The sequence below is a fragment of the Mya arenaria genome, chromosome 11 (assembly GCF_026914265.1).
Source record: "Mya arenaria isolate MELC-2E11 chromosome 11, ASM2691426v1".
NCBI classification, from domain to species: Eukaryota; Metazoa; Mollusca; class Bivalvia; order Myida; family Myidae; genus Mya; species Mya arenaria.
In genome coordinates, this window is record NC_069132.1 from 578,209 (window position 1) to 650,297 (window position 72,089).

The 72,089-nt window shown below is 34.9% G+C and overlaps 2 protein-coding genes and 1 long non-coding RNA gene across 4 annotated transcripts; 1 reads left to right on the top strand and 2 right to left on the bottom strand.

Annotated features, from left to right (window-relative positions):
- Nucleotides 1-1,064: 1,064 nt before the first annotated feature.
- Nucleotides 1,065-3,760, top strand: LOC128209825 (uncharacterized). Its single transcript, XR_008257065.1, has 3 exons — nt 1,065-1,168; nt 2,896-3,280; nt 3,655-3,760. It is a non-coding gene; the product is annotated as an uncharacterized LOC128209825 (long non-coding RNA).
- Nucleotides 3,761-3,840: 80 nt separating this feature from the next.
- On the bottom strand, nt 3,841-25,408 carry LOC128209824 (crooked neck-like protein 1). Its single transcript, XM_052914061.1, has 16 exons — nt 25,253-25,408; nt 23,898-23,987; nt 23,214-23,276; nt 22,534-22,625; nt 22,074-22,157; nt 19,897-20,015; nt 18,557-18,679; nt 17,804-17,982; nt 17,386-17,547; nt 16,769-16,897; nt 12,877-13,089; nt 12,308-12,454; nt 8,286-8,480; nt 6,809-6,964; nt 5,729-5,821; nt 3,841-4,312 (listed from the first exon to the last, which is right to left on the bottom strand). Exons 1-16 carry the CDS (start codon nt 25,310-25,312, stop codon nt 4,112-4,114), a joined length of 2,106 nt encoding a protein of 701 aa, XP_052770021.1. The 5' UTR covers nt 25,313-25,408; the 3' UTR covers nt 3,841-4,111.
- A 3,596-nt stretch (nt 25,409-29,004) lies between these two features.
- Nucleotides 29,005-33,060, bottom strand: LOC128209251 (uncharacterized). Of its 2 annotated transcripts, none has more exons than XM_052913205.1 (2): nt 32,928-33,060; nt 29,005-30,709 (listed from the first exon to the last, which is right to left on the bottom strand). In XM_052913205.1, the coding sequence occupies exon 2, from the start codon at nt 30,704-30,706 to the stop codon at nt 29,270-29,272; it is 1,437 nt and encodes a 478-aa protein (XP_052769165.1). In that variant the 5' UTR covers nt 30,707-30,709; nt 32,928-33,060; the 3' UTR covers nt 29,005-29,269. The 2 variants fall into 2 exon arrangements, with proteins under 2 accessions (XP_052769165.1, XP_052769163.1); XM_052913203.1 differs by lacking the exon at nt 32,928-33,060 and adding an exon at nt 32,786-32,907.
- Between the last annotated feature and the right edge of the window lie 39,029 nt (nt 33,061-72,089).

Sequence of the window (72,089 nt, forward strand, 5' to 3'; positions counted from 1 at the left end):
TATTCGAAAATAACCAAGTGGCAAAAATACTTTTTGTAGATGTTTTGTTGTCCCTTTAAAAAGTTAACTGACGAATCGCAGTTTTTCAGGGTATCACAAATCCATTTTGTTTAGAAATGCATTGATCAGTGTGCCGCATTAAAAAAAAACACAACATGTAACAAAATCGGTCAAGTGGTAATGCACCAGTCAATTGTAATTAACCACGGGCCCCCCAGGTCCGGGGAATAGCGGGGACTTTGACTTAGGGTCCAGCCAACCCCGGGTAAAATCCCCGCCCTGCGGGGATGAACTGATGGTAAAACCCCGGCCAAATGCCCCCACACCACAGAGACTCTATATAAGGCCCAATCTCCGCTAAATTTGGCGCAAAGACAAAACCACCGCGGTCACCCGGCACTGCGCGGCCACCTGGAAAGTAAAAACACCGCCCATTTTCCCGGCTATTCCCGGTATACCCCCGGACCTGGGGGGGGGGGGGGGCGTGGTTACAATTGACTGGTGCATAAGACACGGATCTGTTAACACAGGGCCTTATAATTACCACTACAACACGGGAGGTACGATAAACGAGATCCCGTGTGACAGTGCTATTCATTGACAGTATGTGTTGAAGAGCCAGGGTACGTAGCAATTTAGTACAACCGGGTTACATTGTAAAAATATATTTATACTATGCCCACGAACTCAACAAGACTGATACTCTCTGACGCCAATGGATAGAAAATGGTATCGTGGTGTAGTAATGTACACCCAAACAATGAATATCGCGACCTGATTATAGTACTTATGCAACAGTCAATAGTACCCCCCCCCCCCCCCCAGGTCCGAGGGGTATACCGGTGATCGCCGGGGAAATTGGCCGTATCATCAAGATGGCCCCACAATGCCGGGTCGGTTTGTCATCGTGCCAAAAACAGCGGGGAATGGGCCTGACCTAGGGTCCCTGGGATGTGGGGACATTTGGCGGGGATTTTGACCGAAAGTCAAAGTCCCCGCTATTTTCCCCGGACCGGAATATCGAGGATGAGTCGTACGTAATTGTCTTTCTTTGGTTTGGATAACAACTGTTTACTTTATTTGGTTTAATGTAACCATGTTCATTTCACCTTCACCTTTCACAAAATAACATGAACCCAAATAGTCGCTAATTTGACAGGTTGATCAGGTATTTACTATCATAACTAATATAGTTCTATATTTGAAGTGTGTACACTAGAGATCTACAAAACTATGTTTTCGTCTTCAGCCTAGCACCTTACCGTAATTATGTTTACCATAATTTCGTACCCTAGTTATTTCGTACCAATTAGATAATCAATTCGTTCCAGACCTAAAGTCATTCGGAACTTACATTTGATTTTATTAAAAAAATTCAGATGAAATACAATTTGTTTACTCTAAACTAGACACCAGATGGTCCCAAAATAGGAAAATACAATATTTCCTCAAGCCAAACAATTGTTTATTGTTAATTTCAGGACGAGCTTTACATTGCAGTTTATATATAAAATACAAACTGAGTTACTCGTTGAAAGACATTATATTTGTCCTATAAATATTTATCTATTAACTTTTAATATAGAATGTGAATGATTTGAAAATAAACGAACTCACAAAGTGCGGTGTTTTTTTTTAATAAGTAAAAAACCCATAAAAAGGCACTTTACAACAGCAATAAAGTATGAGCACCAGTAGTCATTCTAAAATGCCGTCCAGGCTTTTTTTTAAATGATGGTTAGCCTGTTAGTCCAGGCTAACCATCATTAAAAAAAAAGCCTGGACGGCATTTTAGAATGACTAGAGCACCAGGGCAGAAACAAATCATTTTTATATATTCTAGCCTATATGAAAATAGTAGACATCCCTAAAAAATTTCGAATTGAAAAACTGTGCTAAAACTTCGAAATAATTATGTGTCATACTCATAAGCGACAGGATACATCAGAAAGATTCAATTCGTTGTACATGATATAAATTTTATGTAGGTTTTCTTTTTTTCTTGCAATTGTATAATCTGGTGTCTGGTGTCTTTAAGTAGCTGTCCAAGTTTGTTGTTGTCAGTTTCAAAGTCTTAAAGTTTAAGATAAATTTTCAGGGACTTGTATTGTTATCAGTATTGGTTGGTCCTTACATATGGCTATTGTACAGTTTTAAAGTATTTTTCTCAGACATTTGTTGCAAAAATAGGAAAAAAATACCTTAATATGATGTTAAGTCACAAAAGAAACCTAAATCTAAAAAGAGGTCTTTCTTATTTTATTTAGAAATGTAAATGAATCTCATGTTTCTTAGGTAGACTTGCCTTTGTCTTCTTATTTTTGGTGTGATTGAAAGGATTCATTAACCTTTAATTTGTAATTATTCCAATATTTGGTTGTGCTTTATCCATTTATTCATATAAAGCTGAACAAGGACCCTCACCATTCATAATAGTGTAACATACGATGTCAAACAAGGCCAGCAGATCCCTTCAGAGAAAAGCATGCTCGACCCTGAAGGGGTCCACTGGTCTTTATATACAGTAAATTCTCAATCCACACAGAGCCCGGGCTTTGCTAATTTGCATATTACCAACCAAGTAATCATACATACTATGAACGTCCTTCTGTCTGTAATGGAATGTTGTACTATGAACGCACATCCGCAGCCTGCAGCGGACCGTTACATTATTATGTTTTCAGGAGCTTTATAGGGTGTAATTGGGATTCAAGTTCTTACAGCATACAAAGAAACAATGTAGGCAAAATATTGTTTGTTAATGCAGGATGTGGGATGAAAATAGTATGGTGGTAATACATTTTGAGACCCTGGCCATGGACTAGAATAGACATGTTTTAAATTGTCCCTGATGCAGTATAAAACTATAATGATTTTTATTTGTTTTATTTTCAGTTCCAAACAAAAATGTACAAATTAAAGCACTTTTTGCAAAGAAAAACTGATAGTCTCAAAAAGAGTGAACAGGAGTCGAGCAGTTTCTACATGTCTACACACTATTTACCATTTCGGAGATACCAATGTGAAGAAAAAAGTGACGGAGCAAGTGAACTTATGGACTTCGAAGTTATGAAATCAGCATCTAATGTTGTTGACAAGGTTGATGTTACAATCAAAGATAGACTTGGACTTTCAACAAAAGACTGCCTGGGATGCAAGATTGTCTCATCCATGTCATTGATTGGAATATTCTCTCTTCTGAGTTTCCAAGCGAGAAAATTAAAACATCCTCAGCCAGAAAGGACAACAAGAACAATTAGCACATTGATTTTAGCTTTCTGTAAGTCATACACACACTTTGTTAACAGATATGTAGATCTTTTTATTTTTAATTATTGCATCACTTTTTAATATTTTGGGCATACAAATAATTGTTTTCTTTAATACTGTTTTGAAAAAAATAGGAAAGGTCAGTAGGATTATTTTTTCCACTGTTCTTTCATGTCTTTAGAAACAAATCTATGCCTCTAGATGGTCTTGAAGTATTGTAAAAAGAAAACAAATACTGGTACCCACTGGGCTCATGTTAAAAGAAAGATTGGTAAGGTTTGTGGAAACATACAACTTTTATAATGCAATAGACCTGCCACTGGTAAATCAATTTGTGAAAACTGATGAATTCCCTTGTTATGGAGTTTACATTCTTTCTTTCAGGTTGTGTGTCACTTTTAAGAAGAGTTTGGACTGATCGTAAACCTGATTCGGATAAAAACAGTTGATATGTTATTTACCTGTATAAATAAATATGATGAACTATAAACTATACTTTTCTTTAATTTATTGTATCAGATAGTAATACAGACACCTTGTTGCCACATAAAGATGCAACAATGATGATGATGATGATGATGATGAAGATGATGATGAAGAAGACGATGTAGTGAGGATTATGAAGATGATAATGATGAAATTTAATGAGAAAGTGGTAGTGTTCAAATGAAGAAATGGACAGTCTGACATGTTCTTTGAGAGCATATATATCCACTCATCAGTGTTGTAACATGATTTCTTGTCAAGTGGCGAGGAACAATAACAAAGACACCAGGCCTAGTGCTTTCCTCTATCAGTTATAGTCACAATATTTTCCAACACAATCTCTAGGGCAAACAGTTCAGTCCCCCTCAGTTTCCATGGCAACATGACTCTCCTCAGGGTTGTCTTCCCTTGATGCCCCTGCTTCCTCCTCCGCTGTCTCGTCAGTGTCCTGGGCCTTTTTCCACTTCTTAGCCATTGCCAGCAGTTTGAGGTTTGGCTGTGCTGCAGTCTCATCTGGGAATATGTAGTCGTAGTACTCCTCCCAGCCGGCATCAGACTGATATGTAATGAAAGACAAATGCTTAATTAATGAATTGACACAGAAAAGCTACCTATAGATAGGTAAAATTAATATAGTTTTTAAATGTAAGATCACAATATAATTAACTAAATGAGCACCAAAAGCTATATAATATAATGGTGTTGCAACTCATCAAATGTTTTCTTTTGGTGGTCACGAGGTGAAATATACTGTGATCTTGCATCTAAACAATATTACTTTCTTTCAATTATATGCATAAAAAAGCAGGTAAAAAGATAGTTTATTGTGGATTTTAAAAAAAGCTCGCCAAATTGTATACAAACTTAAAATCATTTCGGAAACGATGTCATCTAAACGGGTTCAAGCTCTGTGTGGGGTGGCGTTTAATTTGCAGGTAAAAGCAGGTTAAAATCTTGACAAAGTGAAAAATATCAAATTGCTATTTCAGTTTCGCAACAGTGAAACATAATTTTTATTTCACTGATAAATTTCTATAATTTAGTAAATATCAACTGAAAGCATATAATAAATGTTTTTATTAAAAAAGAAACTAAGTGTTACTTTTTATCCACATTGTAAATTGTTAACTTAGCATTTCAAAATGATTTAGCCAATAATTGTAATACCAGTAATTTCAACTAGAGCATACAATTAGTACCCAATTAGTTCACAAGCATATTAATTGGATACATTTTCAATGTTTGACAGATTGCCTTTATGTGTGTCAAGATATTTCATGACCCTCAACAGCAATACAACCAAAACTACCCTGAATAATGTGATAACCCTACATGACTGTTTAAAGGTGAAATTGCCTTTCTTGTCATCAGTATTTTTTGTAATTAGAAATTTGTTGATCTACAACATGAAACAAATAATAAATATTTGTATTTTAAAATCTGTGATTAGTCGTAACCTCATGTTACAATCGTGAATCAATTTGTTACAACATTTTATCAATAACTGTATGCACAAGGCTACGCAAGAATATGGCTCTATGCTGTGAAATAAACCAGAATACCCTAAGATAACCAACTTGTTCGGCTCGGTAACCACCAACCAAACGCAAATGTGCCACAGGCCAGAAAACAATCATTGAACATCTCGGTGAGAATGGAGTACACTAACCACTGCCCTGACTAATAACCTGACAAGAGCGCTGCGGAGTGAACACACTGGTTTTAACCTCCCAACCCCCCAAATTGAACAATGGGCATATAACTCGACAATTATAACATCCATACAGGGTGTGTATATTGTCTCTGACAACAAAAGCAGAAAGTTTTATTTGATTATCTTGAACGTCTTTTGAGCTATGGCCAAGGTTAACATTTGAGTACACCGATGCAGCCAACAACACCATACCTCCAAAGACAAACTAACTAAATAAGCTAAGTTCAAAAGCCAATAAGCATGGAAGAGATTGCTTACCCCATCATCTGTCTGTATCTTCCTCCTCTTCTTCACCTTCTGAGGCAACAGTTTCTCCACTCGACTGCGAGATTCATCGTCACCATGCTCAGCCTGTATATACACCACAAAACATGATATGTGGGTGTTTAAAAAGGCTATATTGGTACAAGTACAGGAAAATCTGATAATCACCAAGTGGCCACCATTTTAACAGGCGTATTATGCAATCAATGTTGGGATGGTTTATACTAGAATGTAATGTTATGGAAGTGTGATTTACAGTAATACATTTCAAACAGAATTAATAGTCAAGAGTGGTTTTTAGTTCTTCTTTGTAAGTGAATGAAAGTTCAGGAAACCTGTACCAAAATTAAACAGACGGCTTGCTTCCTGATAGGTTATATCATAACATGATGAATCTAACTGGTATCCACAGACTTGGATATGCCACCTGTTATAAGCACTCATCAAAGTCAACCAATCATATACAAAAACATATATATATGTAAAAGGAGCAAAACTGAAGTAAATTCAGAAAATGAGGCGAATCATACTTGACAGAGATCTTCTGCCTACAAACACTGTCACCAAGATACACCATAATTGGGTAATAGATACTGCACAAGATATTCTTCTATTCTTTTAACTTTATAAGGGGCATAACTCTGAAGCTATTGAATCAATCCACCCAATGATCAAACATGACCAAGACATTAAGCCCCCAACAACTGTCAACAAGTTTCATTTTGATTATAATGGAATAAAGGCATAATTATGGAGTTTCTTATAATGATTTAACCCACTATCAGACTTGACTGAGAAATAATGCCCACAAACACTGTCACAAAGTTTTAGCACAATTGTATAATAAAGGGGCATAACTCTACTGATACGATCAAACTTGACTGAGACACTGTGCCCACAAACATTGTTAAATGGTTCCATTATGAATGGACAATAAATACTCTATGCAATGTTTTGTTGTCAATGCTGACGTCCCTATCAATGCCAAAAGTAATGCTTAATATCTTTATGCCATCATTCAAGCAACAAACTATTTTTCTCTAGTCATGCATGCTCATGTAAGAGGCCTATTACCTCAAAAGCCTGCCATGACTCTAGGATCATGAGTCGCTCTTCCTTCTCCTCTGCCTTCTTGAGGGTGGCTGCTGCCTCCTGGAAGATCCGCCGAGTGTTCTTTACATACTCAACTTCTCCTGTTGTCTTCTCAAACTGAGCATAGCTTATCCACACCTTAGAGAAAAAAAATTGACAAATGAAAAGTCAGAATTAACACATCAAACAAATGATATGTCAGAACTAAAGCGATAAACACATGAAATGTCAGTATTAACACAATGAACACATGAAATGTCAGAATTAACACAATGATCACATGAAATGTCAGAATTAACACAATGAACACATGAAATGTCAGAATTAACACAATGAACACATGAAATGTCAGAATTTACACAATGAACCAATGAAATGTCATAAAATTCATGTCAGAAGGACCGGGTAATTTTACAAACAAATAAGAAAAATGATTTATATAGTAGTGTGATCACAATTAACGCATTGACACAATATATCATTGCTAGAATCAGCCAAATATTGAAATAATGGTTTTGTAATATTTGTTTAAATAAACTATAAAGGAAAAAAATTCTAGTTCAATTTTAATTTGTCACAAGACCTTGACACAGCCATGTGAGTGACGTTGACCTTGAAGCTCAAAATCTGGGTGTCACCTCCTCATGGTGGATGCATATACCAAATTATTTCCAAATCCCACCCTAAATGAAATTATGGACCAGACACAAACCATTATAACCAGCAAGGCTTACCGTACATAGCAAAAATGACATAAGTTCTGAGCTACCCAGTGACCTTGATGTTGAAGCTAGAGTGTGGCATGACGCATCGTCATCTTATGGTGGTAACTAATTCCAAATTATTTCAATATACCACCATGAATAAAAGTTTGGACATGCACCACTATCATTTGTACAGCTTATATAGCAAAACGGACTAAGTTTTGTGGAGGTCCACAGTGACCTTGATCTTGAAGCAAGAGACCTCGGTCTAGTGTGTGAAATATGGTCATCTTTTGGCAGTCACTTATGTCAAATTATTATGATATCACAGGATAAATGACACAGTTATGGACTAGACATGAACCGCATGAATGACAAAGTTATGGACTGGACACGAACCACTTCCATAAGTAAGGCTTATATAGCAAAACTGACAGTTTAGTGAGTCAACCATTTTATGCTAGTCAATTTTGCCAAACTAGTTTGAAATCCCACCATGAATGACAACAATGTTATGGACTGGACACACATGCAGGATAGACAGATGGGACAGATATTCTGATGTAGACCATTCCTATACAGCCCTCACTTCACCTTGATAAGCAAGAGCATAATGAAAGGATAATACATGTCCTAAACAAGCATGCAGCCAGTCTAACCATCCTTTACATGAAAAACATGAAAGTAGAAAGATTAGTAACGATCAATAGCGTACAGAAATTGATTAACACTGCAGATTGTATGATCTTCCTGACCTTGACATGTTGGGTCCTCTGTAGCAGCCTCTTGTACAAGTTCCGTGTGTTGTTAAATTCCTCTTGTTCTATCTCAAAATCGATGTAGGCCTTCCAAAGAACTTCAGGCATATCCAGCTTGGTCTGAGCGATAGCAAGCTCGTATATGGCCCGCGCACGGTCCGCATCTCCAAGTATAGTCTCTAGCTCAGCATACTGCAAGTGGGTTACATGTAGTAGTACTTACAAAAGTTTCATTTTTATAACTAGCTGTAGAAGCATCTGAATTAATTATAATAAGTTAAACAGGATCTCATCTTTTATGTATGCAAGCATGTACATGTAGAACAACAGATTGCTCACTTGAAAAATAAAATCCTGTCCAGTGCCATTTTGATGCAAACTATTTACATCTTATGTCCACAATTTCCGGCCATAAGCAAGAAGCATTTAGCTCTGTAAATCTATACAAAAGGTAAGAAGGGCCAATCCTCAGGGGTAAAATTTGGAGGAACTTGGTAATGGACCTCTAGTTAGTGCTTCACACCAAATATCTTTTTTTAGGCAAGCAGTTTAGGACAATAGTATTTTCAGCTCTGGCTGCCATGTTGTTCTGACAGGGCTGTTTCATTTAAAACAAGAGATTGCTTTTTTGAAAAAGCGTTTGTCTCCCCTATTGTGTGGTCGTAGCTGAGAAAAAATAAATGATGGCCATGAAATTTGTAATTTTGGACTGGAAATGAAACAACAGTGAAGTTTAATTAACCTGTATTAAATAGTAAAGAGAAAAAAGTGTTGTTGATTAATCTTGGAAATGTAAACAAAGTTTGCATTGTATAAAGTTCCTGGGAGCAAGCATTATTCAATTATTGATTGGAACCCATTTTTCAGCTCAAGGTCATCGTGACCTTGACCTTTGACCTTAGCATACCAAGTATGAAGTGTGATGTAAAGACTGAAGGACTGGCTGACTGACAAACAGACTGATAACAAAATCAATAGGGGTCATCTACTAGTCATGACCAACTTGCATACCAAGTATGAAATTCCTGGGTGCAAGCGTTCTTTAGTTACTGAGCGGTTACCGTTCCTTCACCTCAAGGTTACAGCGACCTTGACCTTGACCTAGTGATCTCAAAATCAATAGGGTTCATCTACTAGTCCTGACCAACTAGCATACCGAGTATAAAGTGCCTGGGTGCAAGCGTTCTTTAGTTATTGAGCTGAAACCGTTTCTTCACCTCAAGGTCACGGTGACCTCGACCGTTAACCTGCTGATCTCAAAATCAATGGGAGTCATGTACTAGTCATGACTAACTAGAATACCAAGTATTTAGTTCCTGGGTACAAGTGTTCTTTAGTGATTGAGCAGAAGCTGAAGGTCACTGCCAACATATCATTTTTTACCTAAAGGTAACCTTGACCTATGACCTTATGATCCCAAAATCAATAGGGGTCATCTACTAGTCATGAACAACAAACATACCAAGTATGAAGTTCCTGGACCCAAAGGATCTTTAGTTATTAAGCGGAAACCATTTTTTCACCTCAAGTTCACTGCAACCTTAAACTTTGACCTAGTGATCTCAAAATCAATAGGGGTCATCTACTAGTCATGACTAACTAGCATACAAAGTATGAAGTTCCTGGGTGCAAGCGTTCTTTAGTTATTGAGCGGAAACTGTTTCTTCACCTCAAGGTAAAGGTGCCCTTGACCTCTGACCTACTGACCTAAAAATCAATGGGAGTCATCTACTAGTCCGGACCAACAAGTATACCAAGTATGAAGTTCCTGGGTACAAGGGTTTTTTAATGATTGAGCAGAAACCATTTTTAAGCTTAAGGTCACTGCCAACATATCGTTTTTTTACCTATAGGTAACCTTGACCTTTGACCTTTTGATCTCAAAATCAAAAAATGTCATCTACTAGTGATGAACAACTAGCATACCAAGTATGAAGTTCCTGGACCCAAAGGATCTTTACTTATTGAGCGGAAACTGTTTCTTCACCTCAAGGTCATGGTGACCTTTGACCTTTTGACCCCAAAATCATTAGGGGTCATCTACTAGTCATGACCTACTAGCATACCAAGTATGAAGTTCCTGGGTCTAAGCGTTCTATAGTTATTGAGCGGAAACAAAGAGTGCTGTACAGACTGACTGATGGACTGACTGATGGACAGGGCAAAAACAATATGTCTCCCCATGAATGGGGGAGACATAAATACACCTTTCCCATAATTGGACCGTCCCCCTTAAGCAGTTTATTTTAACTTATTGGAAGCAAAATAACAAACAGGAACTTAATCCTATAGAATTTCTATATTTTGTTTTCATGGGATGAGGTATATTTATTAATGGAATAACTATCACTGAGCCAGAAACATTTAAACATAAATGAGAGGTCAATGCAAGGAAGCTTCAGGACAGGTTTCAAAGAAAATGGCCTTGCAGTATATGTGGAGACATCAATAAATTCTAATAATTTGTTTACTATAAACATCTGCGGGCCATTTCATCTAGAATCCTAGGAGCTCTCTCTTACCTAGGAGTGATTTTTCAAAGGTAGTAATGCACTGTTTTAACTACTTCATAGAACAAGATTACTACTAGGATTTTTGAATTGGCTGGAGCTGAAGGATGGTCCATCAAGCACTTAATGGTTAGGTGAATTTAAAATAAAACTAGAGCTATCACTGAAGGTGATTAATACCCCCGAACGCCGCCCTGATATGAAATTGCAGTTAACTATTTGGAAAGCCAACCTATAAATGACAACTTTACTTTATGGACTATCGTCATTTATTCATTTTTTGATTATGTTTTTAAAAGTTAGAAAAAAGGCTTAAAACAATATCAGTGATGCTAATACTGAGATGTTATTACTGATATATTTGATGTCCTAAAGCACAGAATATATGATTGCCTATGACCATCTATTAATGAGTTAAGTTACTTTTTTTATACCAGTAGTTTAAAAGTAATGGTTTATATAAACATATTTAGAAAGGAAAACACATAAAATGTTATGGATGGGGTTATTTTTGTTTTGTACAATTTCCGATTCTTATTGTTAAAATTAGAAAATAACGCTTTTATAATTGTTGATCTAGTTGTTTTCAAGTTATTGTCCAGACAAAAGTTTGACAAAAAAACACAGAAAAAGGCAATAACTCTGTAATTTGCTAAATTAGTGTAATGATTCATGTACACTGAACTCCTTCTCATTGTGCTGTACCATTGTATAAAGTTTTATTACATTCCATCCCGTAGTTTTCAAGTTATGCTCTGGACAAGAAAAAAGTAACAAAGGGCAATAACTCTGTAATTGGCTGAAATAGAATTGCGGTTCCTGTACACTGCACTCCCTCTCATAATGATCTTTCAGCAAAAAAAGAAATAAAGGGCAATAACTCTGTAATTAGCTAAAGTAGAGTTACAGTTCTTGAACACTGCACTTCCTCTCATTGTATGAAGTTCCAATGAATTCCATCCAGTACTTTTCAAGTTATACTCCAGACAAAAAAAAAAGTAACAAAAGGCAATTACTCAGTAATAAGCAAGAATAGAGTTATGGTTATTGTACACTGCACTTCCTCTCATTATGCTCTACCATTGTGTGAAGCTTAAGCCAATTCCATCCAGTAGTTTTTAAATTATACTCCGGACAAGGTAAATTGCAACGGACCGACCGACAAACCGACCCACCGACCACAGGGTGACTCCAATATACCCCCTTCAAACTTTGTTTGTGGGGGGTATAATTACTAACTAGCTCCATAATATATATGTTCATGCACACCTGAAGGATCAACTAAAAATTTATTAAAACTTAAGTTGTATGCCGAGGTACAAATGTGTGCACCGTCTCTGGCAACAATTTTCATCATTTGAACATCTTGAACAGATTTTGTTTCATGGCCATTTCTTTTGCATGCAGACAACACTAAGGCTATTAAAATAGACCAAGTATTTTCTTTGGAAAACAAGTGTGCTAGCAAGGATGACAACATGAAGCCAAATCTGCAAAAGCTTCCTGTACCTTCATCCATGTTGTGCAGTTTTCTGAACCAAACTCCAGAAACTTTTCATACAATATCCGACATCGCTCAAACTCTCTAAGCTGTAGTTCCATGTCTATGTAGCCCCGGAACAGTTTGTTCTTTGGACATTTTCCTATTGCAACACCCTATAAAGACACATAATAATATACAAGCCAATCTAAAGAAAATGTTGTTTTATACACAAACAGCAAAGTAAAATAAAAGTTCTCCAAATACAATAAATTATGATCATCACTTTTACCCAATATATACTAGCAGAGTAAAGAAATTGGGCAAGCAATACTATACTGGTTCCTAAACAATCCTAGAAATAGCAATTTCTCATTTTTAAAGATAATGTCAGTTATTTGGAAAACTGTCATGATTTGAGCATATAAATGAACCTCTCTGTATCCCTATTCCATTCTAATTGTAATATAATTGAAACAAAAGTAATGTTCTCATTGAAATACTTGACATTATATTTGATATACTTTGAATCATGCTGTTAGTATATAATGAATAAACAATACCCTAATTAAAGAAACAAAAAATAAAGGAAAATTACCAAAATTTTTCTAGCATTAACAAGGTTTTTCTGTCGCAGTTCAAACTGCGCAAACAGAAGCCAGATCTTGGCGAATGTGAATTTTTTGTGTGGAATGATGTCAAGACAGGCCTTGTAGACGGCGCGGGTTTTCTCCGCATCCTCCATTTCCAGTTCCTCATATAGGGCATAGTTTATCCACAGGTAGATGTAGCGACGCCATAAACGCTTCTCCTGGATAATGGAACAGAAACAGTGAGTTTTGTTCGTAATATTTAATATTAGCTTGATAGTAAAACTGCTCTAAGCTGGTATGTGTCACTATAGAGTCTATTTTCTAGATATAAACCAGTGCAGGTGTATATTTTCAAAGGCTTTCAGAAACTTTCCCTTGAACCAATAACCTCTTGTTGAGAGACTGACACCTTAACAACTAGACCATACTCGGTGGCCAATAAATAAGGGTGTACATTAATACAGCAAATATTGAATTTGGAAGCACTATTTTCAAATACTTCATAGATAAGTGACCAGATTCAAGATAAAAGCCAGATTATTTGTGAACTTAACAAGTACTCCTCTTTCAGACTATCTCATTTTATTAAAGATACAGTAACTGTTTGTCATATTATATGAAATCAGTTGGAAATATTTTCAAGGACCTTGATTATGCACATTTCTGCTATGAGCCATTACCATAACGAGTGATATTATTATTACATGCTGGCAATGGCACGCTGACCTGGGCAGGCTGTGATGGAAAGCTTGTATGTGTCCAATAGCACTACCGTAATGAACTAGTCAATATCCCTACACTACAGACCTGGGCAGGCAATATGTGTCCAATAGCACTACCGTAATGAACTAGTCAATATCCCTACACTACAGACCTGGGCAGGCAATATGTGTCCAATAGCACTACCGTAATGAACTAGTCATATCCCTACACTACAGACCTGGGCAGGCAGTATGTGTCCAATAGCACTACCGTAATGAACTAGTCATATCCCTACACTACAGACCTGGGCAGGCAGTATGTGTCCAATAGCACTACCGTAATGAACTAGTCAATATCCCTACACTACAGACCTGGGCAGGCAGTATGTGTCCAATAGCACTACCGTAATGAACTAGTCAATATCCCTACACTACAGACCTGGGCAGGCAGTATGTGTCCAATAGCATTACCGTAAGGAACTAGTAACATAAATACTGACCTCTACAGGCAATATGTTGGCAATAGCAGGCTTGTATGTGTCCACTAGTAAAACTGTAATGAAGTACCGGTAGTTATATACAAACTGACCTGGGGAGGCAGTATATATGCGATAACACCCTCTTATTTGTCCAATAGCAAAACCATAATGATACATACAGGCGGTATATTGGACATGGCAGGCTGGTATGTGTCCAATAGTAGCAAGAGATGTTTGCCAAACATTATACCCCCCTGAGCACCATGTTGTCAGGAATATTTGGACAATCAAATGAAATATGCATGGACTGAAATGACAGCTGATTTGTCATTGACATTGGATGTCTTTGAGGTAGTTTTTAGATTATGACCATTCAATGTGTGAGGATAGTAGGTACAGTTTTTAATCATGTTCAGATGATGACTGATAGTTGCAGATAAACATGTATCCTCTTAGCAGCAGAAAAGAAAGAAATAAAGAAATATGACATACTGTGAAATCATTAATGTTCGTGGGCATGAAATTTCGTGGTTTGCCAAAAAAAAACAATTTCGTGGGTACTTGAATTCGTGGATTTTCATTTTTGAAAAAAAAATAAAAAATCGAAGATGCGATCGTCCTAGATCGTCTGCATAATATCCACGCGCTGGCCCGTGATTTCCGTATTCTACATCACTCTGTTTATGACACTCGCTAATGTGGTACGACATGCCAATTAGTGCATATACCCATGTCACTTATCGATTTAATTGGGAATAAAGGTAATAAAAGAAGATGTACCCTGATCATAAATACAGATAGGGGAAGCCATTGAATGCCAATTAAGAATTTTGCAAACTGTGAAAACACCGAAAAGGTGCGTATATTGTCACGTTTGGTGCTTAGTAACCTTCAATATACTAATAATCGATTAATTATTTCATTAAATAAAAAAATCGAGTATGGACACTCATCACGCACATCTTGTAAACTTGGAGATTTTCATTAACAGCACACGTTTAAACACGTGCTTATAACTGTCATTTGCTGCATAAAACACATTTAATTGATTTGGTTCATTATTTGTTAAAGGCAGTTATAATATATTAACAGTCAGAATAATGATCGTAAGTTATACAGTGAGACAGGTTTTAACACTGTATACTGCGACCTCTGTAAAGAATATACTAGAGTATGTACGTAAAAAGGCAATTGAAAAAGTGAATAAAGGGTTTATATTTCGTGGGATCTTGAATTCGTGGATCACCCAACCCACGAAAACCACGAACATTAATGCCCCACGAACATTAATGATTTCACAGTACATTTTAATGACCTATATGAGTTGTGACCTTGACCTTTGACTCTATGACCTCAAAATCCATAGGTTATCTTATGGTCACTCCCAACCTAAATGTGAAGCTGAGTGCCATGAATGCAGGTACTGTCAAGTTATCACAAAGACAAGCATTTTGCGTTCAAGGTCTCTGTGACCTTGACCTTTGACCCAATGACCCCTAAAATCAATAGGGGCCATCTAGTGGTCAGACCCAGGCTCCGTGTAAAGTTTGATCACCATAGGTCAAGGCATTGTTGAGTTATCACTCTGAGAAGCTCTGTCAACCTTTTCGCATTAAAGGTCACTGTGACCTTGACCTTTGGTCAAGTTTGATGACCATAGGTTCAGGAATTGTCAAGTTTGCATTCAAAGTCACTGTGACCTTGACCTTTGACCCAATGACACCTAAAATAAATAAGGGTCATATACTGGTCAAGCCCAACGCCGAAGTCAAGTTTTTGGGCAATGGGTGCAGGCATTGTCTAGTTATCACTCGGACAACCATTTAGCATTCAAGATCACTGTGACCTTGTCCTTTGACCCTATGACCCCTAAAATCAATAGGGGTCATCTACTGGTCAGGACCAGCCTACATGTCAAGGTTGATGATCATAGGTCCAGGCATTGTTGAGTTATCACTCGGACAAGCTTTAACAACCGTTTCCCGTTAAACGTCACAGTGACCTTGACCTTTGACCCGTAAAATCAATAGGGGTCATCTACTTGTCAGGCCCAACCATGTCAAGCTTGATGACCATAGGTCTAGGAATTGTTGAGTTATCACTCAGACAAGCTTTGGTCTACCGATGTACTGTTGACCGAACAACATGTGCAAAGCAATATACCCCCTCTTCTTTGAAGGGGGCATAATAATCTAGTTTAAGTTATATCCATACTGACCTGGTAGGTGGTATATTGGCGAAGGTGGGCTGGTATACGTCCAATCATAATACCGTAATGAACTAGCTATATCCATACTCACCTGGGCAGGCGGTTTGTTGGCGATGACACGCTCATACGTTATTGTGTCCAATAGCAATACCGTAACTAACTATATCCATACTGACCTGGGTAGGGGGTATGTTGGAGATGGCGGGCTCGTATGTGTCCAATAGCATTACCATAATGAACTAGTTATATCCATACTGACCTGGGCAGGGGGTATGTTGGAGATGGCGGGCTCGTATGTGTCCAATAGCATTACCATAATGAACTAGTTATATCCATACTGACCTGGGCAGGGGGTATGTTGGAAATGGCATGCTCGTTTGTGTCCAATAGCATTACCATAATGAACTAGCTATATCCATACTGACCTGGGTAGGGGGTATGTTGGAAATGGCATGCTCGTTTGTGTCCAATAGCATTACCATAATGAACTAGTTATATCCATACTGACCTGGGCAGGGGGTATGTTGGCGATGGCACGCTCGTATGTGTCCCTGATATGGTCCACATTCCCATCATCTTCCATCAGTCGGAGGTAGTCAAACCAGGCATCATAGTTTAATGGGTTGCTCTTCACCTCCTGGTAACACATAAAACATTCCAATTTCATACATCATGTGCTGAATAAAACTTATCTGTGACCATGTTTAGAAAGTATGAATTTTGATATCTTGAACGGCTCATGAAAACAAAAATATGTGGACAGGCAAACAGACGAACAGATTGACAAGAGTAATTATTATAGGTCACCCGCAATTTTTTATAGAGACCTATTTATACGATTGTTCATTTGATTGCCATTTGAATAAATTGCAAGTCTTAACACTTGAACAGAGTTTAATCAAAGACTGTCAAGGTAACACTTGGAAGATACAGTCTTGGCTTTTTCAAATAGTTTTACTTTAATAGCTAGTTTGTGCAAGTCAGATGTTTAAAACTGACTGGATGACAACCATCCTTGTCATATTTCAAAATATTTTTGCACTCACTGTCAATACCTAAATAATTGATATATGGACCTAGTTTATCATTCAATCCATGGCACTGAAATGTATCTATTGTGTTAACCTCTTCATACTGGAACCTCCTCTTGCTAACTATCACATCTTCTATAGCTGCTCTAGATCCAAACTTCTTCTCATGGACTGTGTAGTTCTTGTAGATCTCCTGGCACTTGTCTTTCGGTAGATGGTCAAGGGCGTATTTGTAAATCACTCTCGCTCTCTCATGCTACAATTGAAGATTTATTTAAAACATATCTTTAAACTCTTACCACTCTGATATCAATATGGGCTTAATATTGCATAGAGATATCTAAGGTAAAATCTTTAATTCAGTAACAGAAATATTTAAATACAGTTTTGTAATTATATAAGTACATATTCCTAAATTCTGAAATGATTGTATGTCAATCAAGAAATAGGATAGCAATTTGCATTATTTGTTCATCAGCTTTCTAGTCCCAAACTCCAGCAACTTTACATACCTCTTTCTGTCCCTCCTCAAACTTTGAGAAAGCGATGATGAGTTTTTCATCCATATTATCCTCCCCAAAGTATTCAATCGCCCGCTCATAGATGCTGCGTGCACTGTTGATATAGCTGTTCTTCTGCTCAAACCGGGCATACTTTATCCAGTTCTTTACCTCAGGGTGGATAATAACAAGTATGGAAAGTTAAGGAAACAACAGGCATCTTTTGATGATGAATTATTAAGAATGACATACAAACTGTTCATGGCATAATTTTGAGCTAAGGTTATAGGCCAGAGGCCAGATAGAGACAATTCGCTCTAGTTTTAGCATGATTCCAGGTCATTTTAATTCTACCTTTTTTCTGTAAAATTGGCAAACATTTTAACAGACAGTTTCAAAGTTCACCAGTCTGGGCGGGTTTATCAGATGTCTGCCATAAAATGTGATAGGAATCAATTGTTCAGTTAAGCACCACAAGGAGTTTGGATGGTGAAAACAACTACATCACAAATGGAATGTAACTAATGAAAAATCTTACCCATATTTTCAAAATTAGTGTTCTTAACCATTTTGAATTAAGAAATAAATGAATATATTAAACTAATAACCATCTAATCAAGCAATCCTGCTACACTCTAATTTTATTATTATGAAAGAAAAGCAAAAGAGCATTGCTGACCCTTTTGAGCATCAATAACGCAATGAGCAAGAGGATTGCAATTACTCATGTACTCGGAATATTAACCATTTCAATATAAAGGATATATCTCTCATAGATCATCCTTGCCCTGTCAAGCTCCTTGTAGCGTAGCTCAAAGTTGATATATGAGTGCCACGCCTGCTCCTCCGGCTCCCATTCCATCCAGCGTTCAAACACCTGGCGACAACCTGCATGTACAAAAAGGTATACAAAATGCTTTGCTATAAGAATTCTAAAAACAAACTATTTTTGATTTCATAATCATTTTCCTCTGATTTCTCTCTATAATGGTGTTAATCATTATACAAAGAGGTGATATTATTTTTATTTCCAACATACTCCTGATAGGAATGTTATTGTTGTGACAGTTTCACATTTTGTGATAATTAAGGGACTCCAGCTAAATACAATATCATTTTAATCAACATAAATCACACAAAATTGACATATTTGAAAGTGTTCTTTTAAAATGTTGTTTATCTTGGCCAAATAAATATACCAGTATGATCAGCATTTACAGGGAAACTGTTTTCAGCTTAGCACAAGCACCAGCAGTCATGTGGCATGTCATGGTTCATTGATCGATAGAAATCCAATTGCATTGATGACTTTAAAGAAAGCTTTGGACATTTATAGACATTTTCTGATGCTGTGGTGTAAGCTTTCTGACTCTGCGTTTTATTACTATAACAGTCTAAGATACTTATATTCAGGTCAGCATAACATTTACCCCACTTTGTGAGAATCCCTTTAAATGAAAAAAATATCTTAATTTGTATATTGAATAAAGGTGCTAGCTTTATTGGTTGTACAATATGATAATTGGTAATAGGGTCCTATGTCGAGTTATCCAGCTTATCAGGTATACTCTTTGACAGCAGCAGAGAAAAACTGTAACATTTTTGTGATCACAATCCAAGAACTATCTTCATTGGTTTCTTCCTGGTATAATACTACAACAAAAATCCTAATACTGAACACATAATCATATATTAACTCAGCAAGTAATGTTTTATTTGTTTTCATAAAATATTTAGTTTGAGCGCGAGGGATCCACCTTGGTAAGTGCAGTGGTTAGGGCACTCGCTCACCCAAAGACAACTCGGGTTCGATTCCCAACCCAGGCACATGTGTGTTTGATTTGTGGTCACGGACATGTGGGTTTCCTCCACAACACAAGATCATTCTCTAGCATAACATTTTGCCAACAAGAGTGATTAATATAATGTTGCAATAACTTGTTTCACAATTGTTGTAAAATAAAGAAGTTTAAACTACCTGGTAAATTCAAGCCTCAAGCATGGTCAAGGGCTATGATTCCAGCTGAACATTTGTTTATCCTGTATATATACATTACAGGTAATTTAGGTTCATGTATACAGTGAGTCCCTTGTTTAGAGAGTACCTGCAATGTTTCCCAACATTTCCTCCATGTATGTGTATTTGTACCAGAACTGATTTGCTCTGGGTAAAACTGTGATGGCTCGGTCCCAGATATTCCTGGCATGGTTGATTTGTCTCATCCTGTCAACATTCAGTTTCAAAAAACAAAATTAATCCATCCAGATTTGAAGAGCTCTTACAATGCTATAGTACAAACTTCAAGGTACATCACAGAACCAATATATTCCTGGATTCATATTCATTTGATTTACAGTTACAAGTTTATAACATGAGATGTTTGTCAAACATTATGCCCCCCCTGAGCGCCATGTTGTCAGGATTATATGGACAAATGAATGAAATATGCACGGACCCAAATGATGCTGATTTGTCACTGACATTGGATGCTGTTGAGGCAGTTTTAAGATTATTACCATTCAAAGTGTGAGAATAGAGTGTGTTATGACCATGACCTTTGACTCTATGACCTCAAAATCCATAGGAGTCATCAGCTGATCACCAAAAATCTAAATGTCAAGTTTGAGGGCCATGGGTGCAGGCATTGACAAGTTATCACACAGACAAAGCTTTTTTCGCTCAAGGTCACTGTGACCTTGACCTTTGACCCGATGACCCCTAAAATCATAAAGGGTCGTCTAGAGGTCAGACACAACTCCAAGTCAAGTTTGAGGGCCATGGGTGCAGGCATTGTCGAGTTATCACTCTAAACATCTTCGCATTCAAAGTCACTGTGAACTTGACCTTTGACCCAATGACTCCTAAATTCAATAAGGGTCATCTTCTGGACAGGCCCAACTTCCATGTCAAGTTTGATGATCATAGGTTCAGGCATTGTTCAGATATCACTGGGAGAAGATTTGTTAACTTTTTGCATTAAAGGTTACTGTGACCTTGACCCGATGACCCCCAAAGTCAAGAGGGGTCATCTACTGGTCAGGCCCAACCTTCATGTCAAGTTTGATGACCATAGGTCCAGGAATTATCAAGTTTGCTTTTAATGTCACTGTGACCTTGACCTTTGACCCCCTAGAATCAATAGGGGTCATCTACTGGTAAGGCCCAACCTCCAAGTCAAGTTTGAGGGCCATGGGTGCAGGCATTGTTGAGTTATCACTCAGACAACCTTTTATCATTCAAGGTCACTTTGACCTTGACCTTTGGCCAGATGACCCCCCAAACCAATAGAGGTCATCTACTGGTCAGGCCCAACCTCCAAGTCAAGTTTGAGGGCCATGGGTGCAGACATTGTCGAGTTATCACTCAGACAGCCTTTTATCATTTAAGGTCACTGTGACCTTGACCTTTGGCCAGATGACCCCTAAAAACAATAGGGGTCATCTACTGGTCAGGCCCAACCTCCAAGTTAAGTTTGAGGGCCATGGGTGCAGGCATTGTCAATTATCACATGACAACCTTTTTAGTTTTACCATTCAAGGTCACAATGAACTTGACCTTTGGCCTGATGACCCCTAAAAACAATAGGGGTCATCTACTGGTCAGGCCCAACCTCCAAGTCCAGTATGAGGGCCATGGGTGCAGGCATTGTCGAATTTTGACTCGGACAACCTTTTACCATTCAATATCACTGTGACCTTGACCTTTGGCCCAATGACCCCCCAAAACAATAGAGGTCATCTACTGGCCAGGCCCAACTTCCATATCAAGTTTGATGACCATAGATGTAGACATTGTTGAGTTATCACTCGGACAAGCTTCAAAATTATTTTACCATTAAAGGTCACTGTGACCTTGACCTTTGATCTGATGAGCCCTAAATCAATAGGGGTCATCTACTGGTCAAGCCCAACCTTCATGTCAAGTTTGATGACCATACGTTAAAAAATTGTTGAGTTATCAGTCGGACAAGCTTTGTTCTACCGACCGACATGTGCAAAGCAATATATCCCTCTTCTTCGAAGGGGGGCATAAAATTAATACTCTGAAGAAGAACACTCATTCTGGCAATCATTGTGTCAGGCAATTTGATGAATGATAGATGACTGAATAGATTTGATTTGGATATTGATTATAAACATAATTCAAAATAAATATTAACCATTAAGGAACTGTTAACGCTACTAACTTTATGTAGCATTACAACCCAGGACAGATCACTATATTTAAAATCAAAGTGTTAAACATCTTTAAAGGTAAATGTTCAATTGCATGCCCCATTACCTCATCTCCATTTCGGCGTATTTCAACCACAATGTGATGTTCCTATGATCAACATCTAACGCTCTCTCATACACCGACCTTGCTCTGAAAAAGAAAATAACACAGTACATATATTGACAAACTCTTTGCAGCTTTTAAGTATTCAACTATTATTTATCACAAATGAGTTAAAATTTAGTTATTTAATTCTTCAAATATAACAAAAGCAAAAAGCCATATTAGACTTAGGGTCACATTATCAATGAGTGTAAAACAAAATGTAGTGATACCAAGAATTTCAGATAAATATTTAATCAGATTTATGAATTTTACTGAACATTTTACAGACAAAATAAAATAAACTTAGACTAAATTGACCAATCCAACTATTTATGTTCCGTTTTTACATTTTATACTTCACAGTAATATCAATGAAAAAAGTGATCATACAAAATGTCCGTTTTCAAGGGTCAAATGTTACCTCTGTACTTCCTTCTGGCTCTCTTCCCATCCACCATATTTGATCCAGTTTGTTATTTGCCCTCTGTTCTTTCTAATATTGTCTTCAAACATCTGCAGTAAGTAGAAATGGTTATTACCTTCTGGATAAACTAGTTAATATCATTCATAAATGATGTCAGCATCATGAAATAATTTTTGTATATTTTGATAAATAAATAGCATAATAACTCTTGGCATGATGTCATAAATGATTAGTTAGTAAATTGTGGTCGTTATACAACCATGTTTTAGGTATTTATATTATTATAATACTAGTAACTCATTAATTAAACTCATAAAGACTGGTTTTCCTCAATTACAGATAACTCCTTAATAAAAAGTGTATTGGTGCTTACGCTTTATCTTCCATAGTCTACTACAGTCATCAGAATTAGACTTTTGGATGAACAAGCCCGAGTTCCAATACTATTGCTTGGCATCAAATTTTTTAACATGCCCTGCTATATAAAATTCAGAATTTGAGCAAGCCAGGAAGACATATTACCAGTGCATTACTCATAACATTACCAGCCTGGTAATTGATAAAGTCTTTTAACATTAATTTATGTTAAAGAACAGTTATGAAACAGATTTTCACCATTGAGTTAACTTCTGTTTCTATTTATCCATTAATAACTATCATATCAGAAATGGTCATACCTTTCTTTGGCGAAGTCTGTAGGCTTGCAACTCATCAGGATCAGATATTTTTTGCTTTGGAGGCTAAAACAGCAAAAAGAAGTTATTTGAAAGTAAATCAAAATTATTATAAATTGCACCAAAAAACAGCATACCCCGGTATACAAATAAAAGAAAGTGAAAGTTTTGAGCAGGTGTGGTCAAAAGAAACAGAACACATTTTTTGAAAATAGGTCTTTGAGTTTGCACAACTAAGAGAGGGAAGTCTTAAGTAATGTCAGATTTAATCATTGAGACAAAAATAAATTTCATAATTATAAACTGCTTTTTTTTTATTTAAGATTCAGTCTCATTGTACCTTCACTTGTTAATATCAGATTGAAAATGAAATTTATCTAGTTTGTAAGCAGTGATTTTTTTTTAAATTATTTTTACCGCCTGTGCCTTGCAAATTTGGAAAAAGTGTATTTTGGGAAAAATGGCAAATTTACATGTATTAAATTTTTTATGCATACATTATGCTGTGAAAGTAAGTCTTGTCAAGACTTTGTTTATATTTCAAGATATTTATTGTGAAATATATTTATTGCTTTTTCATTCAATAACGTAATCTGCATTTATCAAATTGGGATAAAATTCTGGTAGTCTTGGTCTCTCAGCCTACTGGTTATTTAATACACAGACTGGTTCATATGTTTGTCATACCGGTGGAACAAGCTCCAACTCTCTCTCCTTGGCTTCTCTCAGCAGCTGTTCCGCTGTTATCTGTACAGGAGCCGGCATCTTGTTCTTCACCTGCAGGTGTAAAATATAGAAAAACATTAAAAAAAAACACTTGTGAAATGAATTACTTTTTAGAACTTACTTTTATAATTTGAGTAATAATGCCAATCAATTAACTGTAAATCCAATTCCAAAAAAAGTAATACTATCTAAACCTAAATTCAATTTTAGATTCGCAAATTGAATCCTTTTTTAAAACATTCAAGTGAATATCAAAACATGATTTATCTGACTGGCACTATACATCTTTTCATGCATATACTTTTTTTTATGTCAATTTTTTTCATGAAGAAACATTAAGCCATACGGTCAATTAAGGGTGAAGTATTTGATTTTCTTTATACTACCAGCCAATGTTTACTAAATACCTCCAATGAATGTTTGCTTCAAAAGCAATAATTTTTAAAATTGCATGTCTGGTTCAATACATTTATCACTATTTTTAAAAGGTTTATTAGTGCTTGACAACATTTTTCATTTTACGAACTTTCATGATTTAATGACAGCGTTTTCAATGTACATTCTAAATGGCCGACGTTCAATAGCTCTGCCTACTGGCGATGTTCCACTTATTGGCCCAGACACAACCAAATTATCGGATTAGTAGATTACCGATTATGATAACACCTCTTGTCTGCATATTACACAAATACACAAGAAGCTGCCATATGACATCACAATGACAAGGCACATGGAAAGGTGAAATGCCAGCTCAGAACATTTTCTGCATTCTACATCATGATGCTGGTGCCATGCTCAAAACACCTAGCGGAAACATTACTATCACCTGTATTGCGCAATATGTCTAAATTATGACAGTGGACTACAGGGCTGATGATCTTTGGTGATGATTCCAATAATAAAAAGAGAAATACTGGGATAAAAGGTAATAGAGCAATTGTGAAAAGGGCACTTCCAAGATTTAAGGTGGCAGGGTGATAGGCAAAGGGGCATGGGGGAGCACCCTAAAAATGGGCTAGCTGGAGCACTGTTATAATCTCAGCACTAAAACAGTAACTGTCAAACTGGAACAACGTTTATCAGGGATCCTGTTGAATGTGCAATACATTGGTAGCTCCACCATGTTCATTATACCGCACAATCTAACTGTGTCATACGACGATGATGTATTTTGAGGTGGCGTCATATTAAACTTATCAAAATTCTCCATTAAAAAAAAATGAGTATATGGCTTTTAAACCACTGCAATCTTTGAGAGATTGACCTGCATCGCGAAAACATATGACATAAAACGTAAATGAGAAATATTTTCCAACCTTTGTTATTTTCGGCATTTTTCTTTTATCCTCCTTCGATTCCATGTCTGGATCAATCATTTTGGAAACTGTTTTTAGGTTTCAATGGTTAACTAAAATATATTTTAAGTTTGATTGATAAAACGTTAGTTCTTGTTTACAATTCGAGTATTTAGACGCAAAGGCACTAGCGAAACGGTCAGCCGCTTTCCAAAAGGTTCAGCAGTGACTTCCCTTTAAAGTTTAAGTTATCGCTATCGCGATAACTGCCACAACGATTTCTTTAAGATAATTTCAATTTGAACACAATAAACATAGTTACACAATGATTTAATGTTAGAGGATCAAAATATATACGTTTAAAAAGCCGTATAAGGGAAACAGTTTGGCTTAATATTGTCTCAAATAGTACCAGGCGTATCTTATGCATATTTGTTGCACCATATTGACACGAAATCTCACTTGTATACTGAAAGAGAAAAGTGTGTGTGTGTGTGGGGGGGGGGGGGTATAACTGCTGTCAGGACAGTGACTGGGCAGATTTTGATAATTGTCTGTAGGTAGGGATTTGCCCAATCATAGATGCAACCATGTCTTTGTACAGTACATGTTCTGATACTGTCAGCAAAAAATATGTTCTTTAAATTACACGATAAAGTAAGTACTTCCTCTTAGCATTTTTTCCAAAACAAAATAATCATGCAAGCTAACGTTGAATATTAAATTATAGCATTTGTGAACCTGCTACACATTACTCTACCATGCTGTAATTCCCATGTACATAATGCTAATTACATCTTTGCTGTTTAAAATGTACTATTTATATCCTTTACTTAAACTCTTGAAAAGAGCTAACCATTTTACCCTGGTACATGTATCTGATGTATGTCATCTAACTAAACCGTTCGCATGTAGAATGGCCGTACGCCCAAAATAACGATCTTTAGCATAACAATCTTTATTGAAACGGGTCACGGGATGTCACATTGCCAACAGTTCCCTGCAGTACTTTGATAATAAGTTGGCAATACTTACATGTATAATTGACAATGTGAGCTTTCAAAGTCAAACATCTCAGAGCTTATCTTTTGTTGACGTGGCCCCATCATTGTAGTATCCATGTGTGTTCTGTTCGTCTTGGTTACAGGTGATGCGTGTCCCGTTAAGTGTCTGTTAACCGTATTATTGTGTCATTAAACATGGTCTTTGTTAAATGTAGGCGTGTTAACTTGTCAAGAAGTTTCCATATTAATTATTATTTTTCAAAAAGTACTGTTTATGTATGAAATAAAAACAGTTTGTGTATTGTTCAATGTAAACGTATTTTGTAATAAGTCACACGTCGTGTCTAAAACTCCTAGAACGTAACACAAGCTTTGCATGAAAATAGAGCTTTTAATAATGCCATAAGAATCATTTTACATACTATCGTAAAATGAAGTATATTCAATAGCATGTGTATTATAACATTTCCCGAAAATAATATTTGTGTGGACCAATCCGCCCGTATAGGCATATGCTAGCATATAAAATAGGGGTTAAGTGGACAATACTTGTGAATAGTAAAGAAACAAGATCCTGTTACAATACATGGTAAGAAAATACGTAGTCCTGAACAATGTGTTGTACTATCAAAATATGGCATAATGAAACGAATATAGTAACATTGGTTTATTCCTTTACGGAATCAATTACTAAATGAAAAGATTCGCATATGCATATGTCCTTTTATTTCCTATGGCTTCGTGGACGTCTATCCTATGTATTGCCAATTAGACAGGTTTATCCTGTTTATCTCATAGAACGTTGATTTAAATACATTTTGACACTTTATGAACACCTAGTGCACTCGTTACCAAAACATGCGTTTAAAATTTCATTTTACACATTTTTTGCCAAATCAAAATACATTTATTTACGATATTTTCATAAATAGGCTGGGTTGAGTGCAAAAAGGAAGACCAAAATATATGTTGCATTACTATTTTTTCCCCCAAACAGTACAATTGTGACATTTTAAACTGCTTCCAGAGTTTAAGCATTAGAATTATGGATATGTTTTGAAATTTTCGGTAAAAACTTTGGAAGGGCATCATAAGGTCTTATTATGGACTGAAGTTCTTTATTGTATGATTTCATGTTAATGATGTGTTTTAATGATGTTTGTTTTTAAAGTTCAATCATTAAATAGCTAAACTCTTTACCCCTCGAATGCCTCTGAAAACATAACAGATATGCTGACAGTAGTTTTTTTGTTTTCATTTCCACCGCATTGTGTGTACCGTGACCTAAACCGGATATGGTCACTTTATCGAATACACAGTGGTTACTTTCAACCATTTATAATTTTCTTATATAAAAAATTACTTTTTTCTAACGTTGTTTAATGTATAGTACACAAGTGTCACTTTCTCCCCATGTAGGGTGTCAGGGGTCGTGAAGCAATTCTTGTTATACGTTTTTGCATCAATCCCACACGATACCTTAAGCGACAAAACTGCACATTTAATGACTGATCATCAGATTTGAGCCTTGAATTTTAGACCGATTCGGACAAGAATAATAATCTAAAAATAAGAATCACTGGTTCGAGATGATTTTTTAAACATTTCTTACAAATGGTCGGTCATGAAACTGCAATGTTCCCTGCGATTGAAAAAACAAGAGTGCCTTTCAGGTCAACGTTCAAACACGTATACTATTGAGAATAACGGACATCCTGCCAGACTGCTTGTTTTAAGATGTTAGGTCTAGACAGGCAGTCTATGCAGCATGGCCGTAATTCTCAATATTATACGTGTTTGTTGAATCACATAGGTCTTGTGTTTTCACTATTTTACCAATTGACAACCTAAAGGCAGCTCAGTGTGTGGGTTAATGTGGACGGAAGGGACGATTTTGTTTAAAGGGGCCACCATTACCAATGCATTTTAACAATGGTAAGAAAAGAATTATCAAAGAATTAGTTACGTGGCTATTAATCTTGACCACTGTTCTCGATGTAATATTTTGAATTGTCTTTTTTTAAATAAAAGAACTGTTAAAATGTTAATATGTAATATAATGTACAAGTCCTACATTTATGATTTATAATATGTATATTGTGCTTTGTTCTGTAAAATAGTTTCTTTTGTTGCTGCTATATATATATATATATATATATATATATATATATATATATATATATATATATATATATATATATATATTTGTAAGTCACTGTGTCTGTTATGTGGTACATAGGACTGCTTCATTCACATCGGTTTACGTTCAATAGTTGACACCAGTCTGTCATCGGCACAGGTAGTAAATTAATTGACAGGAAATGTGACACAGCGCTATGAGCTGCTATTAGGCACTAGACTTTGCAACAATAACAACAACAACAAATGCAACAACAACAACAACAGCCAGTGTAATTCAAAAAATCCTTTTTTTATGATTTTTATTATACCAGGCGCAGAACCCGCACACCTTTCTAGTCTTGTTTTCTATGATAAAAGGCGAACCTGTATTTTTGTTCGTGTATCTGGAATATTCCATACTAACACTTCAACAGCATCATGTCAGAACCAATGTGGTTTCTTTCAAATGCGCTGACTATCTTTTTTTGAATGTACATGTATTCTTTAAATGTATGTCTGGTAATATAGTCCTGGGTTAATGATGCCATGATGTACAAAGTACTTCAAATCTACCATAATTTAAGAGTGTAACTATAGTTTTCGTGCACGAGCGATTTTCTCTCATAATTGTTAAATTTCCCAACCGACAACAGAATTCAAGCTGTTTATTTCTTTAACTAGAGATGCATTCAGGTATGCTAAGCATTTCACAAATTAGCAACCAAAGAAATGATATTGCTTTGTAGAACACCACATGTAACTGCATTGTTGTTTATCAACATGAATTATTTGGATTCTACTTGAAAGTAAAAACATGAACAACTCGATCAAATCGACACAAACCAAGGAAACATTTAACGCAATAAGGGAAATAATTTATAAACCACAAAGATACAATATCGAAACAATGAGATTACATAAGAAATATCGACTCAAAAATGCAAATAAAGTGAAAAAAGATAACAACACCTATTAACCAAAAGCAGGAAAAGATGTACAGCAACTCAACAATTCCAGCATTGATATCATTAATAGCTGCATTGTCATAATCAATTTCTTCCTCATCAACTGCCTCATCGTCTGGTATAGGGCCCATGCCTCTTGCAAGCTTTACTATCAGATGCTGGTAGTAGTTGTTGATGTTATCCCTTTCTAGTGTTGACTGAGACCCGTCCTCCGCCTTCTGTATTGCATTTTTTATGTGTTCACATGCTAGTTTGGGCTCGTTTTCATCCTCGCATATTTTCGCGCGACAAACGGAAAGTCTCATCTTTACCCTGCTTTCCATGGCGGGTTTAATCTGCGATTCGAGTCTTTCGATAATCACCTTTGCCGGTAGTTTGTGTTCTTTTTTCAAGCGGCCTGATGTAACGTAACAATCGAGACCTATGCCAAGATAAACTTCGACCAGATGTGTGTATACTATTCGCTCAAACAAAATCGTGTTGATCTTTGAATGCCTCGACAGAGCACCAAGCGAATGGTCAGCGGACTCAGCGGCCAATTTGACAAGGTATTCACAGCTCGAAGGATACAATTTGCGGTAGATGATGATACAGTAAAAATGGATAAGTGCTCTCATGAATGCATGATCAAACCTTTCTAGCATTTTTTTCATCTCATCTACACATTCTAATGTCCTAACATAGTCCCCTCGAATAGCCCATATTTTGGCATGCATGCACATCTCTGTAAGCAAAGCCGAAGTAATATTGGTATTTTGTGGAACTGCCTTTGAAACTTCGTCCACGCTGACTTCTTGCAGAAGTAGTTGATCGTCTGTGTACAGATGTAAATGAAGCAACGACAATGATGCGTAAAGATTTACATAAAATTGCCGTTGTGCATCATCTTCTGCTCTATTTCCTTTCGCTAAATTGTTCTGAGCATACCATTGAACAGACATACTTTTCGACCCCCTGTACACATTGTCGTCTATGTGACTTTTAATATTACTAAATTGTTGTAAAACTGTTGTAGAATCGAGTTCGTCCGATCCAGACAAATGGATAAGTGGTTGACTAACTTGATTGCATAAGGCATAGGCAAATGGCGAACAATCCATTTCGAACAGGAAACACGTGAACTCGTTGAATGTCGCCCTATTTCGAAGTTCCCCCAGAAACTTGATGAACATTTCTCGCGGGGTATTTTCGCCGCTGCTAGAAAATTTTTGCGCCAATCGCCTGTAGTCTTCCTCATTAATAATGCATCTGTTCCGCATAAGATGCAAGGCTTGCACTAAGTTTGCATTTAGGTAAATATGCTCTTTGGCCACTTCTACAAGGGCGTATTCATGCCTCTGAACCCACGTTCCTCTTCTTCCACCAGAGACGTTTTTAAACGCCATCAACTGGGAATGAAAAAAAACAAACATCAGTTTTATTCAACGTCATACTTTAAGTACTTAAACAGTTATGTTATATATAAATTTGTCACTTAAATTAAAAAGATATTGGTCAAGTCTTTATCTGAATTTGCTAGCATTTGATGTAGAAATGAAAAGGTTATTCAAATTTCAAGTGGTAGATTTCATATTATACACTGGCCAATATAAGAGTCATTAAATTCAAAATCATATTGTATTGTCAATTTCATCAAAACACGTGTATGAGGAGGAAACTGATACAAACTGAGCGTTTCTCAACACTTCTCGTTAGATTAAAACATTTAAAGCTACTCAGTCAATTATGAAAGACGGCCATCGTAATGGAAGGTAGCACGCGATTAATTGTAAAGAATATTGCTGCTTTGAAGGAAATGGTAGAAGAAGATAGGTGATTCACGATTGAAGATATTTATTTCAGAATTCGGATTTGAATTATGAAGCATATATATTACTCATTTCTGAATAAAAAGGGTATACAAAGGACATTTTCCTGTCACATGACACTTTCTCTGCCCATACATTTATCGTGGTTGTATCAACTCAATAAAAAATGAAATTGTTCTTGAACGTCGTGTCACTCTTTTAGATTTATCTACTACAATGTAGTTTCATTTTCCTCTTTCATCTTTTCGAAGGGTATTTCGGGGCTGAGATATCACACCAGAAATATAATTTTAAGCAAAATGCGCCAGTGCCTTCAACAAATATACCAAGGGCAGATTACACTGACAGTTTCAATCAATGGCCAATATGACCCTTGTATACATGGGAAATATGTAATGGGATTACAACAATGCGATTTCGTTTAACAATTGTAGTTCGTAACATTCTATAATATTAACAGTATAACGCAATGTTTTGAAGTTCACTCGTACCTAATAATCATATGTATGGTAAATTAAAGGGACTGTACACCAGATTGGCACCAAAAAATATTTTTTCTAACGACTCTCACGACAATTATCTAATAGAATGTGTTACGCTTTGATATCATAATTGTAAAAAATTACCAAAATGTAAAAACGAAAAAAATGTGTCGGATTCCGGGTTCGAACCCGTGTCGCCAAAATTGCAATGCAGCGTCGTATCCACTGAGCCACGGCGGCTTTCAGAAGATTAGGGACATATTTAATCTATAGAGCTACCTCGGTAATATCACGTGATAACACCGACTAGCCAATCACGCATAAGGAATGAATTCTACCTGGTAGACATATCCAGTAATCTTTTTTAATGGAAAAATACGAAATAACTAAATTGTAAACTATGCGGTACTTCAGTTAGTAAGTTTCAATACATTGTACATATCGATGCCAAGTTTATGTCAGTTTTCGACAATTTTCTTTTTTTTGTTTATTTTATCATACGGAGTACAGCCCCTTTAAGCCATTGTTGAGCAGAACGTTTGCCAATATGGCATTTGGAATTAAGAAACATATCGATCACAAATTGTATATAATGTACATGAATATTTAGAATTTTATGAATTTATTTAAGACGGAAGTTGAACACAGGTGAATGAACATAGATTTATATTCATGACTACTATATGACATGCCATACCACGACCAAGGTAAATTCCGTTTGCTATTAAGTGTCAATCAATTCATACTGCGCATTTATTCGAATAATATACCAAAGGTAAAATTATGGTTTCGAATTTAAAGAAAAAAATATATACAGTTTAAGTGTCATTTGTATGAATTGATTTTCTTACAAAAATTAGGCTGAACTTTTTTTTTTCGAAACTGTCAAAATATAAGTATAAATACTAATGGCACCAGTTTCTGATAAAATCTTCAACAGGATTAACCTAATCTTACTATTAATGTCTTCTTTTGTAATTTGCGTAATATCTACTTCTTATGACTTTTTAGACTTAAGATAGGAAAAAAAATCATGATAATCACAATAAACCACTTTTCATTTATCACAATCAGATTTAAGTATATGTTGTAGCTTACTGAAATAAGGTATTTAAGTCGGTCAAGCACATAATTTGATATAATCATTTTATAAATTCATAAAATAAATATATACCTTGTCCGAATAAGTAAACACCAAGTTTTGCCGAATGTAGAAGTCTGAGTGCAAATCGAAACAAGGAAATTCCCTTTATCATACAGATAACAATTTCCTTCCCAAATTTATCATAACATGACATTAGGTGGATCATGCTTACCTTAACCTTATTCAGTGTCTATGTTCAATGAAAATGTCGCACGTCAATGGTCGATGCAAGTTACTCTACACTGCCTGGAATTAGTGGCTCCAAAACAAAACAGCACATTTTAACGGCATATTTTTTTGATAGTATAGTTTAAATAGATAGGTTTTTAAATAAATACTACGAATGCATACAGGTCTAAGGGTTATGAACATACATCAGTTGTATACATAAGCTCAATATCACATCAATCGTTTATGACACACAGAATGCACGCACGCACACACACACACACACACATTCACATCTAAATTATCTGAACATATATTTTATATTGTGTTTATTGTGGAAAAACATATACAGTAGGGATAAGCCCATGAGTACAGTATACAAATACAATGGTTAATACATTCATATGGTTGGCGATGAGTACTTTGTACATGTAGTAAGATACAGCGAAAGGAGAGTAACTTGCAATACAATAAATAATAATTATTTCAGGCAAAACTCAATGTTTGAGTTTTAGCAACGCACGTACTAGTATATATATATATATATATATATATGCTCATATATTACTAATTGTAAAATAGTAAGTTTCTTGCAGCAAATGCTTTATGACAAAATGTTGCTATTTTTTTCAAAACAACACAACTTTCTGATTGTAATAAATCTTTGAACTTTACAACATTAGCGTCAACATTAGCGTTGGTACGGTAATATCTATTTATTAGTGTTTGTCTTAGTTCAATGAAACATTCACATTCGAAAATAAAGTGAAATTCATCTTCTAAAGAGTTACAAAATAAACAGACTCTTTCATTAACTGGAATAGGTGTAGATTTGTTCCATCGACCTGTTTCTATACAAAGTCTATGTGATGAAACACGTAATTTAGTTAATGAGATTCTATACTTTTCAATGTTAACAATATCTAAATATGGTTGAAATTTAAATTCAGCAAACAGTCTATACGTTAATGCTCTACTTGAACTTTGTATATCTGCATTCCATTCTTGCTTATATTGGTCACTTATTCTTAGTTTAACATGGTATAAAACAAATTCACATTTCCTACGGTCTGGAATAACCATGCATCGTTAAGTCCTAATCGTTGTAATATGTTTCTAACATGCTTTGCCCAAGATGGCTTATTTGGATATATATCTAAGTCATTTAACATCATATTATATACAAGTTTAGCATACTTTATATCTGATGTACATATAATCTTAGTCCAATATCTAATGACATTGTACATAGTTCTATTTTTACATGGCATCTTGCTCAATTCACCATAGACAAAGACATTTTGGGTCTGCAATTTGACTCCAAGTAATTGCTTATAAAATCTAAGGTACAATCTCTCTAAGACTGGTGCATTAGAATATCCCCAGATTTCACTACCATAACATATCACTGGGTCGATAAGTTTATCAAATAAATCTAACCTGTGACTAACAGAGATGTATGGAAATTTAACAAGATATGACTTCATCGTGTAAATTGCTTCCATGGCTTGACCAGCTATACTTTCAAAGGCCGTATTAAAAGACCCACCTGTGGTGAACACAATTCCCAAATAATTAAATTTATAAACAATTTCAATTTAGGTATAGACTTATTTTTGCATTCTATTAGACCACTCTTATTTATTATTTCCATTTGAACTGTCTCATTTTTCTCTTTCTATCGTTTCTATATCTGTTTAGGACCGTCTTATTTGTGCTTTTCAACGATCCAGTATCGTTTGTGCTTTCTTTTATAATAGTCTCACTCGTGCTATATAGTTTTGTTTCGTCTATCTTTATAGTATCATGTGTTTGTTTGTCTGGAACAGCTCCATTGATGTTTGACGGAACAGTCTACTTTGTTCTTTCTATTGGATAATTTTATCTATGCTCTCTATCGGAAAAGTTTCATTCGGGGTTTCCAGTATTACTGTCTCACTGATGCAATCAATTGGAAAAATGGCATCTGTTACTTCTATTTGAACAGTCGTTTTGGCACTATCTGGTTTAATATAAGGATTGGATGACTCTTCTGGACCAATTGATACCTTTACTGTGTCATAATTGTTTTCAGTGCTATGTTTCCGTCATTAAGTTCAAAGGCATATCCACCATCCGTATTCTTGTGAACATTCATTGTTACGCATTTGTCATTTTCATCTAACTTAATATCATAATGATCTGGTTGTATCGCAATTTCTACATCTACATTTGTTATTTCCTTTTCACAACCATCAGCATTGAGTTCAGATTCATTCAAATGAAGTTGCTTTGAATGACATTCACTCCCGTTTTTGCCATTGTAGTGTGCGTGCCCAAAGACGCAACAGATCCCTTTAGGGAAAAGCATGCTTAAGCCTGAAGAAGTCGACTGGTCTTTTTGTACATTATATTGTCCATCCACACGGAGACCTGGATATGCCAATTTGCATACAACCTACAAAGTACACCAACGTACTATTTACTCACTTCCGCCTACAGTGGAACGTTACATTACTTCCACCTCCGAGATGTCTCGTCCCGAATCTTGGCTTGGGAAACTCGTGGGTAAGGCAACTCCGGCCCGTTAGTTGTGTTCATCCCACCGCTGCCACAAACTGTAACGTGCGAGGCCAAAGATGCAACAGATCCCATCAGAGAAAAGCATGCTCAACCCTGAAAGGGTCTACTGGTCTTTTTATACAGTTCTTGTTATGTTCAATCCCGTCAATCATAACCGTACCATTCAGGTATTTGTTCTCATTTCTAACAAGTTCTGCTATTATCCGTAGTTCTATATCTTCTACGTTATCGGTTTCACCAAATGCAAGAATACTTTTGCATGATGGAAGGCAATTTCCGTCCGCATCGACCATACACGGGCATAGTTATGTGATAACAAAATTATCTCATGTGTTGTTTAAAAAAGTGTCACTAAGAGTACTCGTGTTGATGGAAATTTTATTTAAATAGAATATACTGCTAGCTAAATAAAAAAAAAATTGATGGTGAAATAAAACGAAGCATATGTAGTCATGATTAAACTCGTGTAACATTAGTTCACTCATGTAACAGTAAAACAGAAAACAGCATTTCCAGCTCGAACATTACTAACATGTTGAGGATTTCTAATAAAAATATACTATTATAATGAAATGGACACAACTAAATAATTTAAAGTTCAATTTTCTATGTAATCATATTCAAAATTCTCAAAATGGTCGGTGAAAATCTTTCCTTTAACAATAGTTGGTCTCTCCTGTAACACATTTTCGATAAATTATCATGTGCAATGACAAAATGAAAACGGCTTAACGACAAGATGACATTAAAACCTTTGACCATTTAACTTTAAAATCATCAACACATAGTTATAATTAGCCACTTAAATGACATACTAATGACATACTCTACTGTCACAAAAACGGTCTCTCGTGTAACAAAATAATTGGATCGACGAAACTAGAAACCGAAATGTTAGCATTATTTTCAACTTTAAATGGGATATTAAATTAAATATAGTGATTTTCTTACTATATAATGTGATAATTTATTACACTATTAATGAACACCACCATAGTTTCGTTATTTTTAGGCATAGAGTGTCTCTCCTGTAACACTTTGCATCTCTACTGTAACAAAATGGCCGTTACATGAGTGAATGTTACATGAGTGAATTATTTGCTTGTTTTTATCTTACTATATACGAAGTAAGCCACACATATTCTTTGAATCTTCATTACATACATATGTAATGTCAAATAAATCATACTCATACCCCAAATCAATTGAAGAAATATACATTGTAACATTAGAGACATGCATACAAATTACGCATCTACTCAATTTCCTTTAATATATCAATTACACCACTGTACTTCTAAAATGATCCGCCATTTGTCAAATATTGTTTCGGGAAAGATTACTCCTCAAATGGAGGTTGATATTCTGCTCAAATCATGAAAGGATCAGTTATTATTTTGAACAAATCTCTTTTTTGTTACATGAGATACTTAAACGTTGGGTACAGATTTTGGAAATTATTTTTTGATGAAGGGATTAAATTCCTTTTTATGCTTTATTATTTTAGTCAAACATAAAATAAAGTTGGCAGGGTGATTTTTTACATAACTCTTGGCAGTTGAAAATTACATAGCCATAAATACACAAAAGATGACCTGGAGACAGTCAAATTGTGTCGTGTTTACATGTTCAAACATGTGAAAATTATATTTCTATCTGTTTTAATAGGGTCTGCTACAAATGTGCAACAAACCATAAAGTTTCATATAAAATAAAATGTTAAAGCCTAATAAGAAGAGTGCTTGAACGCAACCCCTAGGACAGCAAATGTTGCCAAAATATATAATGACTCATATTGATATAATTTTTTCCATTTGTATGAAAACTTGCACTATACTCTGGAGTTTTAATATTTTAGTATTCCAGTTGATCATATCATAATGTTATATATCAAAAAGTGTTATAAACTATTATAGTAAAAATTATAATGTATTCTTTAAGAAAATTGAATAAATACCGATATTAATGTCATTGTGAAAAAAAAAACGAAAAAAAAAACACTTGTTAAGAAAAATGTGTCTTACAACAGTGTCAAGACATACGATAATTGAAATTTGGCTAATTTTCTTGTCAAATTACCCCAGCCATACTTTTGGCTTTAGATACTACATTTCATCAGAATATTTATATAACATGTGACCTAATATCATCTCAACATTTTCATTTATCACATAAACCATAATAACTTCTTTTTTAACATATATATTGCAAGTACTACATAACGTTATGGGCCATTGTTACATTTCTAGGGCATATTTTTGGATGAAAATTGTAAAAATATAAATAAAAACTTATTGTTTCCACTTTAAAGTTAGTTATCACCATGTTTAATAAAGCAGAAAATTTATAAATAAATCTAACCTGTACACAGATTGAGTATGTAAATTCCTGCATTGTTGCTTATGTTGATCCTTCAAAATTTGGCTTCCATCTTGGCCGCCATATTGGATTTTGGTTATGACCATGATGCGACACGATCACCCTCACTTCTCTAGCACCTGAGCCCTTCCTCTAACGAAATCAGCAAATATATTGAGGGGACCTTTCATGCACACAAAGTGGACTACCCTATCCTATTAAAATTACTATTGTATTTTGATATAATATCGTAATAACCATTAACAATTTTTAGAAAGTTTTCCTTAATTTATGCTATGTGAAACCCTGTTTTGGAAGTATTTCCGTCATATGTTTACTGCGAGAGCTGAAATCTTTAATATTTGTACATATTCAAGCGAAACTTATCATTTGTGCAATAAAATCACCATATGAGGGTGAACTAAAACATCTCCATCTAAAAAAGTGTAATTGACAATTCTAATATTAAAATCATCACATTTATTCTAAAGTTTGATATTTAATATATCTTCCCAAACTTCGAGTTACAGATCTAAATAGGATGCTTTTAAACTGGATGTATAAGGTTTATTAATATTTATGCAAAAAGCTGCAGAAAGCTCAGTTGCAAAAAGTTTAAAAATAAACCCGGTTTAATGGCACCGGGTAAACGCCTAAGACATATAACATAAAATCACAAACAAGAAACAAAGAAGAACAGCACAAAACTCCACAAACAGCACAGTGCATACATACTATATATACATAAAAAAACACTAGGTATGTTATAAAGAATTGTTAGGTACCGCCTTGGAACAGTCAGTAAAATGTAAATTTACTGGGGGTTTAAACCAGTTTGTGTGCACAACCTCACTCTTATCCCAACAATCCTGATTAAATCAATAATGTAATCGTTTGAACGTCATCATATTTCCAGGTAAAGTAACCCAACATTTGCCTCTGAAGTTAACATTAGTAATTCTTAGCTTTTTTTCAATTCAAATATAAAAAAGCTAGGTATGAATGTTCGAATACTTTATACACACAAACGAATAAAAATAAAGTTGAAAAAAGATATTATGAAGAGTCGGAATACAAACACTTAACAACATTTTACATTTGGAAAAATGAAAAATAGACTTAACCAACACTAAATTTATAACAAATTAGGATAAGTTAAGAAAGCTGATATAGAAAATCCTTAAATTATTGCAATCTAAAATGCAAATATGGAATAATATGTTCTTATTTTTTTCCAAATTACAAGTTTGCAGACACTCAAACAATGTATTTATTTCAAACTCTTGCAATAAAAGCTCCTCTGTCCTTCCGATCAATCGCTCTTATGTATGGTGGTGCATTGTCGGGGGCAACTTGGAGTTATCCATCAAACACGACAACATCATCTATGCACATGTTGTGCAATTTTGCACTCACAACAAAGTCTTTCAGGCTGCCTTCTTAGGTGAGAGTTGAAGAAATCCTCCAGTTTTATGCGGACATCTGCATGACAAGAAGTGGGTACAAACATAACAAGCCGCATTTTCAACTACATCGCTTGTCTTGCGTTTCATTTTGAGCCTGAAATGTCCCAAAACCGCGCTTTTCCCGTACGGGCTAGAAATAAACTCACACTCTGCGTCGTCTGCCATCGCAAACCAATCTAAAAGACTAGACGTTTTATTTGCCTATTTTATCGATGTAACTTTTACAGCGACACCGGGTCACAATGTGCAGGAAACACCGGTCTTCTTTCTGGTTCATTTTCGGAAACTAAATGAAAACAACGGCGTTGGTGGGCGAACTTGTAACGCGGTACAATATTTATTTTGTCTGTTTGACAATTTACCGGTAATCCGTTACATCCCTACTTTTTCTATTAATTATTCTTAGAAAAAAATGTCCTGCAATTTAATTATATCTAAACTAGTCCCTCAAAAACTGAAGTTCACACTGAGGCTTGGAAGTTATTATTATTTTTATAATACGTTTCATGTTTGTTTTACATTTGTACACCAACTGACTCGGGGGGGGGGGGGGGTGTCATCACACGCACCACAATGGGCATATGTGTGAACCTAATTTACATATCTAATAATAGCTACAAGATTTTCTTAAAATGTTTATTACAAACGATGATTAGTGTGTACATGTTTGCGGACAGTATTGCAATGCTAGCTAAGCCCACATTCACTAAAATGTTTTATCAGAAATGGATGAAAATATCATGAACAAATTTGACTTTAAAGAATTATAAAGTTTATTAGTAAACAGATAGAAAGTAAATGAGCACTTGAAACCTTCCGCAAACTCAATTTGTCGAAAACTGCGTCTCATTACAAGCAAATCAGAACAGTGTAAGTACCCTCTTGCCGCCCCTATTAGATACACATTTTGAGTACGGATTTAAACACGGGTGAATCTTTCAATAAACACCTGTAATCACTATTTCTCAACAAGCATGGCAGACTCAGAACAATTATACATACAATTGTCAAAATATTTAAAAAGTATCCCTAATCTCTTATTTTTGTAGCTACTATATACAGCCAAGTACAGCCATTATAACCAGCATATCAATGTCTCAATAACCTTCATTAGCAGTATTTATGCCAAGAAAATGTATGACGATAAAGAAATAGTTACTATGAACCAATCGTTTTTTTGTTTCAGACTTCAGCTTATAGAAACATTGGGAAACAAAACAAGAGTTTCAATCCTCCGGACACCTGAAATGGTACCGTCAGTCTCTAGATAGTTTTTGGACGAACGGAGAACCATGTGGCAAATCTGATACAAACCAGGGGGTAAGTAAGCTACCAGGATCTGTGGTATACAAAAAAGTGTGCCTTTCAAGCAGGATGCAGTCAGCCAAATTTGCTAACATCAAATTCGCTACAAAAATACATGTAAACTGTCTTGTCAGATATTAAATTTTAGTGGCTGTCAAAGACATTTGACTCACAACATCAGCACCCATAAGCTACATAACTGCCAACATGATGCTGTGATAGAAAATTGCAAAGATGGGAGATCTCATCATGCCTGCCGATCAAGGCCATCTTGGTAGTTGTGCGTGGAAGAAACTTTCAGAAATAGTTATTAAACTTTAGCCCTGGTCAAAGTTAACACAAGCCCGCAAACCTTGCTTATAATGTATTCTGGGATGGCTCAATTTTTGAATTTTATATAGCAGGGCCAAGCATTAGTATAAGAATTTCGGCTTGTTTATCTAGAAGTCAAATTACGATGACTGTCAATTTAACCATTCTTATCAGTTTTTTTGGCACACATTTGTTCCTCTGTCATTTTTACCACAATATGTTAAGAGTGATTTTTCTCTTCCGTCAGTGTCCATTTTTGACTAAAGATTAGCTAAATTTTGGCGTTTGTTTAACATGTTGTTATGGCTACGTAGCTATTAACTAAGAAAACCTAAAACCTTAAGATAAATAAATGCTCTTTATTATCTGTACACACTTAATGTCTTTTTTGTTTTGATCATTAGTCAAACGAGTTTAACTTGATAATGTATTAAAATTAAAACAACTGTCAACCTATATTTTGGGCCATAAAGTTGTATGAAAATCACATCGTGTAATTGACCATTAAACAATACCTACCAACTTACCAACATCCTAGACAATCCAGGTCTTTACAATGAAGTATGTGTATGATTATGCAAAATATTCAGCAGTAAAATTGAATACTCGGGCTCACATTTTCAATGAAACAGACCATTTTTTGATTCAGGAATGCTTCAGAAGTTGTAGATTTCCTCATATAGGCAGCTCCTTGGGGCAGAGATTGTTCTGTGCTCAATCTTGCCGTGGGTGCCAGAATACAGTGGACGCGGCTTTTTGCCCTCCAAGGCTATTGGTATTGAATCTCGTTATTTTGTTGATGATATATGAAAAATATCAAAACATATGCATTAATATGAAAACATACCAGTATAAATTAATGACAAACGCAAGTTCCTTTTTTTAATTGGTCTTCCACTGCCTATTTGTCATTTCTGGTGGCTTTATTTAAGGTTGTTATTCATCGCAGGTTGTATTTACTAGTCTATTTAAGTGTCTTTTGATACAAAACAAGATGCAAAAAAAAATACTCCAAGAAAAACATCGAAAGATGGCGAATTCTGCCAAGGTTGTCGTCGCCCAAGAAAATGCCAAAATGCCGCAAAAACGGGTGGGGGTTAGCCGCTGCCTATCGTTGATGACACGACGTTGGCCATCATACAGGACATGAAGGGAACGCCTGCCTTCAGCGTCATCCCCGGTTCATCAGCCTCGGAGTCGGCAATAGGTATTTGATTATATTCATCACCATTTATAAGCATAAGAAAGTTGAAATTTAAATTGTCGTGATATTTATTATTTTACAACGCTGTAATATAAACCCCGTTAATGTGACATTGATAGCGGACATAACGATAATGCTCAGAATGAAAAGCGAGTAATAATAAATAAAACTTAAGTTAGTTATAATTAAACATGAGCAACTGAAATTAAGTTCATTCAAAGGAAGCTAACATTCTGGCGATACCCAAATTTTCGATTGTAATCTGACTTTCCGAATATTTTTGTACAATCCATTCCCCCCCCCCCCCAAAAAAAATAAATAAATAAATAAAAATAAATAAAAAATAAATCATTTTTGAATGCACTTGAATCACATGTGTGTCGTATCCCAGTCGATGAAGATCCGTTCAACCTGCTAGGTTTCGATGGTAAATATTTCCGAGAAAAACAGGTGAATATGTGAACCAGAACTCTTTCATCGCATAATTTAATTGTCATTCAATCCAATACGTATATAAACTGTTATAAATTCGTTTTTGGTTCTTCTATATTGATCCGCTCTCAATGTCAAAATGACTCGACTCGATCGCAAGTTTACACATTGAAACACGTACGTGGGCTGTCTAATTAGTGTCAATGCACTAATGATAACAAACATACGTTTTCTGGGTATAAACCACTAATTTCCAACATTGTTATAAATGTCCGTATTCGTCCAGTTTTGAGGTTTTGAAGTATGATGATAAAAAAGTGTATTTATATTAATCCTTTAAAACTATATACCCAGTTTTAGAACTGTAAGGAAATGGAATATGCTGTATATAGCGGGGCTCCTGTGGGAAACTATTGAACCATTATTAATTATCGATTCATCATATATGACGTTGCGTACGATATTGGCGTACATTAGCGTAACCGACGTTATCGTAATTTTTAACCGTTTTAACGTTACAAGAATTACTTAAGGTGTTTGGGTTACAGTTTTCATAAATAATGTTGGTTCGATATTTTAAGAAATATTTGATATGTGTGTACGTATAATGTTTATTCAACCTCTATATGAAAATAACATTACACAAACAAGAATGTATACTTACATATGTCAGTGTTCTACGTAAAAGTTTATACACAGATATACAATTTAATACAAACTAATTATGAACTATTGCACATTGTTTGTCTCATGCATTTAGATGTCTTGAAGATTACTAGCAGTTTGGATTATGTCCAAATGATCACACTCTGAAAGTTGAATATCTTTTTCGGCGGGCCGGCCTACAATGCATATAACTGCCTCGGCATAAACAATCGCTTTAAGCCTGTTAGACGTCTGTCCGTTCTTGTTGAAGTACAAGCCCTGTACTACCGAGCTGCCCTTCATGAAACGATTTCCCCACTGATCATCGGTATCCCTGGTTAGCACGTGGGTTGCCTTGGTGACCTGTGATGTAACGTGTATGAACTTATAATTGGATAAACGATACAATAGGGATATATTATCATGATATATTATCATATGTATATTATCATAATTTGGTATATCAATTAATATTTTACATGAATTTCATTCGCAGCAAAGAGAAACTGAAACAGAACAATTTCATTCCGCCATGTAGTGTATTATTTTAATACTATATGTATTGTATTGCATAACTTAGACATAATGCCATACTAATCTTAACACAATTATTTGAATACTATGTATAGATTTGCGAATTAACAAACATTTGCTCTCAACCACGTTATGTTGTCAACTAATTAAATGTAACTATTTTAATCAAATACAAGTCATACCTTCAGTAGGTAATAGTCTTCTGTTTCGTCGTCGGCTATTACCGCCACTACATCGCCAACAGTCAGAATATCTGACAGAGATGCTTCCTCGTCGCCACACTCGTACGTAGCACTGAATTCACCTTCCGGTACATTCCCCACGTTAACTTTGGTAAGTTCTCCCGTCTTATCCAAGTTATCACAAGGGCTGGAACCTTATTGAAAATTTAAGTAATTAAGATTAACATAAATATGATTTCATAGCACAGTAGTATAGTGCGTAGATATGTAGAATAATTTCCTTTTGATAGAGAACGTAATTACAAAATAAAACCTATACTTAATGTAAATTAATAAATGAACCGAAAAAAAAAGTTCATATATATTGCATTATGTTTAATTATTTAAGGTATCCAATGGACAGTAATGTGATAACATCGTTTGTACATCGGATATAACGTTTTATAACGTATTCACTTACACCGCACGGCTTAGCTTAACATTCTTGTTACTGCACTGATAAGAGCGTTACTTTAAATAAATAACCAAAGAAAACACTCGCAAATGTAGTGAAATAATATTATATATCTTACCGAACAAGCAGTTATCGCACGTGTAACAGGATTGTTCACGAATGGTAATGGTGCCCGGGCAGCAGGTTGACATCTGATGCACTCTTCTGTTGTTCGGAACAGCACTAAATTTGTAGGTAGTGGATCTATCAATCGACTCGATGTAAGCGAATATTCTCCTGAGATATATGCCTGACTTAGGTGTGCACAAATTTTCTTTGGCGAAGTCAAACACGTCACGTGCACTTTGGATAGACTCGCCTTTCATGACGGCAATGTCGAGCTGTCGTTTTAGTAATCCCCCCGCAGCATCTTGAGGGCATTTTGCGTGACTGGTTTCGAAGAAGTTTCGTTCAAATCTTTTATAACCATGTTTCTCACAGAGCAATGTTGAAACCCCCATGCAAGTTCTGCTCTTGTATTGGCAAGAGCACAAGTCAGTAAATTCAATCATGTCGTCAACTTTACAACCGACGTTGTCAAGGTGATGTTTGATTCTGTCTTGAACATTTGACACAAAGTAATGGTCATGTGTTGTGTCAGGGCTTATTGCGTATAATACTTCAGTGACAATTGTGTCTTTACTAAGATGATTGTATTCTAAAACAGCGTGCCTGTATACAACAGATACGTGCATTGACACTTCTGTTTTCCCAAAGTATGTCGACTGCAGTTCTTGTTTCTCGATACAACGATAGTTCTCGCTAAAGTCATGAATGACGAGACATTGGTTCATCTACAAACTGCTTTTCAGTGTTGACAATTGTTCCTGCTGCCAGTGTGCACTGAACTGATGTTCAGAATATGTGACCAATAACTGACGAAAATAATCGAACATTTCGGCAGCGGACGTGTTTTTCTTAACCATCATTAACTTCTTCTTATCAATGGTTTCTTTCACCTTAACCCGTACATACTCGTACTTTTCCCAGTTTACGGATTGAGTATCTGGAACCGACTCTGAAAATAGTGGAGATTTGTGTACACCACAGTTTGGACAGGTGCGCCGAATGCATTCTATACGGTTGGCCGGTTTCGGACACATCGTTGTCTGTACCACGTCTGTGAGGTGCTCGTATGATAGGTGAGTGCGGTCATGTTTTCTGTTGTACTCCATGCATTTCCTGAACAGAAGTATGGCCTCTACGTGCTTTCGACAGCAACACGTGTTCCGGTCCTTTGGGCGTAGTGGTTGAACAAAAAAATGGCTTCAATCGTTCAAAACATCGTTGACTTATTTTGATGTTGCTGTGTGTCATTTTGAAATCTTCATAAATTTCAGATTGCGTTTTTTCCATTATGTAAAGAGAGTGAGATAAGTAAGTCTTATATCCGGTTCTTAGACGCTTTACATCCGCCTTATCTCCGGTCGGCCGTGAGTTGTTTGGAGATAGCCATGCATCATAGATGATATGTTTCGTTGCGTCAGTAAGCTTATCACTTCTGGCTTTCCTGCTGGTTGCTGTATAACATGCCTTTTCGGATGTCAAGTATACTGTTCTTTTCTTGTATCCGCCAGTAACCCTCCATCTTCTTAGCCCTAGTTTCCTTGCAGTGTGAACTTGATACTTGGATTCTATTCAGTTTTCACCGCTTACACTTGCTGTCAGAATATTTATCGCAGCTCTTGCTTCGTCACTTTTTTTTTTTTTCAAATTTGTCACCATACTTTTAACACTTGTTACAATCATTTCACTAAGCCCATTTTCTGTATGCGGAGTGTTTTCTTTCACTAATTCATTGAACATCTTTCTTTGTGCTGTCGGTGTTCCTGGAACTACATCTTTGATTTTATTAAGCAGTCTGCATTTTTCCATTCTGTTTTTAAATGTGTATGTGGTGTCGGACCTAACGTTGCTTTTAGCCTTGTATTTCGCTTGATATTCTCTGTTACGTTTTTTTTTCTGATATCTTTTCTTTTGATTTTCGTTTCCTTTCGGCGGAGCTTGAAACAACATTTTCTTAATTGACCGTTGTAGTTTTTTATGCGTGTTAAGTTTTTCGGCATTTTGATGGTAGTAATGAAGCTTGTATATTTGAATCGTCTCTTTCTTTTTTTGTCGATAGTAGGCTATTTTTTCTGCTCCAGTTTCAAACTTCATCTAAATAGTGGAGAATAAAGTATTTATACATTATTCATTTGAATTTCATTTTAATCAAATAAGTTATGATTGAATTATACTTATATTGCAATGTTCGGATATACTCGTAATACGTAAACGTTATTTAGTTTTCAAACGTAACGTCGACATTACATTAATTTCAAGGCTGTGACATCGTGGCTAGATTTTGCAATTTTCTTGTGTTAAATTCAGTTTATATTCAACTTAAGACAAATGCACACAAATCTGTGGACAATTTTTTTGTACTTTTAGACTGTAGTTGCAGCTTTATAAACAAATGCATATTTCTTTAATTATTTCGGCACGTAACAACTTCGTTAATTTATTTTAATATTTTTATATATTTCAGCATTGACTGGCAGTCCAGGGCGTGGGGCATGTATGAGGTCGCATGTATGCATAAGTGGATGGCATTCACACAGAATGGCAACATGCATCTATCTGTTATATTAATACAGTATAATTAACTGATTAATTACAAAGATATTAGAACTTTTTTCTTCATTTTTTTAAATTACATTTTTTTAAAAATTACCTTGAATGACAATAAGTTGTATATTTAAAATGTTATAATGTTATGATAATGAAAAGATGCTGCTGAAGGGTGAGAAATAATATATTAATCTATATTTTGTACCCTCATTTTCTTAAATTAAACAAGTTAAAACGTTGTTATTGAAACCTCATATTTTATCATTGTCGAAGTGATATTGAAATTTAAACAAAATAGTGACTGTTAAAACTGCTACCATTCCTTTGTGTACTATTTTTAAGGTGAGGCAGAAGTAGATGAGATAGAGGGTATTGAGACCCAGGTTAACATCCCTGAATATACTAAGGGTAATTTATTTGAAAAAATAATAATATTTATATACATAACCTGTTACTGCATGTTCAGTGAAACACCTTCTTTTGAATATTTAATACTAAGAAAAGGCAACATAAAATCAGTATTTTCTTTTCTTACAATTATATTTCATATCTTCTAAAAAATTATTCTGTCTAAAGATATGCCTTTCTGTGATATTTTCTCCAATTCCTGTATCAGAGAACCAACTAGCACGGGGAAAAGGAAAGGTAACAAGCTTAATGTGAATGGAATTGTAATGTTATATGGAAATGTAACATTTTTATTTATAAACACTACTATTCCGTCTTGTACATGTGTTGAATGCTTGCTTTCCTTTCGGATTTGATATACATGTGTAGTGGTCTCTGATCAGCTATGCAGGATCTAATACGCTCAGCCTACCAGCTAGAAGTCAGCGAATATAATTTACGTAACATGTGCATGTATTTCAATAATTATTATTAGTTTTTGTTAAACGGTTGTACAGAATACACCTATAGCATGAATCCTGTTTCGGGTATGACCTACCCCTTTACATACACACTGGTCTGTTATTTAATGTTCTTATTATACCTACCACAGAAAATTACAACATGTAACGTGGAAAGAAAACCACATCATGTATTGTTTATTAGTGTGTCATATGACTTGACTATAAATGAAAGTAATCACTAGTCAAAGGAAATGTTAGAAGTTGTAGTTAGTAATATGTGTGTATCATTTTTGATTTCCCTTTTCAGCTGGCCGAGAAGTGGAATTCAACCCTAAGTGAAAGTTTGATTGCCCATTTATATTTTCTTATATTTAAAAGACATCAAATACTTTAAGTGACACTCTTAATCAAAATCAATTGATGTACATGTACAACAGTCATAAATTTTGAGTGATAAACCTTTAACTACTTACAAAATAATGCATTTATGGAAAATATCAATTACTAATAATATTGTAACTGTGCATTTAATAGCCGAAAAGGCAAACATATAAAATTATTGGTGAATGATAAAAGATTTATTGTGATCTTCTAAATTTCATAAGGTTGATATACCACGTTTATACACCTTTCTTTCAAATAAAACTTGGTAACCTTCATAAGAACCATTAATTTTGACGTTTATTCATCCTTTTTGAAATATCAAAACATCTGTATCAATTGTGGTAAATTTTATTTGGGAGTAAGAGTGCATATTAAACTGTTGTATTAATGAGTAATAATTGAATACTTAAAAACAATGTAATTGTATGTTGTCTATCAGTTTGTTTTTCAGGATTATTCACCAATATGAATTGTGTGATATTTCTTCAAATGTTTTATACAGAAAACCAAGAACATTAAAGGAAGTCCAGACAGCATATTATGTTGAGTCCACAGCTGCCAAGAAGTCAGTAAAGAAGTTTTTCGATGCAGCAACATATGTGCTGACTTTACTAAGCGAAAAATTCCTGTAAAGATATAATATGACTATTCATATGACATTGCATTTTTACTTAAAATGCTGAATGCTACTCAAGTTATTGTTGTTGTTTTTTTGCATATTCTAAATATTTCATATTTGTCATTATTAGTTCAACTACATCTCAATGCATCTGATTCAAAATGAAGTACAGCAAATTGTCTTTTCTACCAGCAATGTAGAGAAAGAACAAAATATGGATTTTTTTTGTGATATTATTCATGGTTTTCTTTGTCAGTACACCACACAAAATGGGAACATGTTTAAACATACAGTGTACAGGTAACAATGAAAACAGACGTACAGTAACAATGTTTTTAACTATCACAGAAACAATGAAAACAGATAGTAACAATGTTTTTTAACTATCACATTATCTTTTAAAAGTAACAGTTAATGCTAAATATCTAGTCAGACATGATCCCTCAGGAATAAGAAGTTAGGTTTTTGTTATAATCACATTCAGAAATGATATATGTAATAATTAGTTTCAATTTAAGTGTCAAATATTTTAACTGCAGTTATTTCATTTTTATGCATGTTCTTATTCACTAAAAATGTTAAGATATGTTCATATTTGTCCTTTTTAATGGAAATAACTGAAATTGTATGATGCAGCCAATTCTACCATGCCATATAACTCTAAATTTAAAAATAGATCACATACATTGTAACTACAATTTCACTCATTCAGTAACAATGTTTCAAAGTATCACAGTATCTTTCATAAAGTGTCATGAAATGTCATGAACTGGTAAAACTCAATTCAGACACAAGCATACAATTTCATCAAATGTGGTCACCACAGTTGTTAAAGTAAATACATATACAGGGTCTTTGATAAAAAAAACACTTATTTATATCAATTAAAACCATCTGGAGGAAAATGATGATCATGAAAGTGGCCTCCATCCTTGTCAAAATGTTCCTGGTCAACTGTAAATAGAGTGAAACAGTGCTAGTGTTCAGTAGCAGTAATAAATACTTCCAGCATTGTCTGCATTTCTCGCCTTAAAATTTAATGAAAAATTTACTTGCAACACAGTAAAATGTCAGTGTAACTTAATTTCAGACACTTATTATAATTGTGTTATAGTTGTTGCAGTTCATATCTGTTGCAGATCTCTGTTGCAGATAGTTTACATATTTTATAAAGCATATAGTTTCCTGTAAGTAGTTTGTAAAATGTTTGACTTTTTTGATGATGCATGTGTTGTTTAATTTATTAGTTTCAATTATTAGGGCCTGTATGAAACTTATAAATCTTTAAATTTGTAACACAGTTCAAAAGGTCTTTTTAAACTAATAACAACTGCTATACATATTAGATGGTGGTGATGATGATGGTGTTTGTTCTTGTTGTTGTTGTGGTTTGGTGGTGGTGGTATTTTGAGGATAATTATGCTGCTTACGACTCTAACGCTTTAAATATCTAAGTAAAATATCATGGCCAAATTTGAATATGTTTTAACGACTAATGTTGAGCAAAAGAACAACTAAGATAGCAATCTACATTAAAGAATATTAATGCGAAAAGCTACAGAAACAAGCTCAGTAGCAAAACGTTTAAACATAAACACGGTTAAATGGCACTAGGTAAATGTTAAAGACATAGAACATAAAATCACAAACAAGAAACATGGAAGAACAGCACAAAACTCCACAAGTTTTCAATCGAGGCGAAATGTGCTTCGGAAATCTTTGAACCAAGCATGAACTGTCTATTTTGTTTTAATTTTGTCCTTTATATAGGCAATTTTGTTTACAGAGCTATTTATAAACATTGCATGTACACCTATCGATATGCCCTAAATTGAGTTTCCATAACAACGTACGCATGTTGCCGAAATAATGCTACAATCAATTTTCGAACCAATCACTTACGAAATAGTATTCGAACCAAGCGCTACATAAATTTAAACGCTTTGTGAATTTGTTTTTCAGGCTGATAAACAAGTCGTTCAACAACTGAAAATGTATACTACTCCTGCAACATAGTACTATACAGGTTGTATATCTATTATAATATTGTTTTAGTTTAACGAAGAATTATATTGAACCGTACGGGCTTTGTTATTTTGTATCGTAGAAAATCTTATTTTAAAACTGTTTAACCCGATATCTCCGCCCAGAGTAAATTGAAAATCATAAACAACTAGAACTGTAAGCCATAGGCTAACGAATACCCCCCACCCCTCCATGTCTAGGTTGTTTGCCCTGGAGTTAGGCCGGACAAAGCTAATTTTGCCTACAAGGGGAGATAACTCCAGTCAGGGTCATGTGACCTGTACCAAATTCACAGAGGCGAAAGTTTACAACATGGCCATTAATTTCTGAAAGTTTGATAAAGATTTGTTGAATAATAACAAAGATGAATCCCGGACAGGGCTTATTTTGCCTACTTTAACACATCAAGGGGAGATAACTCCAGTCAGGGTCATGTGACCTGTACCAAATTCACAGAGGCGAAAGTTTACAACATGGCCATTAATTTCTGAAAGTTTGATAAAGATTTGTTGAATAATAACAAAGATGAATCCCGGACAGGGCTTATTTTGCCTACTTTAACACATCAAGGGGAGATAACTCTGGTCAGGGTCATGTGACCCGTACCAATTTCACAGAGGCGCAAGTTTACATCATGGCCATTAATATCTGAAAGTTTGAAAAAGATTTGTTCAATAACGACAAAGATGAATCCCGGACAAAAAAAAACGGACGGACAGACGGACAGACAGACGGACAGACGGACAACCCGATTCCAGTATACCCCCCCAAACTTTGTTTTGGGGGGTATAATTATAACACTCATCGAAGATAAGGATTTGAAGTTATATAAAATATATCAGGAAATGATTTTGCAATGAATGTACCATGTGACTTGTGTGCGTATAAATTACTGCACACTAGTTATTGAACGTTGTCCTTGACAGCATTTTACAACACAGCTACGTCATCCACTTCCCTCGTGATTGAAAATAGACACATATGCTGATGCGCTCGTGTATAAATTAAAAGCCTTTTTTCATCATCATTTTGCCAGCTTTACAAATGTGATCCGTAATGTACTGGTTATATCATACACTATATATATCTTAACAGATGTTTAGAATGGCTTTATTTAACATTGTAGAAAGTTTGCCTACTGCACCTCAAAGGAAAAGGTGTACGATGTTGTTGATGAAAGTTATGACTGTAATCCATTTCATGACAAGACATGCAGAGTATGAAAGGATGGATTTGACTCACATGGCAGGAGAATTAATGGAACCATTAAAGGGAATCGACGTAAAACAATTGATACGGAGCAGTGTAATAGTATTATGTTACTAAATGGCAAACATCGACTTCTTTCTACCAAGTTCCCTTTCAGTAACTTCTTTACGCTTATTTTGAGAACAGATCATAAGTATGAATGCGCTTGAATCGTCCATGGTTATATGAAACATTACCTTCATCCCACTTTAAAATTATGGTGTGTTATTGCACCGTTGACAATATGTGCTATAATATGTACAGATGTCCAAAATTTCAGTTCTCGCAGTAAACTTGCGACGGAAAAACTTCTAAAACAGGGTTTCAGATGGAAGATTTTCTCAATATTTATGCAAAACGTTTATACATAAACCCGGTTTCAAAATAGTTTCAAAATTTGTTAATGGTCATTATAATCTTATATACGAGTACAATAGTAGTTTTAAATCGCTGATTGCTAAAAGTATTTATCCTCCCGATTTTATGATGATGTTTTAAAAAAAAATCGTAAAAATTAAAATGTTTCAAGCAGGTAGTTGGGCAGATAGACTCAATGAATTACTAGGTTTTTATTTAAACCGTGGATATAAAGGGAATACTTTAAAGAGCACTTGCCTTCTTGTTTTTGAAGATAAATTCCTGAAACAAAATATAGGGTTGAATGTAGCATCCTTACATAATTAAGCTTTCAGTCCTTTGACTTTATGAAAATTTTGCAAGTTCATGTCATCTTTAAAATCTTTGGCTCACTCGGAGTGTTTTGGCATGTGACGTCAATTTCTTCAAATATTTTACATAGGTTAACATTTGGAAGAAATGAATAGCTAATATAAGTCACTTTTATTTTTAATAAGGCAGAATGTGTGTGATGTTCATAGTTTCAAACAATGACTGCATCGTATCTTTGAAGTGTTTGCATTAGTTGCTCTGAATTGTAATGTATTCCTACATCTGCAGATAGAGTTTGGATTTCTAATCATTGAAGTACTTGAGGTTTACCTATAAGTTTAGTATTTGTTTTATTATTAAGTATCCTCAAGTAAATATTTGTGCACGTTAACTGGTTTAAACCCCCAGTAAATTTACATTTTGCTGACTGTTCCTAGGAGGTACCTTAGAATCCTTGATACCTAGTTTTTGTATATATATAGTATGTATGCACTGTGCTGTTTTGGGTTGTTGTGCTGTTCTTCCATGTTTCTTGTTTGTGATTTTTTGTTTTCGTGTTCTATGTCTTTGGCGTTTACACAGTGCCTTTAAACCGGGTTTAGTTTTAAACGTTTTGCTACTGAGCTTGTTTTTGTAGTTTTTCACATAAGTATTTTCTTTCTACCTTTCGAAATCCCCTTCAGTAATGTACAGTTTTTTGGCGTTATCTTTGTTTTGGATAAAGCTATACAAAGCTCACCATTTTTCTTACATATTAGAAACTAAACTATATCACAGTACATTGAAGAACTCCTGACAGGCCTACTTTGAAGACGAATGTACGCTTTTTGATAAAGGACAGGTAGCCATAAAAGGAAAATAACATATTTTAAAGCTGCACTCTCTCAGATTAAACGTTTTGACAACTTTTTTTATTTTTTGTCTTGGAACGAGCCAGTTTTTGCGATAATCCATAGAAACCAGTTATATAAGACTGCTGACAAAAAATTAGATCGCAGATTTTTATATTTAAGTTAAAAAAAAATGATGTTTTATGCATTTTTCTTAAAACGTTAGTAACGGTTTAAACCATAAAACATTAACTTTCGAACGGAAATATGACAATCTACGATCTGATTTTTTGTCAGCAATCTGTATCATTGGTTTGCAGATATTTATGCAAAACAATGCTGTTTCCAAGACAAAAAAATAAAAAAAAAGTTGTAAAAAGTGTTTATCTGTGAGAGTGCAGCTTTCATGAATAAGGTGGTATAAAAAAATGCAAAAACTAGTAAAGGCATCTATCGTGACTTTCCAAACGTTCTTGTGACTTCATATTTAAATTCATATCATGCATGACTGTCATAGAGCAGGTGTTGTTTTATTGCAAAATGCAACGGCAGATTGACGTTATATTGAGGGATGACGTCGCGCACACCTCGTCAAAGAGAATCGCGATTTTTTAAAGAATTTCTGCAGCTGATATTTATTTCATTTTTTTTTTTAATTCAGCATGTGTACGACAAAACGTCACCTGTGCCGGCGCGTTACTCTCGTTGCTTTTTTATCGTGTTTTTTCGCACTATGCTATGTCATGCTATTCTACTGCAGTCAATAGAAAAAAGGTTTACGCTTTCGACTGGTATCAATATTAATATGCTGCAAGTATCCCCTTAATCTCACTTTGGTAAAAAAGGGAGTAATTTTCTGCAAAGTCAAGGGTAACAGATATTGACTTATCTGGTATATTGGTGTTCAGTGATGCAAACTGTTTTTGCTGCCATTGTGCCTCAAAAAAGATTCACTGAAATGAACTTAAATTCATAGGAATCTTATCTATAAAATGTCCCGGAGAACCAGATTTCTTTACTCCTTGGCGCTTGCTTTTCGTGTTTTGGATTGACGGTCTTCATGTTTTACCATTTTCTCCATTTAACTTGTACAGGGTCATCAATGTCAAACAAAGGTCTAAGTCTTTCTTCTTTAGAAGATCCACAAGTTTCACAATATCTGGCTTATGCATTTTAACTTGTTGAATGTTTCGCCTTGTTTTGAGCATAAACATGCACTCACTGCAAATTCATTCTTTAATTTCAAGTCGCGTATTTCAACTTTTTCAGCCAGTCTGTTCATACATGTTAACTTAAGCTTGACATTCACATAATATTCACATAGACATTAAACCCCAAGTAAATTTACAATTCACGCAGCTTTAAAAGAATAAGGTTGTACCAAATACCAAGAAGAATTTGACAACATTCTGGAAGTTGTTAAATACGTAGATAAGAAACTACAGGGAAAGACTGACAAGAAGAGAAGTCGGAGAAGGGAGTTTGTCAGACATTATGCAGAAATATTAGAGTATGAAGAGAATGTATTTAAATGGATTTTCTAGTGAGAATCCTATGAAGCGTCGAAAAGCGTTTCAGCAAAATTACAGGATAGTGTTTAGAAATTTTATGAAAGTGTAGAGGTTGCTATTGTTATCCCTGATAAGAAAGCTGTCAAGAAGGATCTAGAACAAACACAGGTGATGCAGATGTCATTGAACACAGCATGGTCAAAGTGGAGCAATGAGAACCGAGAAAAACAGTTGTCTTATGACAAGTTTTGTAAAGTTAATTAAAGACTCAAAAGCATAGATTATAATTTCAATATGTATGTGAAAAACTACAGAAACAAGCACAGTAGCCAAAAGTTTAAACATAAACCCCGTTTAATGGCACAGTGTAAACGCTTGTTCGCTAAGCTCACTCCACCCATTCTTAATCATTAAGAATTCACTTCATGTCATCTAATACATAAAGACGACATGCATTAACTAAAGTTTTCTTCCAAATGATGTCCTATGTAAAATATTTGAAGAAAAAAATTCACACACCGGAACATTTCTAGCCAGCCAAAGACTTTAAAGATAACTTGAATCGCAAAAAAAGTTTAGTTATGTTAGGGCGCTATATTGGGAAACAAGAGATGTTAAGAAAACAAGAGTGCAAAAAATGACAGTTCATATCACCATAAAGAGATGTTTTGAGGTCTAAATAGAGACAATGAAAACTGATGTGTTCATAGATGTTACAATTACAGTAACACTGCGATCGCTCGAGGTCGCCGGGGACCGAGCCTAAACCTCGAGGGAACCAATGTTTCGAACGACCCGATTTTCAATTCTCCAGTCTGTTATGAAATATAATTCAGTGTATTTCAAGTATGAAGTAGTTTATTTACTAAGACATCGATTATGTGTTGCGTTGTGGAAATCGCTCATATGTTCATATATCAATAAATCGACCTTATTTTACAAAATGGGCATATTGCAAAGCAAAGTGACTAAAAGTAATTCTTTTCAGAGATTCCGATGTTAGATCGATATGGTAGTGTTTATTCATATTTTTATTACTCATTCACATTTCTCACAATTAACTTCTCGTCAATAACTTCTCATAAGTATCTTCTAAAATGCCCATATCAACCAATATTGGTCATGCGTTAACAGTGTAAAACGGTTTTTCACACCTTATCAATTGCCTTTCAACTGCCATTGCAATTTTTACAACTTGCAAAAATTTTAATACCTAGCATTTGTTTGTTTATTTTGGAACACGCGTTCGGGAAATTATGACCTCGAGGGAGCCATAAGGTTTTGTGCATGATGTGTGTACTTGGGTCCGAGAATATTGCTCGACTCGACGATTTCGACTAGGTTTCGATGCAACGTAGGTATAATTTATATGAAAATAGAAGGAAAAAAGTTCGAGACCAAGCTCCTAACGACCGCTTGTTCGAACGACCGCAGTTTTACTTTAATTTTATCCCTAGCAGTGACATTGTTAAAATTGTTGTATAGAATGTCTTTTTTGTTCTTGTAGTGACATTGTGTTGCTATGATTGTAAACTGTTTTCTAGTTTTTGAAAATACATAATCTAGTCATGTATTAAATGCCTTAATGTGTTCTACTTTTAATAAAGACATTATCTAGTCATGTTTTACATGTCTCAATGTGTTCTAGCTTTAATAGATGTCATATTTTGAAAGCTGTAATCTAGTTCTAATAGAGACATTACTTACTTGTGTATGGAAAGCTGTAATATAATGATCATCTGTATAAAAATTTTGTTTGGTTCTTGTATTATTATTTTTGCTTGAAGCTTTGAAATTTTAAGTGTATTTTAATATGTGACACAAGCACAAGTGAAAATGACATACCGTAATTATTTTTGGTGTCGTGTCACTGGTGTGTTTGAACTAGAATGTTATAGTTGAAACCATTAGTGTTTATAAAGTAAACTTTTAAAGTTCTACCCTGACTTTTATATTTTGGTCGATTGGGGAAAATATTTGACTCTTATTTCTCTGCCCCCCCCCACCGACAAAACATTTTTGAAAACATCACGTAAACCAAATAATAAAAATATCATGGTCTAAAGATTGGTATTCAATTCATCTTCCCTAACTTCGAGCTGCAGATTTAAATAGGATACTTTTAAATTAGATGTATTCGATTTATTAAGTTGAAATTGTGAACGGTATATCGGTTTAATAGTATGTAAATACCGGATTATCCAAACTTAGAATACCGTCAATATTTTTTATCATTATCTGCCATATCATACTTGCCTTAAATGATTTGAAGAATCAACAAAGCTTTTTCATGTAATGCGCTCTTTCATTTGTTGAGTGCAATGAAAGAAGTAATTTCAATAGGCAATTAAAAGTTATTTTTTCCACTAACATCTTAAAAAGTAGGGTAGGTAGTGGGCATAACTTTTTTTAGAATCCTGATTCTGTAACAAACCGACCTTTATCAGGGTATATTACTTTTGTATTAATTTTAAATATAAAAGAATCAAATTCAAACATGTTCACTCAAAAAATGTGTTTTGTTTTAGAAAATTATGGAAAATAGCAACAACACTTAAGATGGCAGTAAAAGTGTACGACAAAGAGGAAAAATAGGGTCAGTCGGGTTCGTAGAAATAAAACTTTTTTTTTTCAGTCTGACCCAAATTACTAAATATATCCTCATTAGTTCAACAGATATCGGACACAAAATGGATGAGAATGCTGTAATGACCTGACTGAGTACTTAATAAAGTTGAATTAATTTCTTCATTTTTAGTGTTTTCATTCTCCATCTACATATATATTTTTTCCAATTGATACTGAAATTATATGGAGTCCCAAGCATCCAAAATTCAAATATTTGTAGGTGCAATATGCATTAACCACAACAAGCAACCCTGATTCTAGGCATTACATTGTAAGGAAGCAATACCAAAGCCATGGACTTACCATTGTTTCAGGTGATGTTTTTACTTTTTTCCCAAAACTGGCATTGCATTGAAACTTGCTTAGGTAATGTCTGAAATACATTGTTGATGAATACTTCAATGAAGTAAGGTGAACACTGTTTGAGCTTGTCCGCAATGAACTAAAAAACCATACAGAGAGATATATATGAACAAATTCAAGAAATAAATTTGACAGTTGGAATCGGAAGTTTTGATGATGTAACAGAAATCAGTGAACATGTGGAGATAGTGTTTTGAAAATCACCAAAATTCATCTTACTGTTATGGTTGATCAATTTTAAAAAGATATTTTAGAAAGTTTAAGTGTGGCCGAAAAATTGCATAAAGAAAGCAAATAGGTGTAGGTCAGAAAAAAAAAACATTTGGAAAAAAAGAACAGGCAAAGGAATCGGAAAGCAAAAAAGTTGGGGATAAAAATGAATTTAAAAGGTAATTGACACTAAACAGTTACTCAGTTTACCCGTATATGCCTAGCATATCAAAGTAAACCACAGAACGGGGAAGTGTAAAAAGAATGTAAATATTGAAAAGGGTCAGAATAAAGCAAGGCACCAAGAAAAAGATGAAAGACCAAGCGAAAAGTTATCAATCGTATCAATCATGTATTTTTGCGATATTGACATTTGCCGGGTCAGAGCAAATCATGATTTTGAGTCGATTGTTTCCGTTTTATTTCTTTTCGATAGAAATACTGAGTTGTCCTACATGTTTGAATCGAACCCAACAATGACGGAATAGCAATTTATTTTTAGATAAAAAAATTACTTATATGCAAGTCTATATCAAATAAAAAATGTATAAAATATAAAATTGAATATTGAAACCTATAAGTCTAGAAGTAATCAATCTAAGTGCTCCAATTGAAAACACCAACAACAGTCTTTCCAATGAGAGTGTCTCGGTAATGTTCCAAATGAGTTAACTACCGCCGACAGATGGTATACATGAGACATAGTGTGACAATAATACAACTGAACCTTTTGACATCAGCAACCCTATGATGTGGATAGGAAAATATGCAATAATTCTTTACATTAAAATACCTTATCAAGGTATTATTGTGGAACAAAGATTCTTGTTAGCTATATGAAACAAACCGGGAGAAAAAATGGCGAACATTATCACTTGGCCTAGAGATCAAGATCATTTTTTGTCTGAAGCATAACTGGTAATTGACTCAGATTTTTTTATACATATTGATGAGAAGTGTAGAAAATGTTATTGAATAGGAATACAGTTCGCAGGGCCCATAACTCTGTTCTTGTCATTCAGAGAGTAATTGCCTATTGTTAAGCAATAAATTGGTATATATTTTGTCGAAAGGCAAAGTGAATGCTGTTTTCAACTGAGATTGGTGAATAGCAGTCTGTGACATCTGTATCTTGTATTTCACTGGAATGGATGTTAAATATCTGCAAACTAGGAAAAGGTTTGTTGTGAACAGAATACATGCAGGCAAATGTCTTGAGACGTACAGGGAGCTTTTTAAAAATTGTTAAGTCTTGTGTGTATATGCGGTAAACAGATGTCGGTGTGAGTGGTGAATGGTTTGTGGAGGAAATGATTCATGTCATTGTGATTGAGTCAAAATCATTGAGTATACAGGTATTCTTTTTATATTTAACTTTACAAGTTCATTTGATCTTCATTTAATTCCACATGATTGTTTCTGTTACCAATACATCATGAACTTCCATAAAACTACGTACTGAAATGGACATACTGAATGTATTTCTAAATTTATATATTATACTAGTAATACTAAGTGGTACAGTTTGGTAATATTATATAATACAAAATGACTCATGTCATAATACCATTTATCACTATCTTCCCGTGAATTATCAGATGGAGCGAAGACCTAATCTGGATGATTTGGCAAACTGAAATCATTGAACGATACCGTCTTGATCGTGACGGGATCGAATATGTGGATATTATATTATCAAGACCAATAACGCCAAAAGCGTTTCGAAACCATAACCATCTCTGCAAAGCACGAACTACTTTTTTCCTTAAGGTATTTTGCGTCCGGCCCAATCTAAGTGAATGACTGCGACATTCATGCCCATGATGGTGTAAGTCAACCGACTGTTTCAAAAGTATTGGGAGGAATATTGAATGTTTTGTCAGATCCAATGATTGTACGACAGTCCAATTCCTTCCCCACAGATGCAGCAGATCAGAGGAAACCCGCTTCGATTTTTGAGGGAATTGAAAACTTCCCAAAATTAATGGGCCTCATATACGGCACCCACATAAGAACTAAGGGACCATCAGAAGACGAGTATATGTATGTGCACAGAAAACAGTTTCATAGCATTAATGTGCAGGTGGTTGTGGATGGGGATGACAAAATCAACGACATTGTAGCCCGCTGGCCGGGATCTGTACACCTGTACAGAATTTTGAGAGGGAGTGGTCTATCCCAGCTCTTGGATAATGGGCCTGGAAGCCCTGGCAGTTCCATCTACTTGGTGATAGCGGCTATTCTAGTACATATCTAAAACATATAAGTAATATGGGATCATAAAGTGCAATATGACACAATATCTTTATAGTTTAATGAGAAATTATTATTTCAATCTATTCGTTTCCAAAGAATGGAAATTTAGGGAAAATCGCTTTTAGTAGTTTTTAAATTTTTAAAGTTTTTAAATTAATTATACACTCCTTGCGCATGCTTACAATAAATCAAATCAACATTCATAACACTTAGAATTACTTAGTATTGTTAAGAGTTATCTTAACAGTTATGTCATCAGGAACATATGATCATAAATGTGGCCTTTAGACTGTTAACATGTTGCTTTTCCTATTATTTGACCTGGTGACCTAGTTTTTGACCGCACTTACTCAGATTCGAACGTGGCCTAGAGCTAATCAATATAAACATTCTGACTAAGTTTCATGAACATAGTCACAAATGTGACATCTAGAGTGCTAACAAGCTTTTCCTATGATTTGATCTAATGACCTAGTTTATGACCACACATGACCCGGATTCAAACTTGATTTATGACATTATTATAATAAACATTCTGATAAACTTTCATCAACCTCTAGAGTGTTAACAAGCTTTATCTTAATTTTGACCTGGTGACCTCTTTTTTGACAGCACATGACCCAGATTCGAACTTGGCCTTGAACTAATCAATATAAACATTCTGACTTAGTTTCCTGAAGATACAGTCATAAATGTGACCTCTGGAGTGCTAACAAGCTTTTCCTATAATTTGACTTTATGACCTAGTTTTTTGTCCGCACATGACCCAGAATTAAATTTCACTTAGAGATTATTAATATAAACATTCTGACCAACTTTCATGAATAAACATTAATAAATGTGATCTCTAGATTGCTAACAAGCTTTTCCTTAAATTTGACCTGGTGACCTAGTTTTTGACTGCACATGACCAAGATTTGTACTTGGCCTAGACCTAAACAATACATACATTATGACTAAAATTCTTGAACATACAGTCATAAATGTGACCTCTAGAGTGCTAACAAGCTTTTCCTATGATTTGACCTGATGACCTAGTTTTTGACCGCATATGACCCAGATTTACACTTGACTTAAAGATTATTATTATAAACATTCTGACCATTTTTCATGAAGATACAGTCATAAATGTGACCTCTAGAGTGCTAACAAGGTTTTCCTTCAATTTGACCTGGTGACCTAGTTTTTGACCGCACATGACCCAGATTTAAACTTGACTTAAAGATTATTAATGTTAACATTCTGACCATTTTTCATGAAGATACAGTCATAAATGTGACCTCTATAGTGTTAACAAGCCTTTCCTTCAATTTGATCTGGTGACCTAGTTTTTGACCGCACATGACCCAGATTCGAACTTGACCTAGAGATTATAATATTAGCATATATTAGTCATAAATGTGACCTCTATAGTGTTAAAACGCTTTTCCTTTAATTTGACTAGTTTTTAACACCAGATGACCCAATATCGAACTCGTCCAATATTTTATTGAGGATAACATTCTGACCAAGTTTCATTACGATTGTGCCCAAATCGTGACCTCTAGAGTGTTACAGTCAAATTGTTGACGACGGACACAGGGCGAACACAATAGCTCACATCGAGCACTTCGTGCTGAGGTGAGCTAAAAACTAGCTATGCTTATCAAGAATTGTTAGGTACCGCCCTGAAACGGTCAGTAAAATGTAAACTTACTGGGGGTTTAAACCAGTTTATGTGCACAAACCTCACTCTCATCCCAACAATCTTAATAAAGATAAAACGCAAAAGGTAAATCCTATCAAATTATGCATAAACTCATCAATAAAACAAATAATAATAAACGTATAGGTAAACCCCAATTACTTCGATCAACTCATCAAACTAATAACATCACCCACAGTCTGCCTTATAAAATAAAAGGTTTAAAACTGCGTGATCATAGAGTTTCAAAACAAGAGGGCCATGATGGCCCTAAATCGCTCACCTGAGTAAAAGATTTTAACTTTTGTTATCAATATTGCTTTTTCTAAAAGAATATTGAACAAGAGCTTTCATGTGCGACAAATGCCACCGAATGTGCCATTGACCTATGAACAAGTACATAAAAAGTTGATCTTGCCTTTACGTGTCAAATACATATGGCAAGTTATTTTAAATTGCCTCTGAACATAAAATAAAATACCAACCATACTTGACAGCCTACACTCTTATGTCCTCATATTCAGCATTCAATTGTGAATTAACACTAAGTGTATCTTTCACCTTAGAGGTAGGGACATGGGTCTTGCACACGAAGCGTCGTCTTGGTATGTCGAATACATGTGGCAAGTCATTTTAAATTCTGTCCATACAAGAGAACGTTACAGCCCATACACGACTGTTTATACTCCATGTACTTATATGCAGCATTCCATTATGAATAAACACTAAGTGTGACCTTGACCTTAGAGGTAAGGACACGGGTCTTGCATATGACACGTCGTCTTGGTATGTTAAATACATATGGCAAGTCATTTTAAAATCTGTCCATGCAAGACAAAGTTACAGCAAGGACACGAGTTATTGAGCTAGATACAAGGACGGACAGACGCACTAACGTTGCGATTATAATATGCCCACCTTCGGGGGCATAAAAACATACTAGTCAAACATGTCTGGATAATCACTGACAGAACTTGTCACAGCTGCCTGCACAGTGACAGGACTTGTCACAGTTTCCTGCACACTGACAGGATTTTGTTCAGTTTCCTGCACACTGACAGAATTTGATTCTCACCTGCACACTGAAAGGACTTTGTTCAGTTGCCTGCGCACCACATTGACAGGACTTGATAAATGACTGCACACTAACAGCACTTGGTTCAGATACCTGCACACTGACAGGGCATTGTTCAATTACTGGCACACTGAAAGAACTTTTAGTATAGATACACAAACAACAAACAGTGCACCATCCAATAAAATCAATAAACTGCCTTAAGCTCTAAAAATCAAATTTCAATTCACATTCAACACCATTAACCAATATTATCACATTTACCCATCTAGGACATCATCATATTCTTTCTTATGTTAATAAAGATTTTTTCTTTATATAGATTATAAGTGAATAACACTATCCACACAAAAGATAAGATTGTAGCATTTGCATGAACAATAATCTACATGAAGTTCAATGGAAAAGTCTGATTATTAAATATATTATTAAGTAAAAATGAAATTTCTTTAAAAGAATAGTGTATACTAATTATTTGAATCTATGAACCTAAAAAAAGAACATTAATTACCTCAGAAGTGACTATGTTGAACACTTAATAAAATTTAAAATCTATTCCCTTGTTAATAAGAATAAAAAGTAGTGGAATCTCCATCAAAAAGGGAGACCATATAGCAAGACTTGCTGTCCTTGCTTCAAGAGTAAACTTTACATAACTATCAGATTTCAACAAAATTTATTTATAATGAACTTGTAGCCCACGGGCTGAGGCCAATTTTTCTACAGGGGCATACTTTGAATAACCATGGTAGATAACCAATCGACAATGTTACACGCCAAATATTTAAGCACAAGACTTCATAGTATTTGCCAAAGAAAGTTTTGTAATTTTTCCTTTAGGTTGCCATTGCAACCAGAGATCTGCATAAAATTATTTTTTTTGAACAATTTTGAAAAAGCAACAACCAAGGATCATTCCTATGAAGTTTCATTAAAATTTTCCAAGGGGTTTAGGAAAAGATGATGATTATAACCAATTGTTGACGCTTTTCCTTTAGGTTGACATGGCAACCAGAGTTCCGCATGGACCTAATTCCATTGAACAATTTTGAAAAAAAGTTTGGAGAAGATGATGATTATAACCAATTGTTGACGCTTTTCCTTTAGGTTGCCATGGCAGCCAAAGTTCCGCATGGACTTAATTTCATTGAACAATTTTGAAAAAAACAACAACCAAGAATCATTCCTATGAAGTTTCATTACAATTGTCCAAGGGGTTAAAGAGAATATGATGATTCTAACCAATTGTTGACACTTTTCCTTTAGGTTGCCATGGCAACCAGAGTTCCGCATGGAATTCATTTCTTTGAACAATTTTGAAAAAAGCAACAACCAAGAATCATTCCTATGAAGTTTCATCAAAATTGTCCACGGGGTTTAGGAGAAGATGATGATTATAACCAATTGTTGACGCTTTTCCTGTAGGTTGCCATGGCAACCAGAGTTCCGCATGGATTCTTTTTGAACAATTTTGAAAAAGCTAAAACCAAGAATAATTCCCTTGAAGTTTCATTAAAATTGTCCACGGGGTTTAGGAAATGATGATTATAAAAAATTGTTGATGCTTTTCCTCTAGGTTGCCATGGCAACCAGAGTTCCGCATGGATTTTTTTTTTGAACAATTTTGAAAAAGCCAAAACCAAGAATAATTCCCATGAAGTTTCATAAAAATTGTCCAAGGGGTTTAGGAGAAGATGATGGTTATAATTAACTGTTGACATTTTCCTTTAGGTTGCCATGGCAACCAGAGTTCTGCATGGAATTCATTTCATTTAACAATTTTGAAAAAACATCATTCAAGGATCATCCCTATGAAGTTTCATTTAAATTGTCCAACGGTTTTAGGAGAAGATGCTAAAACAACCAATTGTTGTTTTTTAGGAGAAGATGATAAAAAACCAATTGTCATTTTCCTTTAGGTTGCCATGGCAACCAGAGTTCTGCATGGAATTCATTTCTTTGAACAAATCTGAAACATCACCAACAAAGGATCATTCCTATAAAGTTTTATCAAAATTTTCCAAGCGGTTTAGGAGAAGATGATTATAACCAATTGTTGACGACGGACGACGGACATAGACCGATTACAAAAGCTCAGCTGGCCTTGAGCACTTTATGCTCAGGTGAGCTAATAAAAAGCATCATTGTACTAAAACTGTGAACAAATAAGAAAAACATTATTTTAAAAAAAGCGACATGTATTAGCTAATCTTTCCTTCCAAATGAATTGAAAACGTAAAATATTTGAAGAAAATGAAGTCACATGCCATAACACTCCCCGTCAGACGAAAACGTGTTCGCCAAATACGGTTTTAAAGATAACATGAATTGGTAAAATCTTCATAAAATCAAAGGACTGAAAGTTTAGTTATGAAAGGATGTTATATTCAACCCTATATTTTGTTTCAGGTATTCATCTTGAAAAAATAGAAGGCAAGTGCTCTTCAAAATATTGCCTTTATATCATCATTATTTAAAGCATCACCATAAAAATCGGGATGAGCAATACTATAAGCAATACTTTGATATGAGATTATAATGACCATTAACAAATTTTGAGAAAGTTTTCCTTAATTTATAATATCTGAAACCCTGTTTGAGAAGATTTTGTGTCATAAGTATACTGCGATGGCTGATTTTTTTTTACATCTTTACATAACTGTGCAATAAAAACACATCATCTAAAGAAGGGTAATTAATTATTTTAAAATTATTACGTTTATCATAAAGATTGATACTCAATATATCTTCCTTTAATTCGAGTTGCAGATTCAATTGGAATTCCAATCGTTTGCTTATATAAACATTGAGTACAAAATTTAAAACTTCACTGACATCTTTTACCATTGCAGGGCGGGGCTTGTCCCTGCAGATCATCGTAAAACTTTAGTCATAACTTTAAACAACACAGCAATCTGCGTATATCAGTCTTCATTTATTAATATAAGTATAACAAGTTTCATCATTTATTGAAGTAATTTAAACAATAATTAGAAAATAATTTGAAAACGATCACATATGCTATGTAAATCACAAATAATTAATATAAATCACAGATGAATCAATACAATCACAGATAAATCAAGCTTAATCTCAAATAACATATTCTGGAGTATACAGTGTTATTGAAATGTGAAGAGTGTTGAGTGTTACCCGGAAAGAAATATGCACATTACAATTTTTCAAATTCCCATGTATCTTATTATTTTCGAAAATACAATGTTCTCGACCTATATGCAATCTGCATAACAATAAACGGATGATTTAAGAACTATCGAAAATAATTTTTAATTGCATATTTATGTTTAAAGTCAAATTAGAAAAGCTGTTCAGTGTGTCTATGCCTTTGAAAATATATCGATTATTGGTAAGCAAATATACTCTGACATTGGCTAGGGAAAGATACAGTCGCACTTACTATTTGCTAATAAAACAATAAGCACCCATTGTATTAATAAGTCCAACCCAAATTGAAACAAAAATATAAACATGCATACGCCTTTGAAATAACACGGCAAATTGCTTGAGGGTACATATTTCACCAACAAACTTATGCATGGCTACCAATTCAGGTATACTTATGTTGTTGCACTCTTTTGTTTCATAACAGATTTTAAATCACAAAGCCATACATTTGATAACTTACATATATAGAGAAATTAATGATCATAAAATCAACGTCATTATGAATACGAGATCCGCCCGATCAAGAAAAAATCATAAACTCAAAAGTTCAAGTCACTATTGAAGGAAAACAAGAAAAACATGGACAAAAATATTTAAATAAATAAAAAAGGGATTGAAATTAACCCGAGTTTAAAACAAATGTGTAGTAGATATAAATACAAACACTTTCAAAAACCTACATGTGTACCCATATATGCATATTATCGAAAATGGACTTAATCATCATTTTTTTTCTCCAAAAAATCTAGGAGCAATTTAATGTACAAACACCGTGAATATGTTCTACGGCACAAATAACACGTCAATTGGGTTCAAATAATCAACTACTTATATGTATGATAAATGTCTAAATGTACACAATACTTAATGTTATTACCAATTGCTTTTCATTTCCGCTTAAATAATATATATTAAAGGCAATATTTTAGAACCGTAGAACGAGAAACCTAAATAGTTATATAAGTTAAGCTGAAATTGATAAAAAAAAAACTTTTCTGTAAACGGAACTTTTTCAAATGATATCAAAATGTTAAGAAATTACATACAATCAAATTGACATAGCTTCTTCTATCGTATAGACAAGTGTATATATAGTATAACTTTTTAATAAGGAAATCTATAGCACAACGAACATGTTATTATACATCATATGCAAGACAAATGTCTATTTCGAAAATTAACGTATTCGGTAAGCCTGAACGTGCATTAGTATATTAACGACGTCGTCAAATACAAACACATATTTAACTTTCAGACCCACACAAATGGTTAATTTAAGAACTGTAAATTTAACGTATATACGACATTTAAGTAGATGTTACTACACGTTTGGTTGTATACAAATATAGGGTTAGTTTAGCGTATTCCTTCTGCAAATATAAATGTGTTAAACTTTGTTTGTTGCCCATATGCCTTCTCCATAATGCCTCGTGCTTGTAGGGCTGGCCACACTCTTATGTAAAACTCTTATCGTCGCCGTGAGTCTTTAAATGCTCCTGCATTTCAGCTTGGGTTACTTTTTTATGTCCGCATATATCACAAGACATGTTTTTTTCATTTTCCTCTCTTCTTCGATGTACGGGAAGATCTGCTCTTGTGGCAAAATCACTGCCACATTGTACACACACAAACGTTCGTTCTTCAACATGGACACTACATCTGTAATGAAGACAGCTTGTAAACGAAACAACTGTGTAACATCAGTCGTGTAATAGTGATTCCTTGGCAGTAAGTATGAGAGCATAAATTGTATTAACGATTTGTGTCCTGTTGATGAATAATAAGTAAAGATAAATGAAACGGATCGATTTACGTTTCGTTTTATGTGTGCGGAAAGTATGTTTACCTGTGTCTTTGAAGGGCTATTTTAGATGGAAAGCCATTCCCACAACAGCTAAACGGCAGGGTCCAATTATGCTTTTTCTCGTCGGACACCATATTTTTTTATACTTGAATGACTTCGTGCACTGGCCACAGAAACTATCGAGCATTGTCAAGATATAAAACAAATGACATGATTGACGATTAATTTTGTGAACATTAAATCTTAGTTCGAGTTATATGAAAGCATATGAAAGAATATATAAATCATTTTATTATGTAGAATATACTGCTGTCAATTTTTGAGAGGCAACCAGAATATACATTCTAAATGGTACGTCAGTCAACATATGGTTTTAATAAATTCACTGATAGCATTTGTTGGTAGTTTATTTCACTCAAGCCGACGAGCTATTTCGATTCAGATGTATCCTTAATTATCAAAATAATTCAATAATTATGGTAAAATATAATATATTTACACCTCAACTTCCATTCCTTAAATAAACTGCCTTTTGGAAATTGATTTTATCCCGCTTTGTGACGTCATTTGATAAACTGATTACGGTTACGGTCGGGTCGTTCTATTTACAGAATGGTTTTTGTGTCGCCTGAAAAGACGACATATAGGGATTACTTTTGTCGGCGGCGGCGGCGTCCGCGTCCCATTTTCGCTTGTCCGGGGTATATCTCCTAAACTATTAGTGGTATCAACTTGAAACTTCATATGTACATAGATCTAATTGAGGGCAAGTGCAGTGCACAAGAACTGTTACTCTTGCTTCCATATTGTTAGAGTTATTGCCCTTTGTTATTTTTCATGCTTAAAGTTTTGTCCGGGGCATATCTTGTAGAATATAAGAGTTATCAACTTGAAACTTCATATGTAGATAGATCTCATGGAGGACAAGTCCAGTGCACAATAACAGTAACTCTTGCTTTCTTAGTTTTAAAATTATTGCCCTTTGTTAATTTTCATGCTTAACGTTTTGTTCGGGGCATATCTTGAAGAATATAAGAGGTATCAACTTGAAACTTCATAGCTAGACAGATCTCATTGAGGGCAAGTGCAGTGCACAAAAACAGTAACTCTTGCTTTCTTAGTTTTAAAGTTATTGCCCTTTGTTAATTTTCATGCTTAAAGTTTTGTCCGGGGCATATCTTGAAGAATATAAGAGGTATCAACTTGAAACTTCATAGCTAGATATATCTCATTGAGGGCAAGTGCAGTGCACAATAACAGTAACTCTTGCTTTCTTAGTTTTAAAGTTATTGCCCTTTGTTAATTTTCATGCTTAAAGTTTCGTCCAGGGCATATCTTGAAGAATATAAGAGGTATCAACTTGAAACTTCATAGCTAGATAGATCTCATTGAGGGCAAGTGCAGTGCACAAGAACCGTTACTCTTGCTGCCATATTTTAGTTATACAGTTATTGCCCTTTGGTAATTTTCTTGCTTAGGTTTTGTCCGTGGCATATATCGTAAACTATAGGAGGTTTCAACCTGAAACTTATTCCGTAGGTATATCTGATTGAGGGTTCAAATGCCACCTACACTTGAAAGTTAAATGGCAACATCATTGTCTATAAATGAATAAAATGCCAATCTAACAGCTATAATGTCGACAGTAAATAATTCGTCAGGCGACACATCCGACTCGCGGAGTTCTAGTGTAATAATTACTGTACGTTTTTTTTTAAAGAAATGAAGTATTATATACAATTCTTTAATGAAATAATGAACTTCGTGACTTATGTCATTATCGGAGATATTATCTTACTCCATAAACATTTAACAGCCCAACTGCGTTCATTCCTCACAATATTTTTTGAAGAAACTCTTACCCCTAAAGTTTCTAATAAAATAAATGAATTTGAAAAACAACTCTTACAAAATAAATTCTAATACAAGCATGGTTCATACAGACTTGTCATCATCAAATTCCAGGACTTTTCCAGGACTTAAAATATTTTTTTCCAGGAGTGTATACCGTGTTCGATATAAAGGTGCTAGTGTTGGTTACTTACCCTGCCTAACATTGTTTAAGAGCTGCAAGCTGCTTATCAAGCTCTTGCAGCTGTTCTTGTTTCTCCTTTGCAGTCCTGCGATGTGAATTTGCTTTGGTTACAAAACTAATTTGACCTCTGCTCTCAGCCTTGTCACAAAGTTCATATGCAGACTTAAACAGAGAATCAATGTCCAATTTCATCCTCTTTTTTTGTCCTTCAGTTCTGCTATTGAATCCAGAGTGGCCTTTCTCTTTCTTTGTTCTTGCTCAGTTTGTCTCTTGACTCTCTCATCTTCAAGGTATTTTTCATATTTTCTTCTAGCTGCTGCTGCTGACGGAAGAAGTTTTGCTGTGATCTTAACATTCATTACACCACCTACTGACTTCACATAGTCACAAATGAGTCTTTGAGCAACAATAGACTGACTCTTCAGATTTTCCACCTCTACTTCTTTGTTGATAGAGAAGCCCCTCTCTACACCAGCCTATCCATGAGAAGGGACCAACAGTAACTGAATAACACTATAGAGTTTATCATATTCTGGAGCACACATGTTTGTTGAAAAAAACTCATCTACCCTCTTACTGTTTGGGTCAAATGTTGAAAAGTTCTCTGAACCAAAGACAATATCTGCTCAAGAAAATTGGCATACTGGTGTAGAATTCCATCACAGTCACTTTCGTTCACCCTGTTTGCACTAACCAAAACTGACAGCACTTGCTTGAAGAGTTGTCTACTCTTACACGGGTCAGCATGCATATCCTTGGGGTTCAGAGAAGACAAATACCTTACCAGTGGGTAAGTAATAGGACACATCGTCAGCAATTTCTTAAGAGCTACCAGAACAAATGTCTTACACTCCTCCCTGAACTCCATTACCATTCTGTCACTGACCTTCCTAAATCCTTTCTCCCCCTTCTTAACAGCATCCTTGACAGCCTTATCCGCACTGAAACCTTTATCAATATTCTTATATGAAACATGATTATTCTTGTCTGAAATGTCAATGCTTACAAGTTTCTCTCCAGTTTTAGCAGCTGACAACACAGTGTCTTTTATGAATCTCATCAAACCCCGGGTCATTTCACCCAGATCTTTATACAAGAAACAAACCATTGGCCTATCTGTCTAATAGTTGATAAGGAATGGCTGCATTTGACTAGCAATGCATTTAAAGAAATGCAGTTTGGCAAGTTCCAATGGATCTTCAACAGCCTCACGTATTGTAACAAATGACTTATTGTCAGGCTTTGGAACTTTTTTCTCATGGACAGCCTTGACATACTGTTCCACATCTTCCCAGATGCTGATAACTCTATCACAAACTGGTACATTTTCAAGCCATCTATGACCTACAAATTTCAAGGGCATACAAGGGTTCTTTGCAATTTTTTGATAGTCCTCTCGCCTTGCAGGAGAATCTTTAAATACATAGTACAAGCTTGAAAGCAAGCTGGAAATGTCCCAATCTGCTGCTACTGCTCCAGCTTTGAAACAGTTGTGTATTATATGCAAACCACATGATCCAATGTTTACAAGGTCTGTGCCGAACTCTTCCTTTACTTTTGTTTTTAGAAGTTCGTAAAATTTCCAATTAACGTTTGGCCCATCCATACCGACTTGAATCATTTTTTGCATGTCTAGTCCACTGTCCAGAACACCTCTGAAATGTTGCAGCATGTCGCTGGCT

Excerpts from the sequence above, each read along its gene's own strand:
- LOC128209251 (XM_052913205.1), bottom strand. The coding sequence starts at position 30,706 with ATGGCGTTTAAAAACGTCTCTGGTGGAAGAAGAGGAACGTGGGTTCAG.
- LOC128209824 (XM_052914061.1), bottom strand. The coding sequence starts at position 25,312 with ATGATTGATCCAGACATGGAATCGAAGGAGGATAAAAGAAAAATGCCG. Across the intron at positions 17,983-18,556 it reads AAGGATGATCTATGAGAGAT|TTGTTATTATCCACCCTGAG; the intron begins ATATCCTTTATA and ends AACTTTCCATAC. Across the intron at positions 5,822-6,808 it reads AGTCATGGCAGGCTTTTGAG|GCTGAGCATGGTGACGATGA; the intron begins GTAATAGGCCTC and ends GTGTATATACAG.